This window comes from Astatotilapia calliptera, chromosome 9 (assembly GCF_900246225.1).
Source record: "Astatotilapia calliptera chromosome 9, fAstCal1.2, whole genome shotgun sequence".
Taxonomy (NCBI): Eukaryota; Metazoa; Chordata; class Actinopteri; order Cichliformes; family Cichlidae; genus Astatotilapia; species Astatotilapia calliptera.
In genome coordinates this window covers 14480439-14541468 of record NC_039310.1, presented here as the reverse complement: position 1 = coordinate 14541468, position 61030 = coordinate 14480439, and the positions used below count along the sequence as shown (strand labels likewise).

Sequence of the window (61030 nt, the reverse complement as noted above, 5' to 3'; positions counted from 1 at the left end):
GACTGTAGACACTCACTATTGTCCCTGTGTTTCAAATTTGGATTCATCACTCCATAAAACCTGTTGCTACTGATTTCAGTCTGTCTTGTGTAATTTGGCATACCTCAGCCTTTTCTCTATGTTTTCCTTACTCAATAATGGCTTCCTAACAGCAGCTCTTCCACTGACACCATTTCTGATGAGGCTTGAGTGAACAGCAGATGTATCAATTGAAGGGGCAATGCATCTCTCAGGTCCTCCGTCAGGTCTTTGCTGGATTTGTTTCCCCTGTTTCTTAAAGACCTGACTATCAGACGCTCTTCTGCTGTAGTCTTTAGACCTGCACCTTCTTTTGTGTTACTCCATCAGATTTTTTTAAGGGCATGCCACACACCATACTGAAAGATGCCAAGTTTTCAACTAAGAGCTCTTTGAAAATGACCTTCTTGGTACAGTTTTATGCCTTTCAAACTGTTATCTTTGGCATTTCATATTTTGATGTAACAAATGATGAGTTTTGTGACAGCTGTTAGTCACAAAGAGCCTAAAGATACAATTTAAAATGGGTTCTTTGTTAAGTTGTGTGATGTGTAGACACAACATTGTTTCATGCCTTGACTTAGGTGCCGTTTTCAGAGTTGAATGATTTGTAGGTCAGTGTTAAGTTGGTCAACAAACAAACACATTCTTCTGAAAATGTGAAGGTACAAGGACTGGACTCAAGATGACTGAAAAAGCAGCCAGTTTCCAGTGTTAAAAAAAAAAAGAGGAAAACTTTCAAAACTCTTGCCCCAAACCCTCTTAAGAAGTCTATTTTTCTATATGTTAGCTGTTGCTATTGCACTTAATGTCCGTCATAATACAGGGCATTATTCATCAACAATCCAATAGAAATGATACTGTTAAAATGACACAGACAGCATTAATCTGACTCTCTCCCTCCGGCAAAGAAGTTTCCATTCTGAGCTGACAACATAATACTTTAATAGTTACTCTGTCGTTACATTCACTGTAGCAGTATACCTGTTTTATGGATTTTTTTTAAGAGCTAGAAACGCTAAGTAATAAAATTAATGAAACCTGCATTTCATTTATCTGCTTGACAATCGGGGTCCTGGTATTGTGTATGCTGACTGTCAACCTGTAATGGCTGTCTGGGACACCTCACTGTAAGAAAAGCCAGGCCTGCTTCACCTGCTATATCAAGTCAAAATCTCTGCTTCAGAGCAGGGCCACTGTATGGCTGATATTACACTGTTGTCCAGTGGTGAACCCACAGCAAATCACCCAATTAAAACCCACGTTTTTGTTTTCAGCAAGAATTTTCTGAATGAGAGAAATAAAAATAGAAGTTAGATGTTTGATTGTATGATGTGTGATTGACAAGGATCTCTAAAACTAAAAAGTATTTGTATTAATATTATTATTTTTTAAACACAAACCTAAGTACAATAACTTAAAACTGAAACTAGTTATTATATGTTGTTAACAACTATTGTAACTGCAGTTGTAACCACTGACCTACATTATGAACAGATAATTCAAAAAGTTGTTTATTAAATACTGTCTGGTTATTGATTAACTGTACTAAAAATCAGATAGTGGCTTCTTCATGTTGCTCTACTGTTTTGCTCCACATTGATCACAGCAGCGGATACTCAAGAAGGACATTTAATAAATTGGACTAGTCTTGTAAGATTTTACGAAGTACAGATTACGGTATTCGCATGATAACAGAGCCATCGTCGCGATGAAGTCCATGTCCAAGGTAAATAAAGTATTTGTACAGCAGATGCAACACGCCAGAGGCCTATTCCAGGCGAGTTAGTCAGCCAGTTTTGAGAACCTAGCATAAATATGACTTTAAAACAGTTGGGAATTGTGCTTATTGCTTAGCTCTTTTCTAATTATACAGTTCAGTTCAGTTTTGTTTTGGGTTTTTTTTTAAAGAAAAGAAAACCGCTTTAATGTGGGAACTTTGACCTTGACTTAACCTTTAGTGCTTTTTCTTTCTGAGCTGTGCTGCTTGTCTTCATGAAAAGCCAATAAAACTAGCAAACTAACATCTTCCAAACGCCTTCTTCTACTGGACAAGCCACACTCTCAAGCAGGACAAAGAAAGGAAGAAAAATCTCCTTATTAAAGAACTTGGGCTGTACTTTGTGCACTCTTTTACCATCCATTTTTTCGTCACTGTTATTTAGGTGGCCAACATTGGTTCGGACTTGCATAGGCTAACATTGTCTCTTAACGTAAATTAGCCGCTGCTTGCTAACAACGTTAAATGCTACTTACTTATTTATGATTTCATGCTTTAATTTTAAAGAAATACTTCCCGATGCATAACAATTAAGAATAACTGTAAAAACATGGAAGCAAAAGGCAGCTGAAGCTGATGCCAACGCTGGCATCGGTATTGGATTGATACTGACGCAATAGGATCGATATCTTGATGCATGCTCAGTCATCCAGGTAAGTAAATCTCCAAAAGTTGATTCTGTTCATCTGGAGGTAGCGTTTTGTGGGAGAAACATTTCTCCCACAAAACTGGACCTCCCAGCCCATTGTTCCTTCAGTGGGCTAGTTTCAGTCATTATGCAATGTACCATTTATAAGATTGGGGAAACCTGCAGTCAGCTGAGACTGAAGAAGTCACCTGGATGAGTGATGAAACGTTTCTCCCACAAAACACTATGTCCAGATGAACAGAATCAACTTTTGGAGAATAGGATCGATACTTTGCTTCTATTCTCCAATACAGTATGTTGCCCATTAAATTTTCTTAAATAAATTATTTGTTTAAATGGAAAAATAGAGCTCAAACATGCATTGTGAAACATTTATTAGCCTTTTTGTGCTGACTGTATAGTCTTTAACCTATATACATAGCAAACACTAACCCAAAGCGATTTAGAGTCTCAAAAAATGTCTGTGAAGGTCATCCAGGTCATCGTAGTCAAATGAGCTTGCAAAGAAAAGGGTCTGGACTTCTTTAAGTTGCTTTCGCATGATATCATAATGATAAGGTGGGGGGCCAGGTTTCACAATGAGCTCAACTGAAAACCTGGCTGATTGGGACCCACACCCATTTTCACACCTTGGCTCATCAGGGGGTCCTTTGTCCCTCTGTGGGGGGTTACTCCCACTAGGTTTAAATCTGGGACTCCCCACCATTTGACCTTAGAACTGAAGAAGCTTCTCGGATGAGAGGTGAAACGTCTTCAAGCAACTTAAAGAAGTCCAGACGCTTTTCTTTGCAAGCTCAGTCTCAAAAAATATTTTTTTAAATAACCAATTTTTGTGGAAAGTGGAAATCACAAAAACTTTGTAATCATTAAAATGTCACTGTCACACAACACACTGTCACTCCCCTACATAAGCTGCCTTTATAGGTTAAAAGTATTGGTATTGGTATCGGCAGGACCTGCACCATATTCACTTGGTATCGGATCGATAACAAAATTTGCAGTATGACACGGCGCCAGTCAGCAGCGTTAGACGCTGACGTCAGTCACGGTTAGGAAAATCCAGCCAATCGCAAACGACAGCGCGCGAAGGCGGGGCAGCACGGGGCGGCCCTGGGGGGGGGAATACAAACACCCAGGGTGCAGAGGCTCGTGTGTCAGTTGAAGCTTAAAGGAAAGGGGCTTGAAGGGAAAGCAAACACGGAAACTTTTCTGACAATATCACCGCTGAACAACTGGTAACTGCTGATATACTTTATCTGCTCCCCGTGCAGCTAGGAGCGTCTAATTGCTGAACTTCTTTTCTTTCTTTTTCATCTTTTAGATAACGCTTCAGCTTCAACGGTGCGCTCGTGACATAACAAACATGTCCCAGCAGGCAGTGAACGGGGTCTCGCACCGGGGCAGGGTGCTGACTTTGGACAGCATGAACCCCAACGTTAAGCGGGTGGAGTACGCGGTCCGCGGACCCATCGTCCAGCGGGCGGTGCAGATAGAGAAGGAGCTGAAGGAGGTAAAGTGGAGCCAAAGTTGGACAAAGCAGGAGAAAAGCGCGAACTGAGTTAAGAGTATCGCTGAGGTGGCACTCAGGAGGGAATTGGGTTTCAAAAGAATGGCTTGTTAATTTAAAGCTATGTGCTTTAAAGTGCGGGTTCTAACGTGGTTTTTTTTAAGTGTTAAATCATATTTCCCGTGTTTTTTTTAATTGTTAGTTGTTGTTTTTGTTTGTTTTAGCCAAGGGGAAGACACGGTTATGCAGTTATGTACATACCCAGCTGTTGAAACTATTAAACAGCTGGAATCTAACTCTACACAGTCATAGGTCACACCTGTTGGAAATACCCCCATTATATATAAGCCCAGAAATTATTAAGATTGCCTCATATTAGATTTTGGCACTCAGTAAGTAAAAAGTGTAATTTTTCGACTCTGTTTCCTCCTGATACAGTTACAAAATAATAATTCAGGGCAGGCTTTGTGCATGAGATGCTTGACTTTTGCTGACTGGCTCAGGGAGTGGAAGCAGGACATTCAGGGCAGGTCAGCATTCAAAATGTTTGCATGCGCCACGATGAGCTTGTCGCCCTCTGCTCGTCTTACATTCAACAGGGCAATATTGATTTACTGTGCTCCCCTTAGGAAGTACAGCTAGGCTGAACAAGCTGTCTTTTGAAAGCTGTAACGCAACCCTCGGCTCTGCAGTTATGTCCTCTTCACGAGACACGTGATGAGCCTGCGGGGACGGCTCTGGCCTTCTTTGAGTACACTTTGCTCTCATCTTGCCAGGGGCGGCCAAAGGATCCAAAAGGATGTGTATAATACAAAGGGTTATTACATAAGAGGAGAGGGTGCACTCTCTGTCCTCCTTTGTTTCTTTCTGGGTTTACCCACCTCCCTTCTGCACGCGGGGGAGAGGTTTCATTGAACTGAGCTGCAGCTGTGAGGCCCAGCAGCCTCAGAGGCCTTTCTGTGCAAGGAGCCTTATAACAAGCAGCCCCCCCCCCCCCCAAGTTCTGGTGAAATGTGGCCTCACTTCTCTGGTTGTCAAATTGTTCTTCTTTGCTTATTGAAGCCAAAGCAAATCCTGCAAAAAAAAACTTTTCCCAGAAGTCATGACAAAGTTCACTCGTCATCTATTGGTGAGCTTCCTGTCAAATCTTTAAACTGGAACACTAACTGACAACTCAGCAGATATTATGCGTGTGTGCGTCTGTGTGATAATGACCCAGACATCTGGCAGAACAGTGCCCACAGTGCTAATTCAAGCATGAACCTAAGCTTCTGGCAGTTCTTCACTTCCTGTCATAATAAAAGGGTGACAATACACCAGTAGAACGGGGGAAAAGAGCCCATCTATTACTGTAAACAGTTCTTTAATTTTCTTTTACTGAAATGAACATTGAGTGCATTTCAGTAAAATTTACTTTGATAAACCACATGATTAAAGCAACAAGGTTATTTTCCACTTTGCCTTAGTTATAGCTTGAATGAACCATGTTCCAGTTACTCTAGCACAGTTAAGCATAGAGAACAAAGAGTCCAAACTACAGCTGTTGTAAGTGAAATAACATTCACGATGACTGTCAGGCCTGTTGTCCCACAGGCTTTCTTGGCCTGGTCTGCAGGTCTGGTCTGCGTAATATTCACCTGGTGCTGACTGAGCAGGAGAAACGGAGCAGCGAGCCGGGGAACCAACTGGCTCCTATTCTACCCGGAGAACAGCAGTCTCTTTGTTGCTCGAGAATGGGGGCTAAAAAGGAAAAGTGCTGCATCCCGTTACTTAGATTCCAATCAAGCTCTTATCTGACAAAATCCTAACTCAAAGGACATTTGAAAGCTTGCTCTTGATATTATTCAAGGACACAAAAATGACTAATAGTGACTTGGTTTCAAGGAAAATACTTTCAGTTGAACTTAGAGGCAGGTTGCTTGCTGTTTTGTCATGTAGAGCACAGTGAATCATGGCAAGAATAATGTAAACAGCAGTTTGTTTGTTGTGTGTATGTAGTTGTTTAACCCAAAGGACAACTTAAACTACAGTAAGGTAAGGTGTATATTACCACAATATAGTCCACTTATTTTGGTGAATGTTAAGAAGTAAATAAGACCTAAAATGAATGTTGGGTTGAGTTTACCAGCAATTTTTGTTTTCTTTCTGTAGCTATTTAGAAATGTAGTGAAACGTAACATTATTTCATCATGATAAAAACAATGCCCAATCATTTTCATAGATTAAAATTATCCTTTTGGTAATTTTGGTTAACAGAAATCTTCTGTTTTGTCTTAATTATCTTATAAATGGTTAATATGTTCAAACCTGAAGCCTTTCACTGGTGAAAGTCCAAAATCTCTTGAGGTAAGGAATTACATATAGGAAAAGCCGTGTAGAACCCATCTGAGGCAGGTTTCAGAATAGACAGTGGCTGCAGTTCTGCAGAAAACAAAACAAGTTCCCAAGATTTTTTGGGAGGTGCAAGAATTGGTGCGAGCCAGTAGAATGAGAACAGCATGTCCTGAATTTCAGAACCACAAAGACAGTTTACATAAACAGGGTGCAGTAAGCTCCGATGTACTTCTGGAACTGCTCTGTGGATTTTTTTCTTTTTATGTTCTTTGTGTTGTTGTTTTTTTTATTGTATTACTAGATAATAAAATGTTGTATCCTTGCCTGAAATGCTAATTAAAGGCCACTTGTGGAAGTGTTTGGTAAAGTTAAATGGCCACACAGCAGTGCACGGATACTGTCGCCTCACGACAAGAACATTCCTGGGCTGAGCCTCCTGGTACGCTGGGGCCTTTTTGTGTACTGCATGTTCACTCTGTGCTTGCATGACTTCCTCCCATAGTCCAAACAAATGCTTCTCAGGTTAAATGGATTTCTAAATTGGCTATAGGCGTCAAATGAGAATGTGTGGTTGTCTCTCTTGATGGTTTGGTGACTGGATGTACCCTGCCTCTTACCCACAGTTATGAAAAAGGATATACCACTTCCCCCTATGAGTGAAGTGTGGATGTACTATGTAGTTGTGTTTATATCACAATGCAATACAAACTGGGGATTTGCAGTTTTCTAATTGTATTTCAGACAAACCTTCAGTGAAGGCTTAGTACAGTTTTCACTTTAGTTTTATGACTGGCCCAGGCTGTCCAAAGTAACAGAGGACATCTGTTATCACATGTCCTCCTCTAATTAACAGCAAAGGGTGGTGCATGTTGTGATCAGTAAATAGACAAATGGGCTCCAGACCAGCGTGTGCATAATTTGGTTAGGTGAAATAGTTGACGAGGAAGGGTTCAAATAAAATGAAGGTGGACAATGAGGTGGACAGAAGCAGAAAATGGTTTGGATAAATAGAGGAATGAAATGAAGAGGACTCAAGAGTGTCTTATAATTGGATTCAGCCTGCAATTTGTGAGTGAAACCCCAACATCAACAATAGCAAATGACGTTTTTGTGTGTCTGGTAGCCCTGGCAGCAGGACTGTGCCCTTCCAGGCCAGCACTTTTGCGCTGCAGCCCAAACTACAGTCTGTACCAGAGCCTTTGTAAAACAAAAACTTCTAATGGTGAGAAGATCCATGTGAGGTTTATGAGGGGACAAAAAGCTCTATGTGAGATGAATACAAGGACTTCTGATTTGAGAGATTATCTCATCAGGCCTGGGAATGCCTCAGAATCCCCCAGGAGCAAATGGAAAGTGTTGCTAGGGGTAAGGGCCTCTAGAATATCCTTCTTGGTCTGCTGCCACCATGATCTGACTCCCGATAACCTCAAAATTTTCAAAAGAAGAGCAAACCAAATAGGGAAAATGAAAAATACAACACTGCTTAAAAGTTAAAGGCACTGCAGCTAAAACCGTAACCAAAAGCAAACATTGCACATGAAAAAAGAAGATAAGCCTAATAATATCGAAGAAAAAGGTGACTGACTTTAACTGCAGTTGTAAATTCCATGACATTAGTGTGTTCATTAATGATTACATGTATTCTTACAGCTCCTGAGACAAGTGTAGCCTGTACATTTGAACCCGTGGCTCTGTTAAACATGCTTGGGTGGAAGTAAACATAAAAAAAACATAATTCATGCTTGGCTTGCTTTCTACTCTTATGGTGTCAGCAAGTACAAGCTTTTATTGCTTTAAAGGATTACATGACAATACCAGTGCTTAAAGGGCAAAGAAATGCTAGCGCTCAGGACTGGTGACTAAGGCTACGTTCACACTGCAGGCGAAAGCGCATCAAATCCGATTTTTTTGACCCATATCCGATCATGGTATGACAGTGTGAATGGCACAAATCCGATATTTTCAAATCCGATCTGGGTCACTTTCGTATGTGGTACTGAATCCGATACATATCTGATGTTCTAGAAAGCGACTGCTGTTTGAACGGTCACGTCGCATTAAATCCGTCTTTTACGTCACTGACACAAGACAGACGCCAATTATCAGCGCCGGAGAAGACATCGCGAACGCTTCCTGGCCATCCAGTGTAGATGTCAGTGAAACTGTTGGGAAGACAACGTGAACATTTTATTTGTACTGTATAATCTGCAGATTCTGACAGAAACCTGCAACTATCCTTTGAAGCACCGCTCCTCTCTAAAACAGCAATAAGGATAATTATTAGGTTATTTACATTACTTAAAGCAAAAATTGGGAAACGTAAAGTCCGAAGTCTTTATATTAAGGGCCATCAGTCAAACAATATTGTTTGCTCTGGGTCTAAACAGAGCGCGTTGTGTGTGACGTCTTCTTTTGGGCATGTCGGCCGCTTTGAGCGTTCACACTAGGGAGGCATTTTATTTGTAGTGCGAACAAGCAGACAAAAAAATCGGATTTGATCAAAAAATTGGAATTGAGCATTAAGACCTGCAGTGTGAAGGTAGCCTAAATGTCTGTCATGTATATGCTTGTCAGAAAGAAAACCTTCTCTTGTGATCGTGTTGAAATGGTGATCCCGTTCTCATACAGACTTTATTATTTAGTAGTTTGAGATTTTATGTGTAGTAATCAGTTATATGCTTGTAAGCTATAACCTGAGGTTGCTCAGATTAGGAGCACAGCAAAGGTGATTTGTGATGTACCTCTTGGAGTTACTTTGCAATTCTCAATCCTGCTTCCTATGAGTCTTTGTTTTAATCTCTCCCTACAAAGAGTCTCTTATGCCGGGTATGCTTCTCATCTGCTCTTCTCCAGATGTCAGTTATGATGTAATAACCATAATCATTTTAACCATGATTGATGTTGGATGTCAAAAGAAGGAACAGAGAAAAAGACAGGGAAAACAGTAACGTTTCTGCTTTACCTTTGCTCACTTGTTTCCTCCTCACTTACTCCTTTTTACACGTCCAAACTTGTTTGGTGAGCATATGTTCCTAGAATTAACAATGCAAACATTTTTTTTTTCACACTTTGTTCAGTCACTGATATCAGGTACCTTTCTCTGTTTTGTTCCAGGGAGCGAAGAAACCTTTCACAGAAGTCATCAAGGCCAACATAGGTGACGCCCACGCTATGGGTCAGAAACCAATTACATTTTTCAGACAGGTTAGACCACTCTCTTGGTTAAAGCTTACAATCTGTTAATGCTTGTGTTTTTGCTAAGTAGGACGGACTCATAATTACAGAAGGAAACAAAACTGTATGACAGAAAACCCAAAACAACCCTAAAGCCACATATGAAATAATGTTGAAGCAACACATTCCCGCCGAAGAAATATTTAGTGGCCAGCTCCTTGTTAGTCTTGCAATTTAGGTCATATATTATGAAACTGGTGTAGCATGGTGGTGCAGTGGCTAGCACTGTCACCTCACAGCAAGAAGGTTCTCAGTTTAAACCATATGAAGCTTCCATGTTCTTCTTGGGCCTCTGGGTTTCCCCCAGATGCCCAAAAGCCATAGATGTCTATGTCATATACACAGTACTTTCAGCACTAAGATAAAAGTACTCAAATAGAAGCTTAATGGTGGCATTTTAGTGTAACTTTTGATATTGGATTTAAAATTAAAAAACATGAACAATAAATGCTTAACTTTGCAAATAATTACAGATTGAATAAGTCACAGTGGTCACAGTTGTGGGACATGTAGTGATTTTTGTTCTTTTCCTCTCAGGTCTTGGCTCTCTGCTCTTATCCAGCACTGTTGGAAGATAGCAAGTTTCCTGAGGATGCCAAGCAAAGAGCACGGCGCATTCTTGAGGCCTGCGGAGGCCACAGTATAGGTTAGACAACTCCCCCTCACTACACCAATCACATTCTCTGTCCCAGTCCTTCAGCACCTATGTCACTAGCATCTACGTCTATTTGTCTGCTTATCAATCATTAATTCGGACAGTCTGATCTCTGTGTAAACTGGTCAACTAAATATGTTACTTGTTAAACAAAGTTCATTGTCATATCATTAGGGGCCTACAGTGCTAGCCAGGGGATTGAGTGCATCCGTCAGGATGTGGCGCGCTACATCGAGAAAAGAGACGGTGGCATCCCCTCCAACCCCGACAACATCTACCTCTCCACTGGGGCCAGCGATGCCATTGTGGTATGTGCTGACTCACTTTGCTGCTGTACAAATGGCAACTGAGGACAGGTGCTTTAGTCAGCTTTTGTTAAATATATACTTATCTGTACTTTGTACATCTCTAATACTACTCCACCCACAGACCTTTGTCTGTCTCACTTTTTTGCAACCCAATCAGGCTGCTGAATGACCTTAAAATACCCTAACTCCTGCACTAAAGATCCTGCAGTATGAAACTTGTTTTTCCCCAATATGTTTCTATGTAGGTGTTAAAGTTTGTCTCCCAACAAAATTGATTGTTTGTACTCTTCTTTTTAATGTACACAATCAACCCAACAGTCCATACATAGTCTCCATAATAACAACACTCCACTCTCCTCCTTTTTCTCTTTACACCTTCCAATCCAAGACCATATTGAAGTTGCTGGTGTGTGGGGAGGGTCGTGACCGAACAGGAGTGATGATCTCCATCCCCCAGTACCCTCTGTACTCAGCTGCCCTGGCAGACCTGGGCGCTGTCCAGATAAATTACTACCTGGACGAAGACAACTGTTGGAGTCTGAACATCACAGAGCTCAGGAGAGCGCTCAGTGCCGCGAGGGAGCACTGCAATCCTCGTGTCCTCTGCATCATCAACCCCGGAAACCCCACTGGTACACCTCTTTGCAGTTTCTCCATGTGACGTTAAGAAGCTGCTGATGTTTTAGAGTCTTGTTGTGTATGTGTGGACCAAAACCAAACCTAGTTAACAATAATATTTGATCTTGGACAGTTAAGACTTCAAAGACATTTAGTTTATTCTCTCTGTCTTCACACACTTCTCCTAATTATCAAACTCTCTGCCCTGTGTGACAGGTCAGGTCCAGAGCAGGCAGTGCATCGAAGATGTGATCCGATTTGCTAAAGAGGAACATCTCTTCCTCATGGCCGATGAAGTACGTATTTCACATTCTGTTTTGTGTCCGAGTGCAAACTTTTACGCTTTAAAGGTTTCTTTCAAACTTACTGCACTGCAGCAGTTGTTTCTTTTACTTTCTAATATTTTATCATATACACCAAAAGGGTGTGAGAAAAATGTCTTTGATGTTTATAATATAATGAAGTGTTATTAATGTTAATAAAGCCATGTTTATTTTATGTTTTTAGGTCTACCAGGATAATGTATACGCAGAGGGCTGCCAGTTTCACTCTTTTAAGAAAGTTCTGTTTGAGATGGGACCGGAGTACTCAAACACAGTGGAAATGGCTTCGTTCCACTCCACCTCCAAATGTTACATGGGAGAGTGAGTATCTCACACAGATACAGCCACACACATGCACACGCCATAAATATAAAGAAAATAAAGTGAAAGCCAGTAAATATGAGTGGAAGCAGTAAACAAGATTAAAATACACTAAAAAAAAGAATTTTGTTACATATACACAATGTAAAATTTTACATTTATTAGTATCTAATTAAGTGAAATTGACTTGATTGCTTTTCTGGTTATACAAAGCATATTCTCTTAATGATTCATTGTTTGAATAAATAAACCTTTGATTTTATATATTTCAGCTGCATTTTACTCAACATAATTACTTCACGTTTTCATTGGGGGTTTATGGTTGAGTTTTACAGATGCTTATTAGTAATGCACCTCAACTAAAACCAATAAACAAGCACGAAAACCCCACAGGGCAGCTGAAAATGGTCCTTGGAGTTGTTAATCCTTGTTGACGTGTACATCTCCTTCAGTTAGAGCAAACTTTACCTTTCTTGTCTCTGTTTGTTTTCTAGGTGTGGATTCCGTGGAGGATACATGGAGGTCATCAACTTGGACCCTGAAGTGAAAGCCCAACTCATAAAACTAGTGTCTGTGCGTCTGTGTCCACCAGTCCCCGGACAGGCCCTACTGGATCTCGTGGTGAACCCCCCACAGCCTGATGAGCCCTCTTATGCCACTTTTATGAAGGTCTGAGTGTATGCAAACAGAATTAACTAGTGCAAACATCGCCTCACCTAATCTACACACAAAAGCTGTGTTAGGTTTGATAAAGTTCTCAGGTGGCACTCGGTCAGATCAGGTTTTGAAATTTGAACATACAATCAGAGCTGTTTTGTTTCACATCTTCTGGATTTCTACTCATTGTGGTCTGGTCTTCATTAAGTCTCAATTATAGATGACCACAATCTGACTAAACAAGTATGGAAACTGGTAACTCCCACAGATGTTCTCTTTAGCTGTTTGTGAGACTTAAACAATGATGAGAAAGGTTTTTGAATCATTCCTTAAAAAACACTCCTGCTATTACATCAGTATTTGTGGTGTCCGGATTGAGCTGCCCTGTTCTGGTTACTTCGTCTCAGCTGCTCCATCTTTTTCAATTATTTTCCACTGTTGTTGATTTACTTATGTTGGACTTTTGGTCACTGTCTTTATGCATTACATAACCCTTGGATGTGTCATGGACTACTGCCCCGAGAGGCGCCTGTAAAAATTTTTTATTGTTTCATCAGTGAGTCCAAGGGATTCATGTTCTGAGATAGCAAAATGTCCTGTAACCATTCTGCTCCATGCTTCATGATCCAGAGTTAAGATGAACTTTTGGTGTTAGTGTGATGTGTTTGCTGTCTAAAAGTTTTATAGAACATTAATATTATATTTTGAAAACTCATTATTTTTGAAAAGCAGTAGTTTCTTTCATGTTGTCCATTGACATTTTATTTAGTCTGTTGTCTTCTAGCAAGGTGCAGAAATTGCTTCATACCTTTTTTTGAATTACACTTAGTTATGTTTTCGCCCATTTCAAGACTGCGCTCTGTGCTCTTGGCGTGATCTTTCAGTACCCTTTTCTGGGAGATTAGCAGCAGTCTTGAATTACCTTCCTTGTATGCAGTTCGTAAAAATATAAAGTGAACATTTCACCCAGGTGTTTGCGAAGGCTTTTGTAACCGTTTTCTAACTTTCGGAGATCTGTAATGCTTTAAACCTTGTTGTAATCAAGGTTCGGTTCACACTGGTCTTTCTTAGGCACAGACTTTCACAACCACACTTTGAGTTGCTTTATTTGCTGGGAAGGCCTCTACTGCAACTCACACTTCCAATCTAATCTCCTTACTTGGTACACCTGACTCCGAGTAGCTTTTAGAGAAGTCAATGTCACAGAGGTTCTCTTAGGTTGGTTTTTCCAGCCTGCTTTGTGAGTAATTAACTCGATGTGTTCAGTGAGGACTTGAAAGACAGCTTGATCATCATTAATGTGCTCATAGCTAGTGCAAACCTTCAGTTGTCTTTGTTGTTGCAGTGTGTAGCTGCGAGTTTTAGCTGTGGGAAAGTCTGATCTTCAATTATTGTGTAGTGAATGGATGGCTACATACAGGTATGCCACCATTGGCCACAATGGGGCTGGTAAACAAACGATTGTTTGTGTTAGATTCAAAGCCTACGTCCTGAATTACACATTGAAACCAGATATACATGTTTTTGTCTACCCAGTATCTTTCCTTACTATTTTATGCAGAATACAAAATAATCATAGTTGGTACTTCACCAAAACCTGGCAAATGAACGCCAAAGTTAAAACAGTACATAGTATCATGTGAACATGGGCTGACATAGTAGCATTGTATTTTATTTTAAACGGCTTTCACTCATATAATGCTGACAGTTTTACCTTTTGTTTTCCCTCCAGGAGCGGACGGCAGTGCTATCAGCTCTGGCCGAGAAGGCCCGGCTAACAGAGCAGATCTTCAACACAGTGCCTGGTATCACCTGTAACCCAGTCCAGGGAGCCATGTACACCTTCCCTCGCATCACTCTACCTCAGAAGGCCATTGACAAAGCCAAGGTCTGCTCGATACACCCACTGCATCCCTTGAGTTACTCTTGTGTGCAGGCAATTTTGCTTATAAATAAGGTGTGTGTGTGTGCAGGAGTTGGGCCTGGTTCCAGACATGTTCTATTGTATGAGGCTGTTAGATGAGGAGGGAATCTGCCTGGTACCAGGAAGTGGCTTTGGTCAGAGAGAGGGAACCTACCACTTCAGGTCAGTATGGCTAAATTCACACGCTGAGTATGTTCAAATAGTTTTTGCTTAGAAAGATTTCAAAGTGAGAGAAGTGACCTGGAAGTATATGGATGGAAGAGCTGTTGGAATTATCTGAGCAAAAGAGCTCCAGTGTTTCCTTTATTATCTTCTGTAGCACAAAATACTGATATATTATGAAAAACACAAGCCTGTTAAACCCACAGTTGAACTACTAAATCTCCTTCTTGTCAGTTTGTTGCCCTGCATAAAAAATGTAGATTTGTGTAAGCTCTTTAAATCTAACTTGTGAGCAATAATAATTAAAGTGTGTCTGTATGATTTACGTTCATTTCTGGGGTGGGGGGGGGTCTTTTGAATGATCATGAATTAATAAAAAAAATATGGGATAAGAGCTAGATGGAGGGAATTTTCAGTCATAGAAATCCTAGAAAAGGAGTTGATGAGGAGTTATTTACACTCTGCAGCAGTAAAACTTAAAAAAATAATAATACACTTTATTTATTTATTTAGATTTATTTCATTGTTTGGCTATGAGGGACATTTACTAAGCGAGGCAAATTAGCTTGATGCCGCAATCACAGGATCATCTACTAACGGTGTACTAATTTACATACACAGCCAGTTCATTTCAATAATAACCAGCATTGTGCCCAGAGCAGAGCAGATTTGTGGCTCAAAAGCCAGCAGACCCAGTGAAGGAGGGAGTCGGACCAAAATAACACAGTGTAAACGCAGGCCTTAAGTATGTGTTTCTTTGTGAAAACAGCAATGTAGTTCAAGCAGAGGCTGAAAAGGAATCAGTGGTTTTCATGAAAGGACAAAGTCTCTGATACAAATTCCCGGGCTCTGTGTGAGGTCCCGTTGGCTGAGACTGAGGTGGTGTTCAGGGTTTATGCAGAGAAGCTCTGCGTTATTACAAACCTTTCCACTGTATAAACTAGGGGTGAGGGGGGGAAATTGATGCAGCGGTGATATTTTGTGTGGCAATATTGTATCAATACAGGGACACCAGATACTGATATTTTATTAGATAACTTAAAGTACTCTCAGAATACTGACCCTATGTCTTTGTTTTTCTAAAAAATTCCAACCTTTGTAATGAAGTAGTAATTTTCATCAGTTCTCATTTATATGACCTAACTAAATCGGTGGGGTAAAAACGTGTGGATTGGTTTAAACCCCACAGCACCCAGTGTGACGTTAGTCTAGTTTGATTCGGTTGTGTTTTAATGCGGTTTCATTCTCTACGCACTTATCAAATTTCTTATCAATTTTACACCTTTCCTTGACATCATGACATTTTTTCGTCAAGGTAAAGTGATTAGGAGGTAATTTTTGTACTAGTCAAACGTAACTACCGCCCCCTGCTGTCCACATTCAGAGTTGAAACTTTTCAGGTGTAAACTAAAACAAAAGGACATTTCACTTTGCATTCATTTTTAAGTCATATTGATATATATTCACCAACAAGAGAGAATGAGACACGAGACCACTTATATCTGTTTATTCTGATGTTGCATTACGTTTCTTTCTGTGCCAGTATTTCCATCTTGTTTGCATATGTGCTCCCACTAACACCCTCTGCTTATCCCCAAATCCAATTCCACTCGATCACAAGTTCTCTTGTGACATGAACAGTTTTCTTTAAATATGAACTTTTCAACTCTCCTACTGCCCTGCACTAACATTATGCTGAATTGTCTGAATCTAAATACACCTAAGTTTGGGTTTTATTACTCCTTTGCCCTGCTGCTCTTCTATTTGTCTCCCTTCCATCCTGAAGTTTGAGAAGTTAAACTTCTCTATCTTACAATATCAAACACACACACTTCATGACTTCAGGAGAGTTTGTGATCCTGTTCACTTTGTGGCTCACTTGTGCGTGCGGTGACACGTGCCTCATAAGCTTATCACTCATCTAACTGTGAATTTCAGTTGTGCTGCACAGAGGCAGCTGGCACTCTGAAACTCAATCCGAATCTGCAGCTAACTAGTCAGTACCTGGGGCCCGTTCTTCGTACGTCGCTCACTACATCCAAGATCAAATGACACATCCAAGATCAAACCATCGCGCTAACCGTGAGCTCGCTAATCTGGTTCTCCGAACACACCTTCCGTTGACGATTATTACAGCTGGATGAAGTAATGTGAGATCACTGGGTGTCGTAAAAGGGGCTACGCATCGATAGTAGAAACATTGATCGGCAACCCTCTGATTGGTCGGCGAAAATGTCGAAGGAGCGCGCTCGGCTCGGTATTTTTCGGCAGCAGAGCAAGAACTCCTGAGTGAGGGATTTCAGGAGTTTCAGAGTTTAATCAGAACGCAAGGGAACACTGCAAAGGCTGCAAAAGCAAGGAGAGAGGGCTGGCAGAAAGTTGCTGACAAATTAAACTCGTAAGTAATTTAATAATAATAATAATAATATATTGGATTTATATAGCGCTTTTCAAGGCACCCAAAGCGCTTTACAATGCCACTATTCATTCACTCTCACATTCACACACTGGTGGAGGCAAGCTACGGTTGTAGCCACAGCTGCCCTGGGGCAGACTGACAGAAGCGAGGCTGCCATATCGCGCCATCGGCCCCTCTGGCCAACACCAGTAGGCGGTAGGGTAGATTTATCATATCACACTATATTATCCAATATTATATTACATTATATTATATTGTTATATTATATCCTCTTTCACATTAGAGCCACAACAGGACCCACTAGAACATGGGAACAAGTAAAAGTGAAATATAAGAATATTCTATAGAATGGTAATATTTATCACTTATATTGCTTTTCGTCTCTTGGAAAGAGACCCTGAAATAATCTGTTTGTTTGTTTATAACAGCAACCAAGAAAAGGGCAGAGCAAAAAAAGACAGGTGGTGGTCCTGCACCCCCTCGTCAACAAGTTGGTTAAGTAAATAATATCCTCACGGGAAAATCGATATCTCTCTATGAGCACACTGTCGCGCTGAGCTAAAGGATCCTGTCTGTCCCGCAATATACGCTGAATTCTGAGGACTCTCCTTATCAATCTTGCACCTTCCGCAATGGGTTGCTCGCGTAAACGGACAGGACATGGCTGCGACAGGCTTCCCAAATCCACCTTCGCTTTTATAGCCGTGGTCTCTCATCTTGATTACACGAAGTAATTTACAATTACTACTCTGAAATCTGAATTACATCTGTAATAATCACATACATGTAATAGGATGTTAATAGTACATTCCCCTTTTTTAGGAAATGACCTGTATGTATCTGTGTGACATCAATAAAAGGATCAAGTGCTGCATTATCTTCAGTTACATTGATGTTATTTATCGCTGTTGCTTTCGTATAAATGAAGCGGACATACCTGCGTGGCCGCGATCTAATCCTGTTTACATAAAGTGAACCTGCTCCCGAGCAGGTTTACGCTTACGGCTCTGTTGCTATGACAGCAAGTCCCGGATGAGCTTCGGGGAACCGAACGATCCAAGATCACGCGAAATCGTCAACAATCTAATCCAGCTAACTTACTTAGCGAGGTACGAAGAACGGGCCCCTGCTCAGTCAGTTCATAATGTAAACATTTTGATTTAACTATGGAGAAAGTTTTACCTTACTAATTTATGGCTCAGCGGTGACACCTTGTGTCAGTTTACAGTCACACAGGTTTAAGTCTAAGCAAAGTTTGCATTTATATGAAAACAAACTAGTCAAAATAACATAATGTAGTTTGTAAAACATGTTGAAAAAAAAGCGTAATTCATTGCAGTTTTTACCTCTCAGCTGTATGAAGCTGATGAGGTGTTATCCTCACCCTGCCACACAGGCAGGGCAGGCAGTGTGGACACAAGGTTTCTGAACATGATAACTGAAGATGAACGTGAACTAGGATTTTCAAATGCATACTACACCTGCACCTCTACTAGGAGGCTGAGGGGTAGCACTGGTGGCCAACAGTATTTAACAAATACTCCTTGATCCAAAAACAAAAAGCTGTATTGGATAAAGCCTGATTGTTTGCACCGTCCTTCTATTACGTAAATCTGATTTCCAGTTTTACAGCACCTCTACCGATACCTTTATCATTAATCTGAACCCACCTTTTCTCCGTCCAGAATGACCATCCTGCCGCCAACTGAGAAGCTGAAGGTGGTACTGCAGAAGATCCGGGAGTTCCAGTTGCGCTTCACACAAGAGTTTTCTTAATGGTCCCACATCTCAAGAACCAACTGTTCAGTGCCAGTATCATTAAGTACCTTTACGTGACTGAGGCAGAAGCCCCGTTCATGTTCGTACAGCACATGAAGATGATGTCAATAAGTTTTACTACATGATGCACTTTCTTAAAGTATTGCCCTGCAGGTTTTTAATGTTCAAACTGATGATAGTACTGATTGTCTCTGCAGTTTCTTACTCTGCTGGTGCATCCCTCTCCTGCCAATTCATTTTAAGGGATTACTTGATTAACTAACCGTTGTTTTATGCCCCTGCCACGTTGAGGCGTACTCTCTGGGCTGTTCACATGTCTCAGAATGTAGCCAATTGTATTAGTAATTGTTTTAATTGTTCTTAAATGTAATTAAAACCAAACACTTGTTTTCTGAAACTGCGTGCAGTGCCTGTTCCTATATTTGCAACACATTCTCTGGCATGACTTGTATCCATTAAACAAACACAAAGAGCCACTTCTCAGCGCTGGCCTGCAAATGTGCCAGCATTTTCAGTTTTATTTAAAAAGGATTAATCTTGAACAGTGCTTACATGCTTTCAGAAACAAGAAACCTGAATCTTGGAATGAACACAAACTAAAAGGATGATTGAAAAGAAACCATCGCAGCAAATCAGTAACACCATTTTTGTTTAATTACTGCATTCCCTTCACCTTCCCAGAGGTTTTGTCAGCATCCTCTGAAACTCTGCACAAGCACGGTAAGAGTTCTTTGCTACTTCTCAGAGGAAGTTCAAAGTTCGTCTCTCTTCTGTGATAGCTTTGTGGCATGCTCCTCCAAGAACTTACTGAACCCTTCTACTGTTCTGTCACCACCTTCGAATTTGATGGGGCTCTGCTTCTTGTTGCTCGGGGCGAAATATATCGTGGGGAAGCCTTCCACTTTGTAGCTGTTGTTGGGTACGTCGTTGGCTGTGGCGTCCATCTTGGCAATCACTAGGTTTTTCTCACCCTTGTACTTTTTGCCCAGAGCCAAATAATCAGGCTCTAATTTCTTGCAGTGGCCGCACCAGGGGGCGTAAAACTCGATCAGGACGTCCTTCTGGGTATCCATGACGATATCGTCAAAAGTTTTTCCTACAACCACCTTAACAGGTCCTTTGTTGTTCTTTGGCACCGGCTGGGACTTGATGATGGGTTTGAGCTTTCCTGTGGACAAAATTTAGAGTTTTAGTGAAATTTACACATCTGTCAATACAAACTCTAAATGAACAAGTTAAGTCCTTCATGCAAAAACCCCACACAGATTTTTAGCACTTGCCTTTCTTAAAAGCCACGACAAAATCTCTCAGCACTTCCGAGTCAAACTCCTCGGGCTCCATCGCATATTTTTTGCCTCCATCTGCCAGAATTCCCACATTCACTTCCTCTCCGCTCTCACTCAGGCCCAGGCCCTTCAGCTCTTCCGCATAATCCTCCTCATCAGCGATAGCAAATGTATACTCTGGGAAGTCTTTGGCTACATCGAGCACCTTGCCCCTCCAGAACTGCGTAGCTGAAAGTGAAAGGAGACAAGGCGTATGTGTTACAGCACAGAACTCCTCCCGCATGAATGTTGCTGCTATTCACAGTAGTTGCAAGTGTAAGCAGATGACTCCTCCACCCTACTCGCCTTTTCTGTAGTCAAAGCTGAAGTCAACGCCATAATACACAACCACCAGGGGTCTTTTCGTGTAGCGTTTAGCATCGTTGCTTGGTTTTCTGTGTCCCACAAGAGGAATTACATGTTTTTTGAAGAACTCTTGCACGTCAGACACCACCGTCGAGTCCTGTATTATGAAGAAGAACGTGTTGATGTCAAATGTTTTCCCCCCCCCAACGCAACACTGCTGACATTTGCAGATCAGAGTAGTGCAACAATCAAAACGATAGCTGCTGCTAGGCGATGCAGTGCATTTATGCACCAACGGTGACTGAACGAAAGCACAGCCATTTGCAATGCTGATGAGTTTCATACACACTGAAACAAAATTCAAATCAGTCACAACAATCTGTTGGAAGTAAAAGACTCCACCTTGACTGAAAACGTGCGAGACGATGGCTCGTGCTTGGAGCGGAATTTTTCAGGCTGGACAATAACGACGTGACCGGGAGAAACTTTGAGCAGTTTGGCCACTTCGGCACTGAAGGAGTGACGGAAAGTGAAGTCCTCCCTTAGCGAGTTACCTGCAAGCCAAACAGCAGTGAATACAGTTAATACATATGCAAATCCCAAAGAACTCCAGAGAACTGAAGATGAGTGATATCAAAACCCAGAGGAGAGGGGAAAAAAAACAAAAAACTGTACGCTATTTTTATGGAATTACTTACAAGCTTCAACGTAGATGTCATAGGCTGCATCCTGCTCGCTGGAAAACACTCCGACTATGACAGCATCATCGCCATCTTTGATGAGCTCCTGGATCTGTTTCGCTGCCTGTACCTGCTTGGAGGGCGGCCCAGCCTGCTCACTCATATAGTCAACAATCCCTATGGAGAAGGTGGAAGACATGGATCAGCTTTGTTAGAGGATGAAAAGAAGCCAAATGTACATGCTGTGTCAAACCGCAGTATACATACTACACATTTTGTGACCTACCATTTTTTTCTCTGGGTCCGTTGTATTCAAACACCTTGCCCTTCCTGAAGATCTTCAGAGTAGGATAGCCGGTGACCCCGAAGCGTGAGGCGAGCTCGCTTTCCACTGTGGCGTCCACCTTGGCCAGAGGGATGGGAGGAGTGCGCTGGCTCAGTTCCTTGGCCGCCTTCTCATACTCTGGAGCCAGACGCTTACAGTGTCCACACCTGGAGGTGATAATTAGTTTATTACTTCCCCCCCTCAGAGACCATCTACAGTTTATGGCATCTAACCAGTACTTCATAACTGACTCACCATGGGGCGTAGAACTCCACCAGGATGATGTCTGCGTTATTTACAGTGTCATCAAAGTTGTCTTTGGTCAGCACCAGTGTGGCTTCAGGAGGGGGCTTCCAATCTGGTTGAGCCACCTCTTTAACACGCTCCACAATGGCTGCAGGAAACTGATAAAATTAGCCATGCCGGTGCTTCATTTGTTTAACAAAATGATGCTCAGACTGGACGAACCACTCTTACCCTTCTCTGTCCGCTCTCCGTCATAGTCCACAGGCTCCCCGTTTTTAAGGATCTTTATGGTGGGATACCCAGACACATCGAACCTGCTCCCCAGACCACTGGCCACTGTCGCATCCACTTTGGCTACAGGTATAGGAGGGTCATTCTCCTTGAGCGTCTGGGCAATTTTTTCATATTCTGGGGCAAACTGCTTGCAGTGACCGCACCTAAAGTATACCAAAAACAAAGGGACAGAGATAATGCAACAGGATGTAGACAGGAAGAGGCACGCTGTAAAGTTTGCATGGCTCATTGGTTACAGTTTGAAAACAATCAGAGCTTCTTCTGTTTCTCCAACTCACTCAGACTCATAAGGATTTCAGTAGTTTGGCACATCCAACTTACCATGGAGCGTAAAACTCCACCAAGACCGTGTCTTTGCCGTCTATGAAGGTGTCGAAGTTGCTGTCGGTGAGCACCAGCACCCCGTTCTCTTCTTTCACCTCTGTATCGTCGTCTTCATCATCCTCTTCATCGTCACTGTCCTCTTCATCAGTCTCCTCTTTGCTTTCTTCAACATCTAAACACCAAATAAGCAAGCAAACAGAGCACACACTGATTTCAGTCCGTGTCAGATCCACTACAGCCTGGATTCATTTCTTGCGTGCATTCAGTGAAGACCCTAAAGTGCATTTATTCAAGTGTGTTGACATTAGCGGTCCTGTTAGCTGGCAAGCTAACACAACTACACTAATTAGCTCGTTAATTTTAACACAATAAACCGACCTTCCTACTTCAATAAATAGTTCAGCTGCAGGGTTGTACAAATGCCCACACTCACCCTCTTCACATCTGCTGACAGTCGCGAAATGTGCAACGCCAAGCAGCACAATTAGCAGCAGAGCAAGCTTCTTCATTGTGTCCACAGATGATACGGCCCCGCGTCAATCGTTGTTGCTGCTCGATCACGAGTAGCCGGCTAATTAACTTAGCTAATAAAAAAGGCTGATGAATGTCATCAAAAACACTGCGGGCTGCACAGACCAGCCGCCCGGATCAATACTGATGTGTGGCCCCACCAACCTTTAGCATACCTTTCATACAAACTAGCCCTTCAGAAAGCACACAGTTCACCACCCCCTCCTCCTCCCCTGTACTGGAACTTGTCTGACTTGCCACGTCGTGATTGGACGCCATCATCGACTGTCCTCCAATCACACGTCGCCACTCAATTCCTGAGGCTGAAACGTTGACAGATACTATTGGATGCTTTTGTTTACTCTTTTCTGGCTCACGGCAAAGTTTTTCAAAGCGTTTGTTTGTTTAGTTTCATAATTTTAAAAGTATTTTTTATGTTTTAAATGAGTGTTAACAGTACCTTAAATATATATGGTACACAAATAATAAATAGTCACTGCACAGGACTATTTTTAGCCTGATGTTTAGAGGATTTAGGGAGGAAATTATTCATTAAACAGGAAGAGATGGCCTGGTGATCTGTCTTTACATGTTTACAGCTTCCTGTGTTGAAGACAACAGAAACCCATAAGGGTCATTTTCATATCTTACTGTTCCAACTCCACTTCTTTTTCTTTCGACAGTTCCCTTTATGGGATGCCACAGCAGTTAATCTACCTCCATGCATCTCACCCTCCCCTGTCACACCAGCCCTCTGCATGGCCTCCTTCCCTACTTCCATAAATGTTCCAAATGTCCATACCAAATATCAACACTGCTGAAATCTGGTATTTATACTGGACTGATATTAAGTCAACAGCATTGATACTTTGTTTCTGTCCTCTGAGTTCAGTATGTAACCCAATGAATTGTTATTGTTGGTTTGTTTTTGTTTTAGAAATGAACAAGTATACCTTAAAGATGCACTATGAAAAATGTCTGAACACTTTTGTGTTGCTTGTATCGACAAGCCAGTATCGACATAGGCAATACTGGCCCTGTGTTTACTTGGTATTGGATCGATACCAAAATCTGGAGTATTGAACAGCACTACTCTTTGGTCTTCCCCTTTTCCTCCTGCCTGTCACCTCTATCTTCAGAATCCTTTGGCCTCTGTTCCTTCTCCGTGCATGTCCAAGCTGTCCAAACTGCTCAACCTGATCTGTCCCTCTGATGCCCTCATTTCTAGTCATGTTAATTCTGGTCACTCCCAATCAAAATCTGACCATGTTAAGCTCTGTCACTTCCAGCTTAACCTCCTGTATTTTTGTAAGAAAGCAAAACTTTTATTCGTATAGCACATTTCAAGACAGACATCACAAACATCAAAAAGAGAAAAAAGAAAAGTTAACCAAACACAAATCTAAAAAGATGAGTTTTTAACTGTTTGTAGAAAGAGACCACTGAGTTTGCAGATCTCAGGCTCAGAGTGAAAAACTTCCAGAGTCTGTGCAGTAAAAAGCTTTGTCACTGCCACTGTCTCCAAATAGATTGATGGATGGATGGGTTACAAACTTTTGTGCTAACAAGTTTTTAAAAAGTTATGCTACTACTGGGTAAAAATAACAAGTTAAATGTACCTTTTTGTAGATAAATTCAACAAAAATATTAATAACAGAGATTATAGATTATAGATATGAGATTATATCTCTCGGCTGGCCTGGGAACGCCTTGGTATTCCCCCGGATAAGCTGGAGGAGGTGGCTGGGGAGAGGGAGGTCTGGGCTTCTCTGCTTAGGCTGCTGCCCCCGCGACCCGGCCCCGGATAAAGCGGATGAAGATGGATGGATATTAATAACAGCAGATTTGTTGCTTCAAACATTTTAATCATGACTTTTACCCACAACCTCGATACCAAGAAGAAAAGAAGTAGAAGGTTTGTTATTAATATATCGTGCTGTCCTATTCCACATGCCTTTACAACAATTAACAAATATAAGAGTGAACAATGAATTCATGATTTGCTATCTCCATGAGGACTCTAGTGTTTATCTGGGACTGCTCTCGCAGGGTCTTCATGGACCAGAACTTTCACCACAACCTCTGGTGGTGAAGTTGTGTAGGTGGTCTGACTTTTGCCGGCTGACTCTGGGCATTTTTTGCCCTTTAAACTATCATCAGATGCCACAACAAAGTTGGAGGAGGGGTTACATCCAGTCTGACCCCTCTGCTGCAGGATGTCCTTGTTAGCCTGGGACCTATAAGTGTTATAGTTAGTCACATGATTACGTTATTCACCTTTAGTACCTGCTTAAAAATAATACCTACAAACTGGGTGAAGCCTTTTCTATTTCTGTTACCTGAACAGGTGAGACATAGTTGGGGTTCCTCCCAGATTTAACAAACATTGGTCATCTGAATGTGTGCCATTCATGATTATCTGTGACCTTGCTGAGCCCTAATAGAATCACACAGAGATTCAAATATGTTGATTTTACTCCTTAAATTTATTTTTTTGTGTATCTTTAAACAATCAAAGTTTATTTGTATGGCACATATATAGACGGATTCACCTGTGAGTCCATGTTGGAGGGCTCTGGTGTGGGGGAGATGACAGGACTCTCCTTCCTGTAGCGATGGGCTTTGAGGTGCAGGCTGTCAGAGAGGGCATTGAGTCTGAACAACAGTTCGTCCACTAAACTTTCACACTCCTCGAGATAGTAGGCCTGAAAAAAGGGAAAAGTCTATTTCTATATTGGAAGGAATCAAAATAATTTAGTCAACTGGCACATTTCTAGGAACAAAACAAGAGCTACTGACCACAATCGGAGTGTTTTTAAATTCAAGCTATATCTACCTACATAAAGCAAGCTAACTGTTCTGCATTTTTTCTTCTTTTTTGAAGCTGTTACTTACCCTCCCCTCTGTATGGTTATCAATTCGTGCTTCTTGATGTTGCCCAGTAGTCAGCTCAGAGACCCTGAGTCTGATGTAGTTTGCCAGTTCTGCAATGGTGATCAAATTCCTCCTGCTGTGAGATCTTCTGGCACTTCTAACCAGTGAGGACATCACACCAATCACCTACAAGAAAGACACAATTCTTACAGAACAATGAGGTGATCTCAGATAGGGTTGCTGTCTATCACAGAAATCAACCTTTTGACAACAAGTTTTACAAGCCCCCCCCCCACACACACACACACAAAACAAAACAAAACAAAGCAACCAACCACATAAACAAAAAGTAATATTATGGGAAACATGTACCACTGCTGTCCACACCACAGCAGACAGATACAGAACTCCACAGGTGAATACATCGCAGTCAGAGTGGAGGAGGCCTCTGTTATTGCTGGTGGCTCTGAGTCCCCGGTAGAGGACGCAGGGCAGGGTCCTAAGGAGGACGTGAATAGGGCTGACTGCCCAGGAGCTTTGAATGTGCAGCAGATGACCCAAGCAGGACGATGCCATCAGCAGGATCACACCTGAAATCTAGCACAAGAGAAGATGCAACAATTTCTAGTCATTTTGGCAAGAACACTTTGCAAAATATATCAAATATCACCAATGTAGGTGCAATAAATGTCAACTGCTTTATTTTGCAGCAAGTACTATTACAGTGCTTGGAGTGAAGACCTTTCCTAAGAAGAGTTATAAAGTGTTTACCATTGGCCATAAAAGACTTGAGAATAAGCGGGAAAGGAGTTTAGCAGGGGTGGCAAAGGTCCTGTTCACCCTCAGCACAGCCACACACTTGATGGTGAGAAGGAAGAGCATGATGCCACGCAGAGTACGGAGAAACTGTAGAGGAAAACATATCTCTGCATTCTTAAAATGTACTCTAACTACAGTGCAAACAAGCTGCTCATAATGATCGCCTCACAGGGTTTATTCTTTATTTTCCAAGAGAAGGTGCTGTAAATTTCTCTCACTTGTTCCCAGGAAGCCAGGAGGCGAACGTCCACACGGCCTCTGTGGTTGTTTCTCTCCAGCAGCTCTGCAACGCTCATGATAACAGCGGAGTGATAAATGTGACACACATAGTGCACAAGTGTCGCTGTGGGCACACCGACCTGCAAAAGACAGAAAGAGGGAGAAAGCTGCGTTCACTGTGCTTCATGGATAATTTGACCTTCAGATAATATTTCTGTGTGTTTTGCTTGTCAGGGTTGTTAGACAAACAGCCACAGGTTACTTTATTCTTCCAGTGAGGTTGTCGTGATCTTGTTTGGATTAGTGTGCGCCTGACTGAGAGCTGGTGTGTGCGCCTGCTTTCTAAAGTCTTACAAACATTTATGCTGGAATGATTATTTTGTCTCGGGCAGACTTACTTCCACCCAGCTGCAAGGTGTTGTCCAGTATCCAATCAGCCCTTGCTGTCCCATACTGGACACTTGGCATGAGATTTGTATGAGAGACAAGAAGAGGAAGAGAAGCTGGTCAGAGGGGAGGAAGGAGAAAAAAAATGTATTCAAATGTGTTGTAAACCTTAATCTGTAGCATCTTTTAAGACTCAGTCTAAAAGTTAGTGTAGTGTTTTACCTTGCAGACCATAACGGCATAGTCCCAGGCAGTAGGAGTGTGATGTACTCTGACTGAATGGACTTCCAAAGAGGGCAGCAGGACACCGGTGGGGCTGCGCTCAGCAAGCAGCGTCACACTGGTGAACAAGTTCGGTGCGGGGCTGTACAAGGTGAATTGAACCTTCAGGGCCACCGTCCGTCCGTCCAACCAGCCAGCTGAACGCAGAAGTTTCAGTTTTGATGCAGAATCAGACCTGCAGGAGAGGAGGAGAACTGATCATTATTTGGAAGCAAAAAAAAAGGTGAGTTAATCAACAGTTTCCATCGTGGATCTCTCACTTTGTGTGCCCTAAGCCAACTGTAGCGCTTGGTCCTGAGTAACAACTAAGGCGACCGCATAGCGTTGTTGAAGTCATAACAGGTACCTGGAAATTGTGAGGCAAGAAACACAACTAAAGTACAGAGACAGAATCTAGAAATCCAGATTTTACAGTGCCATTACAAGTTTAACAAATGTACAGTACAGCATTTTTCTTAACTAATTGTGAGTACTTATAAGTGCAGGAAGTCACGCATTCCTTAATGTAAGAAAATATGAATCTATCCTTCTATCAGTTCATCTTTGGTCACAAACCTCAGTTGGAGAGGTGTCAGATATTTCAATCTTCTGCAGGATTGGCTCTCCAATCACAATATGTGGCTGCTGAATGACATCAGAATGTCACGATGTGGTGCTTTGGTTTGACTTTATGACTAATCTTAATTTTGAAGGATCAAAGAGAGGTGAACACGTAGTCAGAGTTTTCTTCACCAACCTGGAGTTTTAAGTCCCTTTGGAGCTTAAAGTCATAGCTTACCTCTGTTTGGGCTGATGTGTGCTCGTACAGTGACTCTATCAGACCTGTCTGTGACCAGTTCCACCACTCCGTATGCTTTTGTATCAACATAAATGAATGATCACGGTTCCTAATAAAAGATAACATCTGATTTTTCTCTGCTTTAGAAGTAAGTGTGAATGTCAGTGAGATATACAGCAAGAGTGTTCGGGTGCTACCTCACAAAGTGTCTTCTGACAGCTCTGTTGAGCTGGTAATGTTCCCTGAATGAGCTGTCATAGGTTATACACATCATCAGGGAAAGCATGGCGACACTGAGAGACAAATCCCTGCATGAGAAGGAAAAGCACTTAAAAGTCTTACATCAAATATAGAGGGGTGCGCATGCATTCGCAAAAGCACACCTCAGGGTTTTATGAATAACAGCCTCTCTTCTTTTCCTCCTATGAGTTTTCCTCAGCTCTGCCAGAGTCGGTGGCCGTACAAGACCCAGGTACCGAGCTCGCCGTCGAGCTCGGAGCAGCTGTAAACGATAAATAACCGAGTTCACATTGCAGAAGGAAAAAACCAGAACAACATTAAACTCTACGAGCGTCTGATTATTACCTTTTTAAGGTGTGAGCGTCGTCTGTAGGGAAAAGCAGACTCAGTAAGCTGCTCTTCAGCTCCATTAATGCCTCTATGGCTCCAAAGTTTCATAGCCTCAATATTGAATTCCCTCAATCTGAAAAAAGTATGAAAGTCTGATGTTTTTCTGTGCCAACAGGAAACAGCCAAGGCCACTGCAAGTATCTGTAAAAGAAAAACATCAAGATGATATTTTTATTTAAGGTTTGTGCCATTATTTAGTTGTGTAGCTGATTATAAAAAGCACATATTATGTTACCAAAGCTGGCTGAATGATGAAGATGCAAGACATCAGGGAGATGAAAAGAGAATGGACCCAAAGCAGAACCTTGCCACTGTTAAACCTAACACATCAAAACGCACAGAGAGGCTTCAAAAGCGTGACACTGACACCCGTGATACAATATTATAACAGATAAAACAGCAGATATCACAATGAACATTACTTTCACTACCTCATTCCCAGCACTGCAGAGAGCACCAGGCAGGAGAGGGACAACAGCAGACACAGAGTCCAGGCCAAACAGACACGCCGCTGACATGTTGGTCTTTCTCTCAGTTTGTCGGTGGCATCATAATAGCTTCCTCTCTCAGAGGAAGAGTCTGGTGAACATCGTCCTTGGAGACCTTTCTCTTTTTGACCTTCATCTTTTGCCCTGGACAAACAAGCTCTTTGGGTTTCATGAAACCTGCTGCTGCCAGGAAGGAATTCAGACTTGTTTTTGTGGGGTGCTTCATCCACATTACTGTATGAAACCGACAGGTCTGCATCCTACAGCAGAAAAAGAAAGGTCAGGCAGTGATGTTAGAAGCTGTGAGAATGACAATGAGGAGAAATGGAAAGGAAGGGAATACAGAAACTATTCTGAGGTGTAACCTGGTATTTCTGCATCCAGGATTCATCCCACTGCTGGAGGCTGCTCCAGGAGAGACGGCGGTCAAACGTGCTGTCGCTTAGTGAGAGGGGGTCTGTGAGGAGATAATAAAATAAAAGGATAATGAACAATTCAAGAAAAGACACAACAAAATTCAAAAAGAGGTCCACAGAAAACCAATTTACCTTCAGAATATTCCTTTTCAGTCTTTCTGCATTTTACACGCTGGACTCGTGACCCCGTCGGCTGTACCGCACGCAGTCGAAACAGGAAAGACACCGCTGTTGCTACGGGCAGCACAGCTACCACGCTTACAAGCCCATTTGTTACAGCACCAGCGGACACATCGACAAAGCCCAACGCAAACAGCGGCTGCAAATACAGAATAAGTAGATGCATCATTGAGCTGTAGGTAAGGCATTTCAGAGCTCTTGCTCACCAAATCTTCAACTTTGAGGGCCTACCTGATCATCCGTTTGTGCAACGATTACTGCACCAACACATGCGTACCCCAACAGCAGCAGCAGACACACACTTAGTCTTTGAGTATGTGTGAAGGAGCTGGGAGAGGGGCAGCTGTACACGGATACCCACGTATGGAAATCAGCCAAGTAGTCATTAAGCTTGAGACGCAGCATCTGCAATTACACAGAGGGAGACCTGGGGTGACACAGCAGCAAATATTACATTAAGTTTTATGTCTAGTGTAGATTAACTCACTGTGACGATGCCGAAAATAGTTTTTATGTGAACATGAGTGTTGTACCTGAGCAAAGTTTATCCCCTGAGTGCAAACACGCAGCATCCTCTCCACTCGGCCATCGCCTTTGTTCACAGCCAGCCAGCACTGGGCAGCAAACAGCCAAGAGCATCCCACCACATGCCCTCTGAGCACCTGAATAACAAGTCAAACCACCTTAAAAGTCCACTCATCAATGAAAAGGTGTGTTCACAAACAGTTTTTGTTATAGGATTTTTTTTATTACCTCAGATACCTCCACCTGTGTAAGGTACCAATCAGGGGAAGGTCCAGAGTTGTCATGCCAGATGTGAACCCCCCACACTGGGCCCAGGCTTTCTGCTGCACTGTGGGGGAGCAAAGACACAGAGATTATAGCACGTGGTAATGAGATAATGAAAAATTACACTGATTTATCTCCCTTTTTCTTACATATTGAACACAAACACAAAGAAAAAAAACTTGTTTCTAAATCACTGAGGATTTTACCTAAGTATGAAGATGTCTTTAGAGTTCCTCCTGAACAGAGTGCATCCTGGGACATGTAGTTCTTTTGTCTGTGAGAACCCATCTTCACCATACAGTGATATGTACACCTGGTCAATATATAAAGATTAAAAAAAACATTAGTCTGGGAAGAAAAACTTTTAAAAACTTTTTTATGTGATTAATTCTCTTACACTAATCTATAACATGTTCTGAATTAGTGTACGAAAAATATTCAGATAATTTAATAAAGCATGTCAAACGGCATCAGGTGCTACAGAATGAGGAGTGTTACAGTTTATCTGCTTTACCTGCTCTGTATGCAGGGAATAGTATGTGGAAAACAATGGGAAAATGGGAAGAAAGACAACAAAAAATGAAATACACAAATACAGTGGCCATAAGGATCCAGGAGGAGCATATTTTGAGAACAGCTAAATACCAAAGGAGCTGATAAGTTTGAAAGAAACCAAAAACAGCCCTGCCTTTGCACTCATACGGGCTGCAGAGCTGAGACCCGTGTGGGTTGTAACTGCGTAGAGATACGGATCAGATGCAGAGTTGTCAGACAGGTAGTGAACCCTTTGACTTTGCGTTGCAACAACATCAGCTCTTTTACACGCCGCCAACCCCGCGACGTACAGGCACACGAACAGCAACAGCATGCCCAGCACTGTCAGATCAGTGGATGCGCTGAGGTTTCAGAGAAGCAAAGAAAAGGAGAGAGATGCCTTAGAGGATGCGTTAAATATCAACACTAATGTTATATTTCTATTTTTCATCTACGGTACATTTTGTTTGCAAAAGAAACTTACCGGTAGCTTCAACAGGTCAAGAGGTTGATATATTTCAAAATACAAATAAAAGAAAAAAAATCTAGCAATCCGGTTTCATTTTATTACGTTTCAAACCTGATGAGCAAAAAAATCCTACTGTTTCTTTCTCCCCCCCCCCCCTTTTTTTTGGTAAAATGCATGTAAAAATATTTGTGCAGATCAGTGTTTTTTGTTATTTTCCAGGTCTCGGTTGGTCACCTTAGGAACGGGTTCACATCTGCTGTGCTGTGGATGCTCTGGATCTGCTGCTGCTTCACGGTCAGCGGTCTCAAACGGTGGCAGCTAGGATTCAGCAAATATAAAGAAGCATGTTAATCACCTCTGCATCCAGATTTGTCCTCTAGTGTTTGTTTGTTTTCTTATATTCTCACACACAGACACACTCACATGCTTTACCTGCAGCTGACAGCTGAATCTGTGTCTGCTAGCTGTGTTCTGCAGCCCTGATGTGTCCAAGCCCCCTGCTGGCCGTCCCAGGACAAACACAGACTGCTGTCCACTGTCAGACTGTAGCTTATCTCTTCAGTCAGGTGATTGGCTCTGGGTGCTTTACCAAAATCAGCATTAAGCAGTGCCAAGTGACCAACACCTGCAGCTGGAAGTTTTGGGAATTTGTTACAATATTTCCCAGCGAACTTACTCAAAGCATGTACATGTTAGAAAGATGACTTGACTGACTCATACTACTCAGCTAAAACATACATGGATCAATTGATTTCTATTAAGTTTAACTGAGATTCTGGGTAGATTTTTCACTCCACAAATAGATGATCAGTCTTAAAAATACTTTGTAAAAGGACAGAGAATTTAACAGAAGGAAAGACCAGGAGGGCAGAAGAGTCAGAAACAGAAAATGGTCTTACCGCTGAGGTAGGATGAGGGCAGAGTGATGCGTGAGGTGTTGCTCTCCCACCTGTAAATCTTGCGCAGATGGTGCATTCTAGGAGTCGGCTTTTCAAACATCCTGATACAGCGGACACTCACGGTTAGATATGTGCCATAGTCTCACCTTTCAGTCAAAACTCATTCAAATTATTCTGTTATTATCTGAGTATGAGTATAACACGGTGCTGTAATAATACCTGAAGAGCACCATGAGGGGAAACGCCTTTTTGGTCGTGGGTCTGAAGAGTAGAGTGAACTGGATGGACTGCAGCAAGTGTTCCTGGGTAATGTTGAAGCTGTGGTAGTTGACCCGGCTGCGCAGGAGGGCGAACTCCCACGAGGAGCTTTTCTGCAGCAGAAATTTAGTCTCGTGTTGTTGGAGTAAAGATACAACACTGCACGTTTTAAGAATTTCTTTTCACAAAATCTTATTATGAAGAACCTCTCATTTTCCACAAACAAAAGAAAAGGACAATCAGCAGCTCACGTTTCTTTGTGTGTGACGAAGCTCGGTGTTGAATGGTTGAATGAGGGAGGAAACGTGGATCCTTCTCCTCGTGTTGCACTTGTAAAGACTTAGGTCAACCACTGGTCCACTCACCTGGAAATCCAAAGAATAAGTAAGAGAGATGTCTCACCTTTAACCCTGTTAAGCTGAACCATGAAATAACTGGTAGAAAATGCATCATTCACAGTTTATGTTAAACAAACAAAACCGATAAAGGGGTTAGAGTTAAAAGTCTCACTGATGGTATAGATGTTAAATCACTGTATGTGCAACTACTGAGCAGGTCTCACCTGTGTAGGATTGGCCCAGGTGTAAGGACTGTGAGCAAGCTCGGTGAGCACAGTGAGGACACACGGTCCATGCTGGAGAAACAGAATCTGGATGAAAGAAGCAGGCATGTAGACCCTGACTGAGCCACTGTTTATGACTGTGGAGGTGTTGTTTTGGGATGCAGCATACAAATTAATGAGGCTGCTGCTAACTCTGTGCTCCTTGGTCTCATGAAACAAAATGTACTTCTGGAAAACAAGAAAAGGAGGATGAATTTCATTAAAAAACTAAAACTGTGGAGAAATAGTTTTAAATGTGTTTTGTCTCACCAGCATGAGCTCTGATGCAGCCTGCAGAATATCAGCTACGAGCATCACCGCTTGCTTTTCTGGAGGTGAACGTCCTTGTTTGATGTGGCCACTGGTGGATGAGTTCACTGCAGTGCTGTTTGGAGTGTTTTCATCATTTCTTAGGTTTCCATCAGCAGTTGAGTCTTCTTGTGTAATGTCAGGTGTGAAGGTGCAAGTAGTCACCACCTGAAGGCTGTGTGAAAGCAGGGTGAGCGCTGTATTGAGCACCTTCTGGTTTATAATGTAGTGGCGATAAGCACTAGATGCAGAAAACTGCTCGGACATCATCTGAATGTGAGCTGTTACTCGTTTGGCACTTGCTAGTGTCACCTAAAAGGAATAAAGGAAGTATTAGAAACAATCTAGCATCTACAACCCTGCTCCCAGTTTGGTTTTGTGAGTCCATCCACTCACCTGACTTGTAACTCGTAGCAGGTCGTTCAGAATGCAAATATTGTCTGTCATTGACTCCTAGAATGGAAACATAACTGAATGATTAACAGTAAATGGACTGGTTCTTATACAGCACTTTTCTACTTCCACTCCAAGCACTTTATACAACAGGCCTCATTCATAAAAACACTTTCCTTTTTGATAAAGCTTATAGTTAGGACTGGATCAGGTGACCCTGAACCCTCTCTTAGTTATGCTGCAGTACACTAGGACTGCTGGGGGCATCCCATTATGCACTGGGTGTGTCTTCTTCATTCACCTCCACCTGTTTATACACCAGTATTGCATTCAGAGGCTTAAACGAGCATTGATTAGTTGTCTTTTGCTCTCTTCTCTTTCCTTCTCTTTCCCCTCAGAGCCACGTGAGATGCTTGATTTTTCTTTTCTTTGATCAAAACTCGATTTTAATGCTACCGCTCTTCCTCCCAGAGAGCCGGGGCTGTAGAACAGAAAAAGAACATTGTTGTGTTTTATCACTTGTGATGTCAGTGTGTTTACCTGATCGCTGCTCTCAAGCTCACACAAGGTGCGAATGAGCACAGTGCGCATGTGCCTCTGTGCATGTGTGTTGGCCTCTGTTTCCAGGCTGAGTCTGTTCAGGATGCTGGTGAGGAGGCTGATGTAGTTACGAATCTCCATACTGTTCCCAAGCTGCACCAAAGCCGACAGGTTCCTCAGACCGGACTCCGACCTGGAGATGGTGAAAGTAAGGATTTGCATGTTCTATAGAATCTATATTATTGTTGACTTGCTCAGATTGATGCTTTGTAGTTTAACACACACAGTCGTTCTTAACAGCAGCTTTTTGGCTGACAGCATAAAATCCCTGAGCGTGCTCAAGCTCAGTGCTATTTAAATCACCAGCAGGCCCTCTTAAGTAGACAGCACGAGACATCTGCATATCATATCATCATAATATGATCACATGGGGGTTCTTACAGCTCAAGATCAGGATCATGATGGGAAGAGGAAGATGAGGTGTCTCTGAGGAAGCTTGGTTGGACTTGTACTGTCACAGGACAGGGTTTGGTGGCTGACCCATATGTGCTGCTTCTTATTTCTGTGTAAATAGTTACTGCGGTGACAACAGTAATAAGAGCAATAAAAAAATAAGAAAATATTAGAAAAATAATAATTCTGTTAATGCTCCTTAAGCAACAGTGTGTCTTTGTGTGTTTACCTTTATAGTCATCCCTGGGGTCACCTGAAGGAAGGCTGAAGTAGTATTGGAAGTCTCTCCCCTGGTACAGTGTCCTGGGGAGTCGGTCTCCTACACTGAAGCTGTACTCATACACTAAGTCCTTTGGCACACACACACACACACACACACACACACACACACACACACACACACACACACACACACACACACATTTCTGTGAAGACTGGCATGCCAGGACCAAGGTCAAAAAATTTGGGGTGATCAATTAGTAAAATTATGGGGTCAAGGAGAGCCCTGAAGAGGTTTACTTCAATCATCGGCAGACAGCTCCGAACTTCAAGCACTGAGTGGCAATGTCTTGTAATAAAAATGCACTTTGAAAATCTTTAATCAAAGCAGGAAGAGTGTTAAAAGCATGCGACAGAAAATACCTCCTTCCCTGAGGTGCAGAAGATGCTGAAGTGTGTGTGTAACTCGAGTCCTCTGACAGGCTGCACCTGGCACGCCAAGCCCTCTGGAACAGGATTGGTCTGTAAGAACAGCTGAGTCCGGCCCAGACGCCTGCTCTGAGATTCTCAATTCATCAGACAACAATCGAGAGGATCATTAACAGACGGAGACTGACTTTAAAGGCAATGTGGGCATTTTAATGTTCAAGTTAAAGTACTGCAGTAAATGTAAAAAATAATATATGTCTGTGATTTTGTCCTTTTGTCCCATTATCCTGTTTTATAAATCTCTAATAACTCTCGCCTGGGCTGGTCTATATGTAGCCATCCCAAACTTACTGGCAGTGACCTCCAACATGTATCTGCTCCTGGGCCTCAGACTGAAGGGCTTGATCTTGAGAAAAGAACAGGAGATTCCTGTAGAGATTTTTAAAAGGGAAAAAAAGATGGCTAAATGCTGACACAGTGGCACAGAAGCAGGAATTTTTCTGCATAATGTACCTGTGTAAGTAAAGGACTCAAAGAGGCCTCTGTTCAGAGGATTTCGAGGTAAGTCGAGCAAAGTCGGTGCCTGAATTGCCACAAAAGGCTTAGAATCCACTAGATTACTCCCTTCATCTTTGTGTAATCCCATATCAAACATCGAGACGTCTCCTGCACTGAAGCGCTCACCATCTTCACCTGGGAACGATCGTGAGTGAGTACCAGTAAAAACCATCTCAGATAAGAAATAAACAGTGATTGTAGATATGAACTGTACCTCTGGGTCTCCCTGCTGACATCCCTGGGTCGCCTTCCTCTGCGTTTGGAAAGGGAGCACCATAATCTGGATCTGTAACAGAACCAGCTTTAGTGCAATAATAATAACAGTCAAGCAACATAATATTGCCCCATATAACTGAAAAATATTCTTTATATTTGGAAAAAGTTATTTATTTATGATGGGAACTTTCTTCATGTTGGTTCCAGGTTGGTAAAACTCTTTCACAAACTGTATTTTTATTGTAATTTAATCCGTTTAAATTGTGCTAACAGCATCAAATTATATATAACTTAAATAGACTGAGCTTATATGGCGATTTTAGATTTTCTCACCTAGTCGACCACCCGCATTGCTACTCTCCAGAACACGAAAAGAAAAGTCCCAGTCGGCAGAGGAGTCAGACTCCACTGACGTTTCACTGCTAATGTCCCCTTGGATCAAGTAGTCGGAATATAGGACACCATCATTGTTGAGAACACGTGGACTAGACTCTGGCAAAGCTGCGGGGTGAGGAAAGAAGTCACATTTAGTGACAGAGTGGTACGCTCCAAGTCATGTATATATATTTGTTTATACAGCTAATAACACACCAGCTTTGTCTGATGTGTCTCCACTCCTGGTTGTTGATGCCCCACTATCAGCCAGGTCCACATCACCGTTTCTGGTTTCAAAGGTAGCCACGGTAACGGCTGAAGAAGATGAATAAGGGGTCGTCTGGGTGTTCTGTGACACATTTGTAACAGGAGGGTGTAGAGTAGAGGTGGCAGGACTTTCCATGATGGCAGACATGGTGCTGAGATCTACTGTGTGGCAAAACGGGACTAGAATAGAACACAAGATTTTACTTTTTTAATTTAATTTCCATTTTTAGGGGAATTTTTGGGGGAATTTTCTTGCACAGTGGCACTGAATTTACCTTCTGTGAAAGGCTTGGATGAAGCATTGACCAGGTACAGACTCCAGGTGTACTGGATGTGCCGTGCAGGAATGTGGCAGGCTTCACACACGGTGCCGACAGAGAACGACTGATCCCAGTTCACACGGTCTCCCCGACACTCAGGGCAGTAAATGGACAGCTTCCTGGATCGGATGCATTTAGGCGCATGTTAAACGTCACTTAAGAATTAAAGTGCTGCTTTTAATCAAACACTTCTATTTGATTCTGTTCGGTTATGTGATTCAATTGAGACTTTATGAAGAGGGCACACCCGATGAGGTTTGATGTTACAGTGAGGAAGGTCTCTGATGAAGCTGAACGCTCTCCGCTTTGGACAGTGAGCGTGAACTGGAAATGGTCAAAGTTGGTTTTTAAGAAGCTGGCGGGAAATTTGAGCACCAGCGACGAAGTGGGAATGTGCTGGTTGAAGCAGGAGCTGGTGATGGTGCTCACTGGTTTACATGCCCAACTGTAGCTATACAGAGAAAATCAGAAATTCTGTTAACTTCCAAACACACATTAAATTTCTCAAGGTGAAACAAATACAACTAAAAATGACTAAGATGTAGGAAAATCCACCAAAATATAATATTTACATATTTATTGGCATTTTTTGCCATTTATTTAGTTATAGCTGAGCCCAATGTTGGCGACTTTTGGCAATTACAGCTCAGAAATGCTACTGGCAAATGTTATGTGGGCCAGACGTGCAGCCGAAAAACAAATGAGACTCTAGGCACCCAAACTGCAACACAGAGACGAGAGAGAATAGCTTTCTGTGGACACAGCTCACTAACCAGCTTCAGAAGGAGCGGATCTGGAGAGCGCAGCTAAGCGAGCAGCTGCAGCAACAGGAACACACCCATCATGAACTGCTCAAGGCAGAGGAAAAGCCTCACGCTATAGGACAAACTGAATTTTGATCCAGGAGTTAAATAGTGAGTAAGATACCCTCAGTCAGGAGGAGGACCTAAAAAGCAAAATCTCAGCAAACCTTGAGCTGAACACTAAACTTACAGCAGAGGTAGCGGTGAGAATGGGAACGTGACCACTTCCATAAACATTTAAAACCAGAGGAAAGTGAACATTCTTATCCGTTTTTCCTCATTGAGGCGACAGCTTCTGGCTTGTTGCCTATTAAAGGTGTCAGGGCTCAATTTCTACCTGAGTGGGTTCGTGGGGAAGTCAGGGTCGTAAGATGCCTGCCCATCCAGGGTTACTATGGTGTTCCTGTTGTTAAGGAAGATGTTGGTGCCACCCTGGATGAAAGCCACAGGAGGGCTCGGCATCACCTGAACCTTTACGCTGTAGTTACTGTACACCACACTGCCGACGACCTGAACCTGCAGGAGAAACACAAGCCTCGATCATTCGGAATAATCGTATAGCAACAGAAATAACGACTTGAAATGGAGAGACCGGCCGTTAAATAGTTCTTCTGTATTATTGTATTATTATTACACACCCTGGCTGTAGCCGTATAAGTGTCATACTCCAGGAGATGGCTTTGCACTATGAGGATCTGCCTGTGTGTGTCTGTGAGAGGCAGCGGCACTGCCTGGCCTGCAGAGTCGAATAAAGTCCAGGAGTAGCGCAGGCCTCTTGATACATCACAATCCACTTCCGTTTCGTACGTCACACCCAGATGGACAACCTCATATCTTCGTACCTAGGTGCAAAGAGAAGGTTGTATTGTCTTTTATTAACTATGCTCCGCCATACGTACTTGTGAGGTCTGGACAAAGAGCTACCTGTAGTTTAAGAGGCCCCATGTTTTTGACAGGTGGAGGCTGACAAGGCTGGTCCACAACAAAGATGTGGCTGCTCAGGGAAGCAGAGCTGACCAGGTTAGACGCCGTCACTTCCACTCTGAACTCTCCCGTTCTGAGGAGGAAAAACATGTTTATTAAGCACACTTGTGTTAGGCTACATGTGATTTTCATATTTATCTGAAAGACAGATAGTGAAACATACTAACAAGTTTGTAAAAGGTAAATACAAAATTAGAGAATCTTAATCCTAACTTAATCTAAACTTAAAGTCCGATTTGAGTTTACAAGGAGAATGAAAGCCCAAAGTCTTGTTAAACTCTCTGACTCACCTGTGGAAGATGTGCCGTTCTGTGCTCTGTCCAGACCGGCTTGTTCCATCCCCAAAGCTCCACAGGAAGTTGATGTCGGTCCCCATATTTACCCGGCAACTGAACACCACTGTATGATTCTGCAAAACCGAGGCCCGGTGGACCAGCCTGTTGAGCTTCACTGTTCTCTGGATTACCACCGGGAACATGTCAGAGGTAACGGCCATCTTACCATGTGACATGATTACAGACACATTATACCTATGGTGAGGAAAGGTGGGATTTAAGAGGGGTTAGTTTAATTCACATGGTGTTTGATTTATTTAATCATATTTTATTTAGAAGCTGTTGAGCTATTGTGTTTAAAGACATAATGACACACAAATGCTACCAAAAACATAACCTCCTTGGTGCACATAATAATGTGGGGATGAAGAACGTTTTTTTAGCGTTAGAAGACTTGAGAAGGACCAACCAACAGAGGCTGGGTGATTCTAGTTGTTTGCCAGTTTCTGTTATGACTGTTAGATTACAAGTTAAAATTTATGCATGTAAACCAACTTCACATGTTTTACCCTTGTGACAGTTTTGTTGACTTTTTTTTTAACTGTCAGGATTTGAAAAACAAAACGTATGTAACCTTGTCCGTGGATGAACACTTTTAAGGCTCTGGCTTATTTAAAAAATCTCCAATTATTTTATTTTAAAAATGTTGCACATGCCTCGCTATTACCTGCCAGGCTTTAGGTATTTTCTAGTGATGATCCTAGAGGTAGTTGTGGCTGATGTGTAGTCTCCAAAGTGCCAGACGAACACTGGATCTGGTACGTCAGTCACAGCTTGGAAGATTATATCTGTATTTGTTGGATATGCTTGCCTTGCTGCAAAAATCCTCACAGCTAAGGATAAGAGACACACATGGTCATTACAGATAAATCACACCAAAGATAATGACACTAATTAAAGATAACAACAACAACAAAAAAAGACAGAAACATTTGGCATCAATGCTGTGACTCCTCGGTGGTTACCGTTTTAGATTTAGTCTCACTTGTGGTGACAGCTTCCTGTTCTTTGTACACGCTCTCACACCTCAAGTAAAACACTTGATTCTCAGCCTGACGCTCAAATGCAACCGTCCTAGTGTGGTTGAAAAGCTAAACCGTGACCACTTCCTGTGCTCCTGTCATGTAGCTGCATTTCCTGTACAGCGGTGATGAGCTCACCAGCAGCGAAGCAGCCACGTTTGACCCCGGTGCACCTCTAAAATAAAACCTAATGCTTTTCTAAACCTAATCCCGGCCTGGCATGACCTCCCATGGATGACTTCTGAATGTACGGATGCATGAACTCCTAGTAGGCCTCGAGACACCACTGATGAATGATGGCAGTGGAGAGGATCGATGCTGTGAGGTGATGCTGTCCTACAGCAGTGGCGATTGAGTGCAAATTGCAGCTGGAGTGGGCGGAGGTGTGAAGGTTATCAAGGTTTGACGTGTGAGGGTACCGCCGTGTCAACAAACAAGATTGTAAGCATATGTGATGTTGCCATGGTCGCTCTCATAGGTGGGGGCTACATTTAGTGTGAGGCTGAGGACAAGCAGGTGTTTCATGGTGGTGAGCAGCTCTCACAGAAACAATCTCACCTGAAGTTAAATGATTCCCACACAAGATCCCTTTAAGGTGAGAGCAGCCGGGAGATAAGACCACCTGCAAGACCACACGACCACATGCAGAAAGCACACACACAAAGACACACACCAATGTGAGATTAAAGGATATCTCCATTCATATTTGATTTTTCTTCTCATCGAAGAAAGAACACAATGAGCATAAATGCTTTTAAAATCTTGTATCTCTTATTTCCCGCGGTTATATAATATCCCAGCTATTGTTTTAAACATACTGAGCCTTTCTAAAAAAAAAAAGAGAACTATAAAATGTTTTAGTTGTTTGCACCTTTAATTTATTAATACTAGCATAATTCATACAAAACCGTTGCATTTTTTAATGACTGAAAGCTGAGAACTCACAACATGTATTGTCTTCTGCTTCCACCCATAGAGGCATGATGCATTCACTGACACTGCGTGAACTCCCTCTGATTCGAAGGTCCACTTCTGAAAATGATGAGAAGCGTTGAGTTTTCAGATTAAAAAACATGACAGTACATTGAAGGATGAGGGATATTTCAGATGATGGAGATTAAAAAATCAGGTCACCTACAGAAAACTGCGTTCCTTCAACAAGAAGAGGAATTCCATGAATTCTTATTTGCAAAGCTGACAGTCCGGCATCAGAAGTATGTATGCCATTCTGGCTCACTAGCGTTACAGCATTTTTTTCAGTCCTTCTGCAGACCCAGCAGATTTATGGTGTTGGCTACTGCTTAAATAATGTTTGAACACTTAACCTTCTACTTTATCTCAGTTTGAACACACCAGTGGCTCTGAATGAACAAACTAAGCTCTGAGGAGCTTTGATGAGCTTTAATGAGCACATCAAGGTTTGCTTATGCTCTTTTCCCTGTCACCGTAGAAGAGTTGTGTAATGACTCACAAATACGTAGTTATGCTAATCAGTAATTTTGAGGATTATGCACATTTTGCACATTCAACCTGAATAAAACTCCCTCAAGAGCTTTTCTCTTTGTTGCAATTTTTCCAAGATTTTTAGTTTATTATTTATACGTTATGATTCTTTTGGAAAAACTCTAGATGCAATTGGTTTTAAAAAAAAGAGTTACTGGATTTACCAGATGAGTATTAATCTAAAGAAAAGGTTTTTTAAAAATACATTAAAAAAATACATAAAATACATGAAAAACAGGGCAAAAACATCAAAAATTATTTATCATATATGTTGAATGTTCAGTTATTTTATATTTTTTGGTTGTTTCGTTTTTCTTTTTTTTTTAAAGCTAACATTCACAGCTGATAAAATTCTTTGAAAAGCTGACAATTCAAGTGAGCAAAACATCTTTCTTATATATATTTTAGATATATAATATTTTTATATTAATATTTTCCTGCTGGAAAATCACAAACAGGCCAAACTGCATATATGAGCTTAACATAATAAACACATAAATCAATTTCCCATTATAAATCCCCAAATAGCTATTTCCTTTTAAAGCCAAACCTGACAAGTTAATTAATTTAGACTCATTTATAAGTTATTGTTGTGTGATTTACCACTGTGCTGTTCAGACAGTGTGGCTGTGAAAGGGAAGCTGTTTCTTCTTCCCTGTGAGTAAAGCACCAGCAGAACTCAGCTGCTAATCTGTCACTTACAAACGCCTGCAGAGTGACGGGATCGGCCCAATATGCAGCCACACCCTCAGTCACACCGTCAGAGTCCAAGTGAACCGTGGGGATGCAGGAGGGAACATTCAGGGGGCCGTGGAGCAAAGACACCGTTAGGTTCCCTGGAAAGGGTGGCAAAATGTACAAGTGGAGGGTGGAGGAGAGTGTGGAGAGAGGGTTGGAAACGGTGATGTCTAAAAAGAAAACAGAAGACAAAAAATACACACAGAGCAGACAGGATTACTCATACGTGATCCCTTTCTTGATTAATTAACTGATGAAAAAATCACCAGCAAACACATTAAATTTTCTCTGGTGAACTTACTTATTTCGTATTTGCCTGCAACATTCAAAATCCAATCGGATGACACAGTAAAGGAGCCATCATCCGTCACGTTGACCTTTAGGGTCATCCCCAGAGACTCCACAGTGACATAGGTCAGGGCCTGGCTGCTAAGACCCAGGATGCCTGGAAATCACACAAATAATCATGTAAAGGATAAAAAAAAGAGCTTTGATATAAAGTGCTTAAAATTCTACAAATCGTGGAAATAATACACAAATATTCAGAGGTTATTAGCATATATTCCAACATACTTAAACTCATTAACAAGCATCAGTGCAGTCCATTAACTTTCTGAATAAAGCATTGTCTAGCAACTATATAGAAAATGTCGGTTTCTCAACAAAAGAAAAACAATCAAAATAATTTAAAAACCTATTTATTTGCAATACATTGTAAGTAATTTTCATTAAAATTCTTCAAATTATATTAAGTTTAAATGTACAATATATATCAAAAATTTAACACATACTAGATACTTGTAATGACTTCACACAATACAACTGTAACAGCAAAAATGTGCCTTATGTTTGATACTGCTTGTTCAGTTTCTGTTGAAATACATTTTGATAAGTATAATTATTTTTAAGGAAACATTTAAATCTAAATTAAAAAATAAAGAATGGAAAAAAGACTGAAAACAACATTTTAAATACTCAGTTTACAGATCCCGTCTGCCTGTGTGAAAACATGAATAATATTACTTGCAATAATTTATATCAAGAAATAATATGATATAATAATAAAAGTCCAATTTATAGAAGCCAAAACTACAGGTTCTACATTATGTGAGACCACAGAAAATACACAGTAGGATAAAAGTAAATTAAATTAAAACAATTTCAGATACAGATACGCAAATAATACCTGACAGTGTAAACTAATAATTAATGCGTTCATTGAAGCAAACCTTTTCCAATCAGGGAATAACTTAATTAAAGCACGGGGGTGAAGAGTTGCATTTCAAAGAACCTCATTGTTATAAAACACTGCAGCAGCTGACCTGGTGGCTGATTGGAACGTCCAGCGAGGTTTCCTTTCACTTCAATGACAAAAGTCTTCCCAGCCTCCAGTCTTGCTGGAGAAGTAAATACACTAATGTTGTGCAAAAATGGCCCTTCAGTTCTGTAGAGCGCCATGCTTCCATCTTGTGCTTTTCCAAGAGGTAAGTTCAAGGTACTGGAAGAGGAAAGAAGTTATCCAGGACAAAAAGCTTCTTGCTTTAAGCTTTTAAAATGTACTTTAGTGATGACACGACAACACAAGTTTAAATGAGAAGAGAAGCGGCAGCTATAGTTAGACATCAAAAGCAAAAGAAAGCAATCTGCTACCTCACCTTTGTCTTTCACTTCCTCCTTTCACGTCCTTTGTTCCTTCACTGGGAGATGTCTTGAAACACTCTCTAAACACTAAACCACTGAGCTGGTTCCCACAGTAACAGGTCTGTGAAGACAATGCAGCCACTCCATACCTTCCACAATAAACACAGTGAAGGTTAGTGTTTTACATACTGAGAGCACATGTCACATGTCAAATAAGCCTTTGTTGGTATTCTAATGATGCTTTAAATTTCTGTTACATCTTCTTGAAAACAGCACTTTTGATATATATACATATATATTCTTTGTTTGTTTGTTTTTTGTATTAGAGATTTGCTATTGGGATTTTTTTTATTCACAAATTTTATTCATAAATTTAAAAATATTTTTGTAATTTCTTAAATTATTTCAGGATGAGAATATATTAAGATTTCTGAGAGTTTGTTTTTAAGTGCTTTTACACACAACAGATGATGCCTCAAATATGCAATAATAAAAGGCTGCTATAAAAATTTGAATATTTCTTTAACCTGTTACTGTCATCACTGTCAAACAATTTCAGACAAGCATCCACATTTCATCTTCATCTGTAATGCCCCCTGACCCGGAAAGCTCTTTTAGCATTTCTCCACCAGCTCACCCCTCATCCAAGCAGTGTGCAGAGCAGGCTACCGGGTCAAGGTCACGGGCACCGACACCCGTGGGTCCGTGAAATCCGAGGGAAGAGCTCGCGCTGACGCATCCGATGAACCAGGGTGAACTCTGCTGACCTGATGAGGAGGCCAACGCGGACAAGGAGTGCAGTGCAAAGAAGACAAAAGCGCGGAGCATGACTGCTCGGACACGGGCCTCGACTATAGAGCGAAACTCGGGATGAACTGCGATTGAGGAGGACGCTTCAAGTGGGAGAGAACGAGAGAACAGGAGAGAGGAGCAGGTGCACCGAGACCTGCAACTGTGCATACAAGGTGTTTGGGAGGCGTGAACAGAGAGGGTAACTGTATGCAAATAATGGGTCAAAGACCACGTGAGGGAGGAGGGAGATCGCGTTAATGATCGGGAATCTAACAGAAAAAAAATCACGGCCTTTTGTTGCTGTGCAGGAAACGCTATTGTTGTTATTACTAAGTTTAAGGCGCGTGTTACCATTGTAGTTATTTAAAGGTGAAGGCTCAGGTGCCCTGCACCTGCGTGTGTGAAGATGGAGTGATCCCCCACTTGCCTTTGCTAATAATTTGTGCAAAGCTTAAGGACGTTTTTGAATTTAAATACGAGAGCAGCTGCTTCGGAAGCATCAAAATGCCCGTTGCAAAAATAATAATAATAACACTGTTGGATTTTAATGCAGCAACGCATGTCTGCTGCGCTGTAAGGTCACATGTCAGTGACACCCAATGGCTGGGTGTTTTACTGGACTATGAGACTTGCATCAAATAAAGCCTCTGCAGCGATCTGAACTGCTGCTTCGTTTGTGGCCAACAAAGCAGCATCATGCGGCCTTTAAGGCAGAAAACTGAGATACGTTAAATGGAAAGCCGCAGTGAGAGAGAGGAACGGCAGGTGTTTGCTTTGTTTTACTCCAAGGATCCGGCTCCATGATCATAAGAATTCTGCTTGACACTGAATTAAACTGCACTAAGCTCAGGTGGCCTAAAGCGACCTGGTCACATGCTTCACGTACAGGTTATAACATTTACTGAGCCATTAGACACTCAGTGCCTTTCAGTGATTTGATGCCCAGCAGCCCCTTTTTTTCAAGCGAACTGATCCAGAGGATGTCTCCAGACTCGTTTCTCCTCTGTCACCAGAATTCCAAACAAAGGAAAGAATTCCAAAGTAATCACATGTCATTGTTTTATTGTGAGAATGAGACGCTAGTTTATATTCTGAAGGAGCAGCCCTGAATCACCTGCCAGACGGCTTGAAACTGGTCGTTAGACAGACGACGCTCGACGCCAGATTACATTTAAAAACACAAATATTAACCTTATTAAGCATTAGATTCGAAGTCTAATGTGGGCTACACGTGTAACTTTATTTTAAATTACACAAGTAAAATGGAAACACGGGGACAGGTACTACAGAGAACTGTGTGGTGTCTCAGGCTGTCCCCTCTGCTCAGGTTAGGTTCGCCAATTATTTGGTTAACTGAAATAAATTCCAAATGCTTCGCGTTAAACTGGTAAATTTAAATGAAATCTCACCAGCAGTGATAATTTTGTGCTAAGTTTGAGAAATCCAAGGTTGTCAGCTCGGACACGAGACAAAGCGTCCTCTCAGTGGGTTTATTTTATCTGAGCTGTCACGCCGAAAAGGGCAAAACCGCGACGGAACCGGTGTGACTCTTCGGAGTTCAGCTTTGCCCGTGAGCCCTTTTGCTGGAAACCAAGTCTGCGCCGTGTAGCTAACTCCGCCGGTCCACCTTAAAAAGCTCTTCCGGTTTGCTCGACATCCCCTTTAAGAGAAATTCCCAGAGCTTGAAGTTAGCGGCAGGGGGCACTGTCAGACCGTGCCATCTCTCCATGAGTGGAGGAATCAAACACATTTCTCTCAGAGTATTTTCATACTGAAAACGCGCACTTTGTTCTGCGATTTCGTTTCATCTCGTCACTCAGGGGTCCCCAGAAGTTTTTGCACCGTTAACACATCACGGAGGCATGCACGTGGAACCCTAGAAACCGGAACTAATTTTTGGCTTATCTTATTCCACCCCCCAAAAAACAACAAAACAAAACAAAACCCAACCTGTGGTACTTTATATTAATGAGTGAGTTGTGTGTGATAGTGAAGCAGCTGCGTGGGTGAAGCTTAATTTGGGATCTTCAAATCGAAGTGGGGTTGATTCACGTGAATTAATTAAGCTGCAACGAAAACGTGTTACATGCTTTATGCTTTGGCCACCTCCCCTCCTCCTCCTCGTGCACCTCTGAAGACCCAAGAGTCCCCACTGATCACACACTGAGACACATTTTTCGAACCAAACCCTAAAAATCAGTGACGGCGACGCTGCGTAATACCCCGCTGTAGACCCGCGTGAATCGGGAACCCTCCCGCCCCCCTTTTTTTCATTCGTTATTCACGTGCCTTCCTTTCTCTGCGAAACATTTAACACTTGATCAGAAAACGAAATATTCTCGAGGACCGGCCGTGTAACGGAGAGTCCTCCTGAACGGGCGAAGCGTTATTTAAGCGGCTGCAGCTTTGCGCCCCCACCGAGGAGGACACGGAGCGGAGAAAACAGCACGGCTGACTCCGGGAGACTGGAGCCTCTCGAGGTGGAGCGATGATGAAAATAGATTGTGTCTCAGTGATGTTGGGTTAGGGGTGAGGAGGAGGGATGACAACTCAGTCACTTTTTTCTTTTTTCTTTTAAATTTGCGCACAACTGAGCGCATTCATTTGAAGGCAGTGCGCAAAACTGCATAACAGAGCAGATCACCCCATGATAATGTCAGACTTTCTTTCCGGGTGTTCAAAGCTCATAAAAATAGTATTATGTTATCGTGTGGTGAGAGGAGACAGTCGAAGCACTGCTTCTAGCTCTAAAAGATGTTTCCTGCTTAGTTCTCCCAAATATAGACCTGACAGTGGTTGCCTGGTTCTTTGCGCTTCCTTTTTTGTAGCCATTTTATTTCTCGTTTTAGAGAGGAATATTAACCCTGGACAGCCCATATTTTGGCTAGACTTTCATCAAATTGCATTAAATATTCTAGTTTATAAATCTTTAAGATTCAAAAAGGCCTGCACTCAACAGACTCCAGAGACTTTTGTTATAGCAGATACAATAACTGTGCTTTTTTCTTTTCCTTTTCTTTTTTAATCAATTTAAGTTTGAGAACGCTGCCCTGACTGAGTCAAGGATTTCCCCCCGCCAGTATATTTTCCTGAAATGGAAACCAGACCACAGATCATTCATTAAATTAAGCAATTTGTGAGCCAGCCTGCTGTAGGTTGAAGGGGGCTCAGGTGTGGCCACAGTGCTCCCCAATTCGCCATGTTTGCTTGAGTGAAATATTTCTAAATGTTAGCCACAGTGGCTCGCATATACACAGAAAATGACAGAGATTCAAAGGAAAAAAAGAGGAGGAAAAGACGATAATTTGATCCTTATTTATTTATGATGTCAGGCCTGTGACATGTTGTCGGTGAAAACATGCTAAGGTGAGCAGATCAAGCGATGAAGGCAATGATTTTGCGCAAGAGGTAAAGAGACTCGCTCATCAACCAAAAATAATAAATAGACAAATATCAAGAAAAACACAAAAAGTGAGGAAATTCATGACCCCTGTAGCACTGGGGTGTATTTTTACTTCACAGAATTTTTTTTATAACTCTGCTTGTTGACCTCTTTTCTATTAAATACAATAGAAAATTGGCGTAAATTGGATGGATCATTCATGATTAAGCGTTTTGTACACACTGACTTTATTCATAAGATCTAATGAAATCCAACGTCATCATATCAATACATGTGATTGTTTTGGTGATGATTAATGAATGAACGAGATACTGGACCTCCGTCTCTTCCCGATCAGCTGATGTTTTGTCTTTATTTTTTCTGCATTTTTTTTTCTCTCTGCCCACATCTGTTTATCTGGCGATTCGAAAAGCAGAACACTATTTGATTCTTGTCTTTGCGGGCACAGCACTTTAAACACGTCCACAGTTCAAACGTGGCATATAAAGTCCTGGCAGTGCTGGGAACAAACATGTGAGAGTGAACAGGTGCCTGCAGGAAAGTAACCAACAAGCAAATACATTACAAAAAAATAAATGGTGACACAAATAGAAATGATTTAGGCAATTAAGCAGCAGGAAACCAGAGCCCTGCTTTATTTTAGATCTCAGTGATGTATTCATATTTAATACTTGTTTCCTCTTTTTGAAGCACATATGTTTAAAGTTAGAAGTTAAACAAGCGTATTAAAAAGCTATTTGACGCGCGCTGTGGGTCTAGTGAGGAAAGATCTCCCCAGGCTCACATTACGTTGTGCAAACAAGCCTCAGTCGGGCCAAATCATAAGCGAGGATCCAGTGTAAGGCACAGATCTTATCAAAGCTGGATTACCAGGAGCGATCCTCGTGTGTTTGAGAAAACAGAAGCAACGTTCAGGAAATTAGCTTTGATAGGATTTACCAAAAAAAGGAAAAGAAAAAAAAAGAAAAGAAAAAAGCAACAAAAAGAAAACAGAAACAAGTTGATATTTTGTTTATTATATGCTGTGGGGGAATTAAAGAAAACGCAGTAGAAATTATTAAAATCTTGGCAGAGTCAGGAAAGCTAAAAGAAGAAAAGGCAGTTCAGTTAAAGTCTCTGCTTGTCATAATGAACATAATCAAACAGCATGTGTTAATAAGCAATATAAAATACATTGACTACATATATGTCCGCTTAGTTTGGTTTGTACATTTGGAAAAGCTTCTTACTAACCACATAAATTATTCCTAACTGAATCCCTCTTTCTTCCCGTGTTGCCTCACATACTCATTGGATATAAAGAACTGGAGAGGGGGGGGGGGGGGGGGATCTTGAAACCTTACCTGACAAAGGCCCACACTGCCTCCCACACCTCTCCAAAAAACATCCTATTATATTTCTCAACCGCCCAATAAAGAAAAAAATCACTTGACTGGGAGAAGAAAGGAAGCTCATCCAGTCAAATCTGCTTTTGTCACGTTATGTCCTCTGCCTCCTCCGCGCCCTGCAGCACCGAAGAAAAAGCCCGGGCTCTTCATCTGTCTCATGTTTGACAAATAGGCTCCTATTGGCGATGATATCTGTCGACTCAGGCAGAGAGAAATGACACTGACGTACTAATAATCGATAGTCAACAAGCAGTGGCCTGAATGCATGCAGGCCACTGGTGGACTTTTTTCTTTTATTTTCCCATCAGTGTTGTGAGCATATTAAAGTGCGTGTGTTTGTTTGTGTTGGTGGCTTTTATCCAGAATGTTGGGTTCCCAACTCGCTGGTATGAAGGGGAGAGGGAGGGAGAGGTCAAAGGTCACTGCTGCATGTGGCCGTGTTCAAATCCTTCTATAGTGTGCAATGTTCTCAGCTGACCCGTCGTGTTATAGAGGGGGCAGTGTCCAGATATTAGCTTTCAGAGCGTGGAACATTTTAATCAGCTGATCTGGGGCTTTAAATCCATTTTGTTCAGGAGCATGGTTTCATGGCAAAATACTACTACTAATAATGATATTAATAAAAAAGAAGAATAATAATACCCTTAACATGCTCCAACATGACACGTGTTCAATCATTCATGTAATGGAATTAGGCAAGTTTTGACAATGAGCAACTGGAATTCAACTTTCAGACCTTGAATGGTGATTTGTTCGTATACCTGATATCCTTTTTAGCTGAGGGGCACCTTCATTGTTATTTTCAACGAAAAGCAAGAATTTCTGTCACACTGGCTGGAGTTTTTTCTTTTTCTTTGTTTTTTTTCTTTTTCCTTTTAATGTGTGACCATAAACCAAATATTTGCATATTTTTCACGACCAAAATTGTCTCCACAGAAATCAGAAGAAGAAAAGACACTTTAAATTCTTCGCGTAGTTTCGTGAATGATCAGTTAAACCTTAATGAACTATTCATTTAAAAAAACTAACATTAAGAATATGGTGTAAGCAGAGCTATAGGCCAACTGGGGGAGGGAAAACTTGTTAATTGATGAAGTACAACAGGACTGTTTCTGATCAGACTTCCTAACACTCTCGGTCCCATCTTGGTTCATAGCTGTGACTCGAGGTCAGCGCACGTCATTGCTTCGTTGATAACTGATTGGATTGTGCGTTAAAAGTTCAGCACTGGGCTGACTCTGTCTCTCCTGTCCCCAGAAAAGCCCTTACAAATGGAGTTGAGCTCCATGACGGAGCAGAAGCCCTCTGGCGCTGCTTTTCCCCGACCTCCTCTCCATCACCCACCCACCCACCAGTCCCCCTGGCCAGGGAAATCCACCAGACTCCAGCTCTTTCGACTGTCCTTGTGTCTTTTCGAAACTTGCTTCCAGCGCTTCAGGCTCGGTCATTAAGTCAGGAGCATTTAAATTTAATTTATACGGCTTATAATAATAATAATAATAATAATAATAATAATAATAATAATAATAATAATAATAATAATAATAATAATAAAGTTGCAGCAATTTACTTCCCATCTCTTCCCCACACAGGCCGCTGTCTTCTTCTCTGATCCCGGGTCTGTGCAGTGGGATCCCAGGCAAACCCCCGGGAGAGGCAGCGCTGTTTCCTCCTTCGCGTTAAGACACGTTCGCGGTTCAATTGAAAGGAATGGGGGAGATGTTAATGAAGGGGAATATCATGCAGAAGACACACACACACACACACACACACACACACACACACACACACACACACACACACACACACACACACACACACACAGTTCAGCTGTCTGAACGCCGAGAAAAGCTGATGAAGTGTTTTTTTGTTTTTTAAACTTATTTTTTTAGTATTAATAATGTAAGAACTTCTGACCTTTGTACTAATTGATTTTAGTTTGTGGGAGTTTTAATTTCTAGCCATACTAATAATTAAGCTGTCGCTAAAAAAGGGAGGGGGATTACCAAGAGTGGTAAACAGAAAGATTGTGGGAGTTGTGCTGAGGTGATACAGTTGTATATAGTTATATATCTAAATAGGAATATCTAAGCATATATGCAAGTAGGGATTTCAAGAAATCCTGGAACATAAGGCTTTCTTTGGTCATCATCCTATTTCAAGTTGCTACAGATACAAGCAGTTGCTTGTATCTGACTTTTACAAATCAAAAGAAAAAAGCTGTGGTGGTCATGGGAAGCCATCTCAAACCACGACTTTTTAGACGGAGAAACTTGGTTTTTACCCATAAAGTAGAAACTTACGCGGGGAGTCCGTGGTAGTAACACGTGGTGCTTCACAACAGTTAACAAATGAAGCATTTATTGTGATATCACAGACCTGAATATTAATAAGAATAATCATTTCTTCCTATTGGCTCTGATTATTGCATTCACTCCCTCTATACTGCGTAACAGTGTGGTTTAAGAGAACACACACACACACACACACACACACAGAGAGAGAGAGAGACTGTAAAGCCTTCAGTGTTATCAGAAGCCCAAAGCATAGCGCAGACTGTACTGCTATGATAATCTAAACGATGACGCTGTTCAGTGTCTTGCAGCGTGTGTTTAGACTCCGTGTGATATACGGATCTACTGCATCACTGAGCATCAAATGAAAAGTGTTTATCATCCATTTCCTCCCCCCCCCCCCCCCCCAAAAAAAAGAAGCACAACTTTTGTCATTTTATTAAAAGTTTTTTTGTTATTGTTTAATCTTCAGGTTTTTCCACTGCTGGAGTTAACAGTGTTTACTTTTTTGCATTAACCGTTTCACCGTTATCCGTGGCAGCAGGTCATCGCCGTGCGCGTGCACCGGCAGAACCAGCAGTTCTCCGGTGCATGGTGCATTTCCAGAAGAGCAAAGAATGCGCTTGCAGTCTCTTGCTTTCACCGAAGTTTGAAGCGGTTCTATCCTGCAGAGCCTTTTCCGAGGGCTCCTTTGCTCCCTGAGACTCTCCCGCTTTCACACAAAACACATGTCACAGATTCATTCACTCACAGAGAGCGAGAAAGGGTGAGAGAGAGAAACTGAGAGAGAGAGAGAGAGAGAGAGAGAGCTGCTCACAAATCATCTGTGAACTGCAATCCTACAACAAACACTTATTTTCACATTTTCTCCAAGTTTCCACCAAACTTCTAAACTTCAAATCGACTGTTTGTCCTTATTAATATTTCACATCTACACATTTTGCCATTCTTGAGCGACCTTGAACGAGAGGAGTGGCAGGCAAATGTTTTACAGTTGAGAGATTCCACATAAAAACCTCCTGACAGCTTTTAATGTATTTAATTGTCTCAAAGATCAATGCAAAGTGCTGACCCTACAACGCGCCATGTTTCTTTCAACACTACCCATAACTTCGTTTCCCGAACAAGCAGCCAAAGACAAATATAATTTGGAGTGTATTAGTCAAGCTTTGGGGAAACAATTGTTTTCTTTTCCTTCTTCCTTTTTTTTTCCTCTAAAGGAAACACTTATTGTATTGAGGCTGGTTTTGTTCTTTTCATGTATGGTTTCTATTGTTATTCTATAGAAGTTACAGTCTAGTGATTCCCAATCCGCGCAGGAATTTAACCCTGAAATGCCAGCAGCAGCAACAGCATAATGGCCTGTCTCTACTCCCAGTATCGCCCCTCCGGGCTTTGGCGGCAGAAGCCCAACTGGCCGGGCCAGAAAGCCTGCTAGCCCCGGTTCCCCCTAACTTCCTTGCGACTTTGGCCTGGACATTATATCGCAGAGTGCCATTACTCAGGGAAACATCGCGTCAAATACGTCACACTGCACTTAAAAGTTGGAGACTCGGAGTTTTAGCAGGGTTTCTATTTTCATTCCCTTTGGTAACAGCATGGTGTTAAATTGTTAGTTGTTTTATTGGTTTTTCCCCCAGTTATTCTATCACACCCAGGACTCACGAATGTTGTAAGAAATGCAGACTGTCTGCGCTCACAGGAAATTCATGCTACTGCAAACTACTGATGCATATAAACTACAGCAACTACTATATATATATATATATATATATATATATATATATATATATATATATATATATATATATATATATATATATATATATATATATATATATTGAACCATCTCACGCGCAGCGGTTGGAAATGCTGCATGCGTAAATGTCTGCGGTTTGCCTCTTGTTGTTATTGCAGACACCGGAGGCCTACCACTTCTCCCGTCCCACATCCCTCTAAAATCCACCGGAAAGGGAATCCCTTACTACTGTAAGAGCTTAACCAAACTAAAGGCACAACATGTGGCCTTCTTTGAAGGAAATTTGCCCTTAGCCATCGCCAGTACTATTACGATGCCCACATTATGGAGATAACGACACTGTAGATCTATTTGGGGTCAATTCCCTTCTAACCTTAAAGTCATGCCCAAGGAATACCCACCTATCTGTCTTTTTTATCTATTTATTTATTGATTTTTAACTAATGGGAGACTTGGATGAGCAATTTAGAATACACTAAGAGGCTGTGGATATTTTATAACAAGGTCACGTAAAGAAATATTAAAGGTGAAACGGAGCTGCTTTCCATATATAAAATAAGTGGCAATCTTTATGTATTTTAAATACCATTCTTTAATGGCATTTAGAACTCTCTCATCACACACACACACACACACACACACACACACACACACACACACACACACACACACACACACACACACACACACACACACACACACACACACCAAAACAAAAAACGATTACCCATCTCAAAAGAAGGAGAAGGAGTCCGACAATTACACTCAGTCCCGTTTAATGAATGCTTTATCATTTAAAAAAGAAGAAAGGGAAAGTGCTTCAGAAATCCACCGTTCAAGTTTCTATTTCGAGTGCAGTTTTCTCATGTATATTCACAAGAAGAATGAAAAAAATCAATCAATATACAGGAAACCCCATAAAATTCACAAAAATAAATATTCAGTTTCATATAAACAACCAGTGACTTCAAATTCCGTGTCAAAAAACCTGACCTCAAGTATTGTATCCAAAGAAAAAAAATTTAAAAGTAAAAATCAAAAAGTAAATGAATGGAGGGCAGTGAAGTGGGTAACAGGAGGAGTATGGAGGGAGAGAGCATGAAGCTTGTAGTTGTTGTGCGATGCAATTGTTTACATTGATAGCGTCACTGTCAGAGAGCTGTTTGTCTTAACGGTGGAAAGGCCCTCCCAACAGGCCATTCTAACCACCTCCGCCCCCCCTCAGCCGTGCACTGTGAGAATAGGCTGGTGCGTCAGGAGAGGGGGGCCTAAAGCCAGCGCAACTCCACGGCGCAGGCGATTCCTCTTCCTCCTATGCCGTGCAACCTATGCTTTTGACATGCGGATTAAAGGTTGAAAGCTTCACTCTTGCAACACAGCTACACCACCCCCCCTCCTCCACCATCGACACCAACATCACCACTACACTCCAAACCCATCGCAACCCCCCCCCTTTTACTGCTAGCTTGCACAAACACGAGCTCGTGTTGTGTAGCTTCTAAACTAGCCATTTTTTCTTTTCAGTTTTTTTACAAGCTTGTAGGGGATATGAGTTCAGGTCCGAATTGTCTCTCCCAGCCTCAGACATAAGGCTCACGGTGAGTTCAGTCAGAGTGGCGCTTTAATCACATGGCTAAACATCTACCACATGTATCCACAATGGTGCAGGCAGAGTGAAACGCACTTTTTGTACATTTTTTCTTCTCTCTCTCTCTCCTCCCCCCCACTCTCTCTCTCTCTCTCTATACAATCACGTATTACATAGTTTCTTCAATCCTCTGAATGAATGCGCCCTTTGCTGTGCTTGTGGAGGAGGCTGACATCATTCACGGGGCTTTGGGTTTGTTGTGATCTGGCTCACCCTATAAGCTGGGGCCTCTCTTTGTCGTGGACAGAAAAGCACACCAATTAGCAGAGCGCGTCCTGCAACTGCCATTAAAAACATCCACACATTCACTTAAAATGCCTATACGTGTAGGTGCTTCTCGACCACTTGATTTAAAGGCGTGTAGGCTTGAGTCTGAGTTGGTACTGCTATGGGTGGGGGCTACATTAAACAGGTCTGGGATAGCCTGCTACTACGCCGAGAGCGGCCATATTAAAAAAAAGAGGCTACATTCAGAACGGTGAGATGATGATGATGATGATGATGATGATGCGTTTAGGAAATAAAAAGGAAGCGAGATTTCAGAGAACCTGATTGCATTTCTGCCTTCCCTATAAGGAAGGCAGCCAATGATAGTAAAGAACTGTGTTTTTCTTTCATCTTTAAGAACAACGAGACTGAGAATGAGGGATGAGAAAATCAGCATTTGGATGGTTCGGCCGCACATGGCTGAATTGTAAATAATAAAATATTTAACCTCAAATCAAACAGTCAATCTTCCGGCAGTGGGGGCTTTCCCTTTTTGCATCAACAGCTCTCGCGCGTAATTTCACGTTTGTTAGAAATCCCTAAAGCTGAAAAACAACCTAAACACATTCAAAATGCAATGCATTTAAGCCCCTCTCATGTGCTTGGTCGCATTGTTTCTTATTAGTGGCTAGAAGGTGTTTTCACGCAGATTTTTTTTTCGTTTTTCTTTTCTTTCTTGGTGCCTCCCCCTACACTCCCCCTCCCTCCCGTTATCACTAAATCACATCCCATTTTGTCTGCATTTTATATTTTCTTGAATTATTTACATGTTCACCACGCGCACACTCTCCCCGGCACAACTTCTTATTGCGTCCAGAGGAAGCCGAGGCCACATGGACCTAGAGGGACACAAATCTGTCGAGTCTGTCGTGAGACCTCATAAAGGAGGCTTATTCATTCAAAAAAAAATTCTTTCTGTTTTTTTTTTTTGTTTTTTTGATTGTCTGTATACAAGGCCCGCGTTGTGTTTGGGCCTGCGTATGTGCAGTCACACGCTTGCAAACCAGGAAATAGTCCGCAGAAATAAAAACATGACTGAAAACTAGAATACAACCACCCTTAGAAAAATAATCATTTTAAATAATAACACCAACAACAATAATAATAAAAGAAATCCCACAACCACCGAGAATAAATTTATGTCAAATCTAATAAAGGCTTAACCGTGAGCATATGACCAGACATTAACTGAGCTTTTCTTGTATACATGTCTGAAACTGAATATTTGGGCACATGGATGTTTGTGGCCAAGCTGGTTAGCACGCCAGAGGAAAGACAGCGCTGATATATATAAAATATACCAAGTGGCACAGAATGGGAAACCCTGATTTTTATATTATTATAATTATTATTATTTTATGATTTGCTCAGTCAAGTTTACTCCTCAATCCTAGCAAGTTTTTTTTTCTTTTTTAAAGTAGCCTCGTCCCAAGGAATGCTGTGATTTTTTTTACCCCCCCTTCCTTCTTTCAGACAAAGCACAAACCACTGAAACCCGGCACTATACAATCCAACAGGTCGAGCAAATTAGAAAAGCGAACAAGAAACATTCGAGTTCACACACACACACACACACACACACACACACACACACACACACACACACACACACACACACACACACACACACACACACACACACACACACACAGTCGCGTGAACACACCATTGAGAATAGATATTGCTTAGGATAGCTTATTTTAACACAAGTTTTTTTTTTAAATCTTATATCCACGAGCGGTGTCTCACAGTCCTGTGGGCGTTTTCAGAGGCTCCGAAAAGGGGGGAATCTTGTGGGTTTTCCTCGATCGAGCTTGAAAACAAAGCGGAATGTAAATCCATTCTCAGGAGAGAAAAGGGGGGACAGAAAAGAAACAACACCGATAAAGTTGCGAGCATTTCGGTGCGCACAGGTTAAGACTCGGGCTACGTTTGGGTTGGAAATGGTGAGGGCTTTTTCAGGGCTTTTTTTTGCTTTAAAAAACAGCTCCGCCGTCTATTTCCTAGTTCTGTGAACGTGTGGGGGAGGGAGAATCTGGCCGCCTGGCTGCCACCTCCACACGGGGTGGGACGGAGGGGGAGGCCCGGGGCCCCTCAGCGAGTTCAGGGAGTAAGCGGGGCACAAATCCCCGTCGCTGCCAACAATCAGCGACGGCGGGGATGGGAAATTTGCCATTAGGCTGAAAGGCATTTTTGCCGGCGATGCTACAGTGTTCACGTTGCTGCGTTTGCGTCTGCTCGGTAAATCCTCCGTGGATGCCTCCTCGCGCCCCACGGGACGAGAACAAGAAGAATAAGAAGAAGAGGAGGAGGACGACGACGAAGAAGAAGAGGCAGCCTTGTGGACCCTGGATAGGTTTTGTTTTGTTTGCGTCCTGGAAACTCTGGGTTTCTTACTCCCCTGCACCGGAGCCCTGCAGTTTTTGTGCCTGTGCTCCCCCTCCTCGATACACGGGGCGTCTTGACTACTTCTGCATTCCTGAGGACCACAGGGGGACCTGAGGGCCACATCGGGGCTCTTCTCTGTGGCTTTAATCCCACTGTTGGAAAAATCTCCTTGTTTTATGGCTCCGCTGGGATAGTGGCCATTGTTGCTCTCTGTTTTATCTCCTTTGCATTTAGCTACAGTGGCCTGGCTCTGGTATTCATACTCATCACAGCTATCCTCCACTTTAACTTTCACATTGTGGAGACTGAACGGCGGCGTCCTGGCTGTCCTGTCCGAAGAGGAGGTGGCGGTCACAGAGGGCTCCTCTGACTCGGTCTTTATTTTTTTCAGTGCAGTGGGCAGACTTGGGCTGGCGATCGTTTTCGCATCCCTCCTGTCCACAAATTTCTGGGTCTGCTTGGCCTCTTTACTGTGGTCATACTGAGCCCTCAGTCCCGGGGGGCATTTGATGGGATGCCCCTGTGTCCTGCGTGAAGGGTGAGAGGCCTTATTCCGATTGGGTCCCAGTGAATATGTGATGAGCTCATCCACAGTGTCGGCCTGGTTCAGATTTTCCCTTTTAGACTCGCTGAAAAAGCTCTCCCCCACAGAAGCTGAGTTAAAGTTTTGGGGCTGCGAGGGTCCCGAGTCCTGCTCTGTCTCTCTGCATGTGAATTCACATTTCTGAAGTTTGTCCTGTCTCCTGTCCCGTGATTGCGAAGCAGCAACATGTCCGAGGGTCTTGTGCTCTTTTTCGTGCTGCACTGGGTTGTTGTAGTGAAACGTAGGCTGCAGGACCAAAGGTGCTTTGCTGGTGTTGAGACTTTTGGCAAGCGATCCGACCCGCGCCCGTCTGAATCGGATGCTCTGAACCGAAACACGGCTCGAAACTGAGCTGGAGTCGGACTGAGAGGAGCTCTCTTCCTCCTCCTCCTCCTCTGAGCTGACCTCTGAACTCTCCGACTGAGTGTCATCTTCTTCCTCGCCGTCCTCTTCTTCTTCCGAACTGGCGGAGTTGCTGCTGGTGGAAAAGCCAGAGCCGAGGTCCCAGTCGGGGTAAGCCCGTTCCGAGTAGGTGCTGGACTCGGTGTCGCTGCTGTAACTCTCCGGGAAAGTTGGCTCGTGGTGGTGGTGGTGGTGATGATGATGATGTTGGTGGTGGTGATGGTGGTGGGGTCGGGGGTCGAGATAAAAATCTGGACCGAGGTGAAAAGCACCGAAAGAAGTCCCGTGACTTCCAGACGATTTGGGTTGCACGAGCAGCACCGGCGGTGCGTGGTGGTGCGCGTGCCTGCTTCTGCTCCACGAGTGCCTCGCGCTGTCCCTCCCGCCGCCCCCCTCGCGCCTCCTCTTCCTTTTGTGAAGTAGGTCGCCGGCTGAGCGAGAGAGCCTGGACTGAGCAGCTATGGCGGACTGAAGCACCACCGGCTGCCGGCTCACCGCGCTCCGGAAAAACGAGTGCCTTTGGCTCAAAGTGACGCGGTTCCCTGTTATTTTCGCTGTTTCATAGTTTTTAAAGTGTTTGTAACTGGACTTGGTCGCCGAACGGCAATCCCGCCCGTGCGTTTTGTGATAAAACTGAGGTAGTTTGGAGTCGGTAAGGCAAGGAGTCAGCTCCTTCTTCCTGCCCACTTTGCCGTGGAGTGTGAGAGTCTCCGGGACGCCGTGCTGCAAACTAAACCAAACTTTTTCCCTCCACAGCTCGCCGTCAGCACGGAGGAACCCCGAGGACTCGTCCTCATCCCCGGGGGAGCACGCCGCTTTCGCTTTCCTTTTGTTGGACTTCAACACCCGCTCCGTCTTGCAGGAGAAATACAGAGCCTCCACGTCCTCCCGCGATATGAGAGTGCATTTGGCGGCGTGGAAAGCTATAGAGTTTATTGCTTTGAGCTTCCGTAGCTCTTCCAGGTCGCACTGGTGCTTCTTCACTTTCAGGTAGTCCATGCGCTTGTGCACCGTGGTCCGAGGGATGTTCTTCAGCAGGTCGGTGAAGACCTGGGACAAAGCAAACATTTGCTTGCCTTGGATGAGCAGGTATCCCAGCCTCACTCCTTGCATTTCCTCAAAGCCACACTCCAGGTCTCCCATGATTTGTGTGTATCCACTAGAATCTATTACTCCATGTAGTCAGCCTCAATATACTGTGGATTCACCAGTGAGTGGCATAGGTTAGCGAGCTTAAGGCATCCTGCTCACACCTATAATCCAGCCACACTGCTGCGTAATGAAAATGCAAACTTTGACATGCGGAGTTAAATGGAGCTGCCCCTGTCTAATAGATTGAATGAGCCGACAGCATCCACTCCTTGCTTCTTGCCCCGGGTCCGGCATGGTGGTGGAGGAATGCGACGGATGCGTCCACCAAGCCGGGGCTGCTACCTGCCTCTGCCGACTCCACTCCCCTCTGGTCGGCAGCAGGACGAGGGGTAGGTGTACACCACTGCCTCAGCCAGAGGGATAAAATAGCTAGAAGAGAGAGAGAGGGAGGGAGAGCGACAGAAAGGGAGGGAGAGAGGGGGTTGTGAGGGTGGGGGAAAGCAGAATGAGAGAGAGAGAGAGAGAGAATCAGATCCAGAGAGAAACAGAAAGAGCTAAAATGCAGCTGCTATTCTGGATGCTGGTTGA

The 61030-nt window shown here is 42.5% G+C and overlaps 4 protein-coding genes across 5 annotated transcripts; 1 reads left to right on the top strand and 3 right to left on the bottom strand.

The window, feature by feature from the left end:
• Positions 1-1590: 1590 nt before the first annotated feature.
• On the top strand, positions 1591-19087 carry si:ch211-217a12.1 (alanine aminotransferase 2-like). 2 transcript variants are annotated; one of them, XM_026179405.1, is made up of 12 exons: positions 1591-1747; positions 3769-3957; positions 9403-9492; positions 10060-10168; positions 10352-10485; positions 10874-11117; positions 11320-11399; positions 11611-11747; positions 12242-12416; positions 14137-14292; positions 14378-14490; positions 18595-19087. In XM_026179405.1, exons 1-12 carry the CDS (start codon positions 1730-1732, stop codon positions 18683-18685), a joined length of 1536 nt encoding a protein of 511 aa, XP_026035190.1. In that variant the 5' UTR covers positions 1591-1729; the 3' UTR covers positions 18686-19087. The 2 variants fall into 2 exon arrangements, with proteins under 2 accessions (XP_026035190.1, XP_026035191.1); XM_026179406.1 differs by lacking the exon at positions 1591-1747 and adding an exon at positions 3556-3682.
• Positions 19088-19165: 78 nt separating this feature from the next.
• Positions 19166-22940, bottom strand: pdia4 (protein disulfide isomerase family A, member 4). The gene is made up of 10 exons (XM_026179404.1): positions 22622-22940; positions 22186-22360; positions 21802-22007; positions 21580-21718; positions 21286-21491; positions 21018-21176; positions 20722-20873; positions 20320-20476; positions 19969-20202; positions 19166-19856 (listed from the first exon to the last, which is right to left on the bottom strand). The coding sequence occupies exons 1-10, from the start codon at positions 22695-22697 to the stop codon at positions 19441-19443; spliced, it is 1920 nt and encodes a 639-aa protein (XP_026035189.1). The 5' UTR covers positions 22698-22940; the 3' UTR covers positions 19166-19440.
• A 1602-nt stretch (positions 22941-24542) lies between these two features.
• pkd1l1 (polycystin 1 like 1, transient receptor potential channel interacting) lies at positions 24543-46020 on the bottom strand. Its single transcript, XM_026180921.1, is given in 60 exon segments — positions 24543-24935; positions 25038-25135; positions 25251-25403; positions 25594-25758; positions 25945-26169; positions 26344-26478; positions 26610-26750; positions 27009-27113; positions 27220-27454; positions 27540-27625; positions 27835-27903; positions 28058-28166; positions 28255-28365; positions 28441-28559; positions 28643-28828; positions 28923-29007; positions 29119-29435; positions 29541-29632; positions 29724-29910; positions 30003-30176; positions 30305-30433; positions 30525-30624; positions 30767-30873; positions 31249-31456; positions 31798-31881; positions 31996-32194; positions 32463-32563; positions 32682-32833; positions 32972-33085; positions 33283-33510; positions 33592-33942; positions 34027-34083; positions 34564-34756; positions 35005-35140; positions 35246-35366; positions 35659-35801; positions 36016-36093; positions 36178-36357; positions 36437-36508; positions 36772-36939; positions 37030-37260; positions 37356-37519; positions 37648-37851; positions 38541-38719; positions 38842-39045; positions 39128-39260; positions 39478-39717; positions 40190-40355; positions 41103-41166; positions 41490-41576; positions 42750-42955; positions 43087-43230; positions 44108-44283; positions 44441-44575; positions 45064-45278; positions 45281-45415; positions 45418-45446; positions 45449-45501; positions 45503-45650; positions 46002-46020. Coding segments are annotated over 60 exon segments (8862 nt in total). The 3' UTR covers positions 24543-24718.
• An 11566-nt stretch (positions 46021-57586) lies between these two features.
• On the bottom strand, positions 57587-60896 carry skida1 (SKI/DACH domain containing 1). Its single transcript, XM_026180781.1, has one exon. The coding sequence runs from the start codon at positions 60491-60493 to the stop codon at positions 57974-57976; it is 2520 nt and encodes an 839-aa protein (XP_026036566.1). The 5' UTR covers positions 60494-60896; the 3' UTR covers positions 57587-57973.
• Positions 60897-61030: the final 134 nt, after the last annotated feature.

Excerpts from the sequence above, each read along its gene's own strand:
- si:ch211-217a12.1 (XM_026179405.1), top strand. Across the intron at positions 12,417-14,136 it reads CTTATGCCACTTTTATGAAG|GAGCGGACGGCAGTGCTATC; the intron begins GTCTGAGTGTAT and ends TTTTCCCTCCAG. Across the intron at positions 14,293-14,377 it reads AGGCCATTGACAAAGCCAAG|GAGTTGGGCCTGGTTCCAGA; the intron begins GTCTGCTCGATA and ends GTGTGTGTGCAG.
- pdia4 (XM_026179404.1), bottom strand. The coding sequence starts at position 22,697 with ATGAAGAAGCTTGCTCTGCTGCTAATTGTGCTGCTTGGCGTTGCACAT. Across the intron at positions 21,177-21,285 it reads CGGACCCAGAGAAAAAAATG|GGATTGTTGACTATATGAGT; the intron begins GTAGGTCACAAA and ends CCTTCTCCATAG. Across the intron at positions 20,477-20,721 it reads CTCGCACGTTTTCAGTCAAG|GACTCGACGGTGGTGTCTGA; the intron begins GTGGAGTCTTTT and ends TTCATAATACAG.
- skida1 (XM_026180781.1), bottom strand. The coding sequence starts at position 60,493 with ATGGGAGACCTGGAGTGTGGCTTTGAGGAAATGCAAGGAGTGAGGCTG.